Source organism: Boleophthalmus pectinirostris, unplaced genomic scaffold, assembly GCF_026225935.1.
Source record: "Boleophthalmus pectinirostris isolate CB_2022bp ecotype Guang Dong unplaced genomic scaffold, ASM2622593v1 HiC_scaffold_13, whole genome shotgun sequence".
In the NCBI taxonomy this organism is placed as follows: domain Eukaryota; kingdom Metazoa; phylum Chordata; class Actinopteri; order Gobiiformes; family Gobiidae; genus Boleophthalmus; species Boleophthalmus pectinirostris.
The window spans coordinates 4,606,720-4,678,808 of record NW_026571036.1 but is presented as its reverse complement, the minus strand read 5'-3'; the positions used below and the strand labels follow the sequence as shown (position 1 = coordinate 4,678,808).

Genomic DNA, 72,089 nt, shown 5'->3' with positions numbered 1-72,089 from the left:
CTTTTGTTATTTTCTTCCTTCTTTATGTAATGAACCCAAGAATCATTTATTCCGTTATGGAGCCCGATAGCGCAGAGTCCTGCACGGGTCCATTTTTGGAGACCTGTAGTACAACACACCACCCGAGATTATATCAAACTTTGGCGCTGCCTACACCACGGACTAAACCAAGACTAACCCAGGACTAACCTAGGACTGATTCCAGGACTAAAGAGGAGGACTAAACCAGGACTGAACTAGGACTAAACCACGACTAAAACAGCAGTAACCCAGGACAAAACCAGGACTGAAACAGGACTAAACCAGGACTGAAACAGGACTCACTGTCGGGATGGGCTCGAAGGTGACCGCAGGAGAAAGGACCGACTCAGCTCCGCATCTCACGACGTGCGGCTGTAGCCCAATCGTGCTTTGCGGACACGGAACGTTTCGTCAACATTGTGGGTTTTGTCAGGGAGAAAACTTGTAAACACACAGCACTTCAGAATCACACTGATAGAGATAAAACATTTATGTAAATTTGTCAGCTGAACACATTCAGTACTGTACAGGAGACAGGAGTCCCTTAGCCAATCAGGACGCAGCGGGAGGAACGCAATACATGTTCATACACTGTTAAAAAAAAAAAAAAAAAAGGCATGCAAAATTGCTCTAAATCTGAATCTGCGAAACAGCGAGACCGCGAAAGGTGAACCGTGATATAGCGAGGGACGACTGCACTCTAAAAGACGTGCAACATCCAGTAAAGTCAGAGTTTCAGCTGCTTCCCTCTGGTCCCAAGATCTAGAACGAACCGTTTTAAAAGGAGCTTCATTCCAGCTGTTGTCATACTCACAAATAAATTGTAATCTATTTATCTGTCAATTTTAGTAAGTTCGTTTTGGAAAAATCGTGTGTTTTTTATATATTTAATAGTTATAGTGATTTTAGTCAAGCGTGATAAATGAATTTAACTAATTGTTTATGGAACAAACCATTCTGCACTGGAGCTGTGTAACTTTATTTTGTGATTTTGGTTTTATACGTGTTTATTGATGATGATGTGGATGTGTGAAATGTGAAATATGGGAACCTGCTTCTCAAATCTACAAAAGAAATTTACCTACGTGTATGAATAAAGCAACCAAACCTAACCTTACCTCTCTTTTGTTGTGTTTTCCCTGCAGCTGTTATAACTGTGGAGGTCTGGACCACCACGCCAAGGAGTGTGGCCTGCCCCCTCAGCCAAAGAAATGCCACTACTGCCAGAGCATCACGCACATGGTGGCCCAGTGTCCGCACAAGGCTCTGGCGCCCCCCTCAGGCTCTCAGGACCCACAACACGCGTCTACCTCGGCCTCCAGCTCGGGCACAGGGAGCGGGCCGTACCTGTGCGCCCCGGACGAGGAGGACGGCGGGCGGGCCGGCTCGGGCTCCTCCCCCCTGGAGGGCTCCTCTTCGTCCCCGGAGGAGGCGCACTCGCAGAGGGCCCCGCGGTCCCAGCGCTGGAGGAAATCCTGAAGAAGCAGCAGCACGTCGCCTGTCAATCAAGCAGCCCTCATCTACCTCGTCAACCAATAGGAGGTCTCTGATAGGCTGCGTTCACGTCGAAGAGTGTGATGATGTCGTAATGGGCGAGGGAAGGCAGGGGGCGAGACGCTAGTTTCAAATCACAAATCCACAAATGTTGAATCTGTACTTTTCTAGTGCGTTGTTCGCCACTTGCTTGTCCAGAGAAAATATTCCTTTGCCTGTAAAATTCCACAGTACAGACCTTTTTCACAACACGCTGTAGGTTAATGACGGCTTCTGGTTAATGCTTTTCTACGGCAAAATATCTGTGGAAATGTCTGGCGTATTTTCCACCAGCTTCATAAATCTGCCCCATCACCAAATCTTCAACCAGCAAAGTTGACAAATTAAAAAATTCTGTCCATGGAGAGTTTGTCCACAACTATCAAGGTAAGAAAGACGAAAACTTAGACAAATAACAACAACGCATTAGTGAACTACTGAGCAAAACATGGTCATTATGGTCTTGAATAAAACATAAGTAACTTGTAAACTCAGACTGATTCTAGAATTATAATTAATTTCATGATGTTGATATTTGCACAGACAGAGAGATTTCTGCAGTTTGAATACTACACATGTTCAGATTACATGTCCTGCATTTAAACTGTACAAATCTCTCTTTACGCCAGGAGTGTCAAACTCAAATTCACAGAGGCCAAAATTAAAAACTGGGACTAAGTCGTGGGCCAAACTAAATATTTATTGAAAAATTTCAACAACATCTGCATGTTTTCTCTTCTTTCGAGATATGTAATGTTAAACCTTTTCTTATTAAAATAAATGTTTAATAATAGTTTTGCTTAAACATTTAATCCAGAACAAGCAGAATATAAAATAATAACAACATTTTAAATAAATAATGTCTCTATAGTCGGGCGGGCAGCTCTGATACAGATTTGATACGTCCTCGTGGGCCAAATTTGGCTCCTGGGCCCGAGTTCGACATGTCTGGTCTACGCTAATATCTACATCATGAAATCAAGTATTAAATTTAATTCTAGAAGCGCTTTTCCACCTTCAAGGCACAACAAGGAACCACTCACCCATTCACACACACACCAGTGTACACAGACACTGTGGGCAAGTTGGGTTAAGTGTCTTGCCCAAGGACACAACGGCAGCATTCATCTGTGGGAGCTGGAATCACGCCAGCCAACTTGTGGGTCAGTGGATCTGACCGCTCAACCTGTGATGTTTTTTTTATGTCGAGAGCTGGATTCAAACCACCAACCATTAGCATTAGTTAATGCTAATGTTCGTTGTTTTTCGCCTTTATGTTTTCATTTTTCTTACCTTCATAGTTGTGGATAAATTCTTCATGGACAGAATGTTTGTGGATCTTGTTGGATGAAGATTTGGTGATGGGGCAGATTTATGAAACTGGTGGAAAATATGCGAGACATTTCCAGAGATTTTTTGCCTCAAAAAAAAAAAAAAGTATTAACCTGGAGTGACGTTTACCTACATCGCGGCACTTTCGGACGTTGTGAAAAAGGTCTATTGCAATAAATCTTTCATGGGGGTAAATTCTAGATGTTTCTTTGCTTTGAAGAGCATGCAGGATGCTTTGCCATCTAAATCTGAGCTGTACTTTGGCTCTGTGAAGTCCAAAGAGTCAAGCTATACTGTGGAAAAGACAATAACATCAACCTGGAGACAAGCCGGCGGTCGACTTGCATCAGAAATGTCCAGATGTCGCCTTTCAAATCAATTCCCACATTTTGAATCCAAGACTTTAGACCAGTTTTTGTTTCGTTTGGGTAAATTTTAACCAAATTCTCCGACAGAACGTTCTCCTGCCTTCCCTCGCAGCGAAAACCTTCTTTATGAACGTTGCGAAGTCACGTGAACGCAACCTATCCTCCAACCCTTTACTTCACTTTTGTTTTGCGTTTTTTTTTGTTTTGTTTGTTTTTTTGTTTTGTTTTTCTGAACCAGCGCAGCTATGGCAACGATCATTGGGGTACGTGCGTGTTGTGAATGTGGGAGAGTTCCGGGGTGCAGCTAACCTCCGCTGGAAAGGGGACTGCAGGGAAAGACTTTTTATCATGTTGAAAAAAAAAAAAAAATCAGTGCAGCTCAAGAAATAATGTATCAATGTATATCTCCTGTTGTTTTTGGACCTACAGTTTGGCCATCTGATTGTAGTTTTTTGTTTTTTTGTTTTTTGTTTGTATTTCATAACTCGCGAGGCTGCTCGTACCGTAGCCGCGAATGTATGTCTTCGGTGGCCTAATCGTTCCATAATGCATCCTCTCAAACGCACACTGTAGCTCGATTTAAGACGGATTAGCCTCTAAAAGCACCGAGATAATCCAGGCGAAGGGTTACGGGGCTGAGAACCACCTTAAGGGAGACGCGCTTTTCTTTTCCGTGAGCTGCTGTATACTTTATTCCTCCCCTCGCCAACGCCGCATACCGAACAGATTGTCTTATACGAGCGTGCACGTGAATGTGTAGTCTGTGCACGTGCCTTGGATAAAGCCTTTGTTTTTGTCGGAATGTCAAAGAGTAGAAGAAGAGTGGACCGGGGAATTGGGGATGTATTGAATGTATTGAATGTATTACCATAATGAAAAAAGAAAAACAAACGAAAAAGTGTTTTAAAAATCAGCCAAAAAGGAATGAGGCTGAAGACGCTGTACCTGATTTTTACCGTCTTAAAAAACGTCAAAAACAAAACTACGGCATTTCAGAAAGTTTGCAGTGGTCCAAAGTTAAACCTCACTTACCTTAACCTCCTAACTATTCACCATGATGAGTTTATAAGCGATTTTCTTAACTCTCAGAGCTCAGAGTGGAGTTTTGACAAAATTGTTTACCATGCGAATGCGCACTTCCTGATTATCGGACAATAAAAAGTACAAATACACGATCAGGCCGATATTTGCACTTTCTAGCGCTTAAATTTTCAGCACAGGCCGATATTTAGTTTTGCGACATAAAGAATATGCAGAAAGCTTTATCTGAACAACTTGAATACCGTATTTTTCGGACTATAAGGTGCACTTAAAGTCCTTAAATTTTCGCAAAAATCAATGGTGCGCCTTATGTATTAATTCTGGTTGGGTTTACTGACCTTGAACCAATTTTATGTGGTACACGGCGCTCGAAAATCTGTCAGAATGTTTCAGTACGACTTTGGTAAACTACGAAGCCGTACCTCTTGATGGATTGTCGGAGCATTATGGATACCGTAGTCAGGAGCCTCGCGGAGTAAAGCCCAATTTACGGTCCTTAGTCCGACAGAAGCTGAACCGCATCAGCGCACAAGCGTTCAGCGTTTCTGTAAAACGTAAACAAATGTGTGCAAAGCTGCATTAAACACATTATTACTCGATGTATATTTGAGTTGTCCTCATAGAAAAAAAACAAAAAAAAAAAACACCGGGTGAATTACGCTACGATCTGCCGACGCCTGGGCTAAGGATCAGTCTCAAGTGTCGTCCGTTTGTTTCTCTTAATGCACCTTAATTCAACATTATTGATATTGCGCCTCATAATCAGAAAAATACGGTAATTTTGCGCAAAAAGACAACTGCTGAAAATGTGACTACATAGCTCTCGTATAGATTTGTAGTGAAGAAAGTGCTGTGGGTGAGTTTGTAGTCAGTTTAAATCGTATAATATGTATAAAATGATCAAAATCGGCCCAAAAGTATCAGCAGAGCTTATCGCCCATCAGTTTCTCGTTGGCTGTGAAATAGAGGTCTGTGCAGGACAGAATTGTAATTTTTATTCCCGCTCCCACCCGCATCTGCGACATTTTGTCCCGCTCCCGCCCACAAATCCCGCAAGATGTAAGACGTTTGCTTTCTTAAGCTCTATCAAACACAAAGAAGCGGAAAGGAAATGTCTAAAATGTGCGTGACATTAGACCACGTCCGCAAGTTTAAGCTGCTTCAAATGTTTTTATTGATGCCAAATAAAAAAATCCAGCACAAATGATGTACGATAGGCAAACATGAATCATTTGTATATTGTACTTTACACTCATTCACCGTATTTTCTGGGCCATCATACGCGGCCTTAAGCCTCTAACCCCATCAAAAAACGACCGCACACCTCGCAATCCACTCGGGTGTCCCAGCACGACTTCAGTAAACTAGAAAGCCGCATCCAACTGTTGTTTCCTTTTAAGTCCGGTGCGGTTTATTTGTGAAAAAAGTCCAAAAATAGAGCATTTAATGACAGTGCGCCTTATAATCCAGAGCTCCTAATAGTGCGGAAAATACGGTAGTAAAGAAAGTGACGTGGGTGAGTTTGGAGTGAGTTTAAATCATACAATTTGTGTAAAATGAACAAAGTTGGACCAAAAGTATCGGCAGAGCTTATCGCCCATCGGATTCTCATTGCTTAAGAAAAAAAACAAAAACACGTCAGCCGAATAAAATGAATAAAAAGCTTTAGAATTCGATGCAGACAGTACAGATTTAGTTTGACTTTGACCTTGAGAACTTGGGGTTAAGACACGTTTCACTCAAATACACGGAAAAAATCAGGTACGGCACCTACTAGTAAAGCGATTGAACCGAATCGCCGCACTGACCCTCAAAGTCCGTGTTATCGTTCGGGAAATCAAACCCGAAAAGAAAAAAAGTCCACGATTCTTCTACTGCCCTACCACAAAACCTTACACTATGACTCCTCTGATTGCTAATAGCCTAGTTAGAGATGCCTTAGACTTATAAAAAATAAAAAAAGAAGCAACGTATTATCCACGTAGTTAGTGAACGAATCAGCGCCAGTTAGTGATCTAGACTTGTTTTTTTTGCCCTAGCTGAAAAATAACATTATAAATCATAGTATAAGTCATTAATATATATGATATAACTGAAAAAAGGTCTATTAACTATAAGTATATAAGGATGTAGTTTGGTCATGTAGGTGAAATAGCCCTGTATGTTACTGCATGGCTGGCTATGTTTCTCTCCGTTGTCGTTACGATTCAAAGCCTTATTTTTATCACACAAACTGGCCACACGTTAAAAAAAAACGTAACAGTATCACAAATGATCTCAGCTGCTCAGATGTACAATATTACCTCACCTTTTCTTCCTGTTTGGGGAAAAAAAAAAATAGAATACATAACAAATGTGGCAGAACATTGAAGCTGCTCGCACTCCTTTTCCACCTGTGCCTACCTACCTGATACGTACTGTTAGCACCAGCCAACCGGACACGTCAATGTTCTTACTGCGGGAAGTTGTGACGCTGCTGCTGCTACACGAAATGGAGAGACGTAAAGTTCTAGAGGGGAAAAGAGAGGAAGTTGTGCTGCTTATGGTAGAACTTGAACCGACTGACTGACGGACCCGGACGTGACGTGAAATTGGGCTCGGCAGTCCCCAAACTGACCCGACAGACCTGACCGACGATTATCCGACTGGAGTAGGCCGAGAGCTGGACGACGTGGTGCTAAATTTCCAGTTGTGATCTAATCCTGTGACAACGTGCTGGTTTAATGACGACGTTACAAGTGTCGTGAGTCCCCTGAGTCGGCCTATGCCAAAAGTGACCCGACAGTGACTTGAAAGTGCCCCAGATTTGAAACAATGAGCCAACTGTAATCCAACAGTATTTGACTCAATAGTGCCCAGTCGTGATCGTAAAGTGATCCAGTAGAGGCCAAAAAGTGACCCAAAAATAACTCAGTAGCACCGCAAAAGTGAGTGACAGGGATAGCGGCCCACATGCGACCCGTCAGTAACCTGTCTGACCCAATAATGACCCAAAAGTGACCCGAGAATGACCTAAAAGTGACCCAATAGTGACTTGAGAATGACCCAAAAGTGACCCAACAGCAGGTGAACCTCTCTCTGACCAGATTGAATGTGAAAAGAGCTGTCCAAGGGTGGACGTATGTATATCGTAATGTTCTGACAAATCAATCACTTTGTATGATGAGATCAAACTTAGCTTGTGTGCTAACTTCTTCTTTTATTTTTTTTATTTTTATTTTTTTTTAAAGAAAAGAGCTCTAAGTAGACAACCAACTATTTTGGTATAATGGTATTGTACCAAAGAGTTTGGCTTTATTCTTGAAGGCATCTTACGGTGTAACGCGGAAGTGCTATTCTCTCTGCGCGTGTTGTTTGTTTTGTTTTTTTTATGTACAGCTTTTTGAATGTGTGAGTGTGTTACATTAAATATCAAATGTGTGGAGGTGGGTTTTGCCAGTGACGGAGGGAAACTGAGGGGAGTCGAAAGTGTAAGTCTACTCCAAATACTGAGGCAAGTACCATGAAGGAGGCAGATACTGGAACATAATAATAATGCAGATTCAAACATCCTGATTTTCTCTTACCAAACATAATCTTGTTTTTAAACCAAAATATCACCTTAAATAGCACATATTATGCATAAATATCCTGCTTTAATTCCCTTTTAAACATGCTTCTGCTCACCTTGGGATCAGTAAGTTAAAATAATGTCTACATCTTCGCTTCTAATGAGGTGTTTAGGTGTTGGAGCTTCTGCTGTCAGCAACAGGCAAAGTGAACAAATGAAGTCTTTATCCTTTGTAATTGTTATGTTAATAGAGCCCTGCATTCCAGTGTAGGCGAAGTCTGGATCTTAACCTGTGACGCAACTAAAGCCCCATCCACACTAGTTCGTATTTGAGTCGTTTTCGTTGTGGATGCACTGTTTGTTCACACTAATCCGATGGAAAATGGCTCCAGAGCCGGAACGATCTTTTGCCGCCAGCTCCCACGAATTCATCTGAGTACAGATCTGATCCGGCACTGTGTGGACGCCTGAAAACGATGATACTCTGATGTAGGAGCTCTAGTTGCGTCCTTGGTGGACCATGTCACTGTGACTTGCTCTTTCCTGATTCACTTGGTTCGTAACATTGGTCATGTGACGCTATTGTGGAAAACAGTTTAAACAAACCAGAGACAAATGGGAAACAGCGCAACTACATTTAGTTGCTAGTACATGGTCCACGAAAAGACCGTTTTCATGCTTGCCATCTTTCGCAGCTTGAAATCGGCGGCTGCAATTTCAGACACAGTTTCATATTCCACTGAGTCATGTCCTTTTTAAGTCTGACAGAAGCTGAACTGCATCAGCAACACAAAGAGCAAGCTGTTTTTTGAGCGCTTAGTTTATGCAAATGAGCCATGAGTTTCGTTCCTGTAAAACGTAAACAAATATGCTCAAATCTGTGTGGATAGGGAAGGCTTTGATTGCGGACACAGAAACGACGTGTCTGGACGCAGATCGTTTCCGATACGAAGATTCGTTTTAGAGTAGACGTAACTTAAATTGATAAAATACAAAAGGAAGGTGCCCGGAAAAGCGTGAATGAAGCAAAAATACAACTCGGGGTATTTTTTCGATGCATAATATGTGCTCCTTAAGATTATTGTATTACTTTTTAGAAAGACTTTAAAGAAATCTGTGTACAGAGATGATCCAGCTGCAGCCTCTCCCTTAAAAAACCTCATTCTCCCTCGTTCAATACTCTCGGTTTCTCCTCCTCTCCTCACGTTCCCCGGCGCACTGGCAGAGTCGTCTTCCATACAAACCAATGCAGCGACAGTACCAAGATGAATGACCAAACAGCCAGAGCACAGGCGCGCTCCACAACTCTGTTTTGTATGGTGTATTTTTACATTTTTACACAATTCCTCTCAGGATGATGAACTATTCTCAGGGAATTAACCAAAAAAGTGTATTTTATTCTTTTGGGAATCATCCACTGACTGACTGACCAACCACCTCTGCAAAGCAATGGAGATATGCCGTTTGTAACCCATATCCATGTACTGACTTAGCAACTACCTCTTGAGTTTTACATAGTTGTGCATTTCTTTTTTTGTTTTTGTATATTTTTGATGATATGATTAACTGTAGGTCTATTGTACTAAAGGTGTGCTGTGAGCTGAAGTTCCCATGTGTTGCCACAGACTCCCTGGTCTTCCTTCCCACTGTTGAATAATAAGTTTTGATATATTTTTTCTTTCTTTTTTTTTTTTTTTTTTTTTTTTTTACTGCAGAACTTTCCTTTCGCTGTTACCGTTTTGTTTACAGCAAAAGCCTACCTCATAAACCTCGCTGTTCCTCCACAGACCAGACCTCCTACCGCTAGCCTGCTCTACCTCCACGCATTCTCACGTTATGACTTTGAAAAAAACACACCGAAACATCGCACAATGAGCCACGACATAATCAAACGCCGAGGCTCGAACCTTACAATCATGTAAAGCAGTGATCTTGGGCCACGCGCCTCCTCAAATAATGTGTAAAATGGTTAGTTTGCCCTATATAGAATTGTTATCGCTTAAAAAATATTCCTTATTAAGTTTCCTTTATAAATATCCGAATTATCAACTTTGTCCTTTTATTATTTTAAAATAGGAGTTTATAGCCTGCTCCCATTTTCAAATCTATTGTGTCCAACCCAAAATGTATTATTATAAGCCTCTTTCATACATGAATGTGCAACTGCGGTAATAATTTCTAAATTTTTTAACGTACAATTCATGGCAGAAGAGAAATGATGAGTCTTAAATATTGCAGTGACTCAAATTCTGTCAAAAAAGTGTCTTGGGATTCAACCGACTTCAACTTTGGTTTGATTCATGAAATGAGTTCTAGTTAAAGACTGTTGTGACGTTCTTTAGCCTGGACAACTCTTCCCTAAAACGGCAAAAGATGTGAACTCTCCAGAGTGTGAGAAACTGAGAAAAATTACTTAAAAGTTCCTATTTTTCTAGACAAAACTATAATAGGCAGAGATTCCAAAATTTGACAACTTGTTGCTAAAATGAAGACATGTTTTTTTGCGAAAATATTGAGCTCAAAATTGACTTCGAGCCTTATTTTTTGGGTTGCCAACTCCTTGAAAAATAAATAAGAGACACCTCGTTGGCAGGGCCGGTGTCCTGTCGATTTGAGCTACCCGCGTATTGGTTTTATTGTATGTTTTTGACCAGTTAAGCGTGGGCATGCGCGTGTGAATTTTGCGGCACAATACCTACGTTATAAGCGAGACCGCAGCGTCAAAAATCACTCTGGACGCCTCTGTTTGGACGTCTCGGAGGCGTTGGAAAGAAGAAGAAAGAGAAAGACCCGAGAACCAGAGCTCGGAGCCCGCGGTTGGGCCAAAGCTCAGAGCCTGCAGAGTTCGGAATTCGCGGATCCATCCATCTGTAGTTGTTGAACAGTAGCTAATGATTATTAAACAAATATATGAAGTAATTGAACATGTGTTTCACTTTATTTAGTTTCTTTTTTAAATAAATTATGTCATGATAGCCACAGCAATTGGTCCTAGTGAAGGCCCAGGGTCCAGGTCCACGGTTCGCCACTGCTTTGGTGTTGTTTTCTTATATCTTCTTCGCAACACAAACAACCTCGACCAATGAGATCAGGAGCGGGATTTAAGTGTTCTGTCAGCTCATTGTTCACAGAGCAGGAGAGGCTGAAAATACCATCCCATTGACAACACACTTATTTTTGATTCTCACGGTAATACGGGACAAAGAGCGTCCCTTTTCAGCTCAATACCGTTTTTCCGTTCTGTTTCTCAAGGGACAGTTGCCAACCCGACTTATTTGTTAGTTCCTGTTCTCTGCTTTTGCATCATGAGCCAAAAATAAGGAGTCGTGCAAAGAAAAATAATTTTCCCCAGAATTCCATCCATTCTAAGAACACGTTACCAAGGTTGAGTCATCATGGAGTTTGTTTGAAATGATATAGAAGAGCTTTGGATTTCCTGTTTAGGGCTGATCAGGATCGTGCGGTGAAGCTTACAGTTTATCACAGAAGTGACTTTGCAGTATAGTGTGTACAGGATGAATAAATACACAAAATACTTTCACATTAAATATAATTTAAGTATAATTGAATGCAAAGGTTTGTTTATTTATTTAATGTGTCTGTCAAGGCTGCAACAAAAAGAAGGCAAGAGGTTGGATTTTAAAATAAAATATATTTATTAACTCTGTGGTCCTCAACCTTTTTAGCTCCACGGATTGGTTTTATATCCAACAATATTTCGAGGACCGGGGGCTGAGGTGGTGTAGCATTGTTTAGTCCTAGTTTAGTCCTGGTTTTAGTTCTGATTTAGTCCTGGTTAAATACTGTTTTAGACCTGATTTAATCCTGGTTTATTCCTGGATTTAGACCTGGTTTAAACCTAGTTTTATTTCTGATTTAGTCCTGGTTAAATCCTGATTTAGTCCTGGTTAAGTCCTGATTAAATCCTGGTTTAGTCCGGGCTTATTGCTGGTTTTAAACCGGTTTTAGTCCTGGTTTTAAACCTGGTTTAGACCTGATGTAAACCTGGTTTAATTCTGATTTAGTAATGGTTAAATCCTGTTTTAGTCCTGGTTTTAATCCTGGTTAAGTCCTGATTAAATCCTGGTTTAGAGCTGGTTTTAGACCTGGTTTTAGTCCTGGTTTAGACCTGGTTTAGTTCTGGTTTAGAGATGCGCTTTCACAGCCCGGTGCCAAATGACCCATGTGTGGCCCGGTACCGGTCTGCGGCCCAGTGGTTGGGAACCCTGTATTAACAAAATCACAAACAAAACATGCACAGTTTTTACCTTTTGCTTTTGCACGACTCCTTATTTTTGGCTCATGATACAAAAGCAGAGAAAAGGAAGGAAGAGTGAAAGTCAATTTTGAGCTTAATATTTTTCACAATATTTATTTACACGATAAAGGAGGTCTCAAATAAAAACAAAATGACATGAACTCACTTTTGACGTTACGCCGTTTTGCCTTTGTACGGCCAAACAGTCAAGAATTCCGGGCTGGAGATGAGTTTAATGCGAATGTTTTAGAATAAAAAAGGGGAAAGAGGGCACCCTTGTCTAAACCCCGTGAAATTATGGAGTACATTAAAACTCCACGTAGAAAGTCTCGGCAGTGCATGTGTGAAAGAGGCACAATCCACGTTTGATTTTCTTGATACTGATTTTGAAAAAAAAGATATAATGTCTTTGTTTTAGTATAATATAACCAATAATCCCTTTTGAAACCCTTAAAATAAAAATACTGGGATGGACACAAGCAGTCCCTACATGTATCGGTATGATTTGTCTGTTTTAGCAAATACGTATTCCCTTCTTTTATTCGACTTCGTAGTTAACCCTTTCAGAGCCGCAGATAATCACGTCGAGTTTGGAGACTGAGGCCATGTTTTTTGGGCATCGTCAGCCTTGAATCAGTGGACTTTTGTACCAATGGTGACATGTGTGATTTTTTTTGTAAGAACCAACTTGTGAGATAAAGCTCAGTATTACAGGTGAACGAGATCTGAACAAAATACACGGCTATGTTCGAAAAAAATATAGTGATGTTATTATTCTAAGTAGCTTTATATACTATTTCTCCAATCAATGTAACTACTGATAGATCTTTTGTGTTGTGGTCAGTATTTGAAAAAGGTAGCCATTTTTTTCATATCGCACAAAGACTGTTATACAATCGCATATGTAATAATCAAAGGGTGTGTCTCTCATACAATTAAGCACAATGTTTTACACGATTTCTTAAAAATTTGATCAACATTTGACATAAAAGTCTTAAATCTAGAATACACGCGTCACAGATTTTGGACTTCAAGTCATCGCGCAATGCATACTGCGAAGGATCCTCCGAAAAAGTGAGTGTCAAACCGCCATGTCTGATGTTTGACAAAGCCAATCTTTGCAAGTCTTTTGAACCGTGTCGCTTTTGTTTCTGGTTCTGATATTGTCATATTTTAGTTGTTGGATTTGGACATTGTAATTGTGTGGTTGATTGATGTCCTAACAGCGGAAAACGGCTCGAGAAATGGGCTTCAGAAGTTTCTGCAAAAGTGAATCAGATGTGTGTGACTGCAAACCTCTGTTCAAACTGTTTCCCTTCCCAGCGGAATTGAAAAATAGTGAAAGGTGAAGGCGATGGGCAGGATTGATCCACAGGAAGAACCAAAAAGGAAACCTTTAGCTGCCGAAGAAATCATCTCGAGTTTGTAGTGAACATTTTGTACGTGGAGCGCCATCAAAGCAGGACCCCGTTTGTTAATCGAGAGGTTCAGAAGACAAACAGACTGAGCTGCACTTTCTTCTTCTTGTGGTTTTACAGCAACATCATGTCTTGGTCCCTTTGCAGTGGAAGGTGTTTCTTGGTGAACAGTTGGTGCCTTTCGCTTTGGTGTTGACTTTTTAAATTCGTAACCGAGGTTGAGCGACGGATCGGGATTTTGCTTTGTTGGCGCCAAAGGTTTCCTTTTTGGTCCATCCTGTGGATCAATCCTGCCCATCGCCTTCACCTTTTACTATTTTTCAGTTCCGTTGGGAAGAGAAACAGTTTGAACAGAGGTTTGAGTCACACACATCTGATTCCCTTTTGCAGTTATGGACTTTGCAAACTTCCGAAGCTCGTTTTCCACTGTTGGGACATCTTACAACCACACAATTATGATGTCTGAATCCCAAAACTAAAATATGACAATATCAGAACCAGAAACAAAACCGACATGGTTCAAAAGACTAGAAAAGAACGACTTTGTCAATAGACGCATCCCACTGGGAAAACAAACATGACCGTTTGATGCTCACTTTTTCGGAAACTCCTTCCCAGAATGCATTGCGCGATGACCGGAAGTCCGAAATTCGTGACGCATGTATTGCAGTATTTCTATACCAAAGATTTCTGCGTATTTACTTAAAAAAAAAAAAAAAAAAAAAGTACCTGCTTACTCAAAAAGTCAAGAGTTGTTCCATATTTTAACTTTGTAAACAAATAATTAATAGAATATTGTCTAAAAGCAGGATTTATACGCATTATTGAATGTATTTCGTGTGTTAAAATTTTACAAAATTTTAAGCGAATTGTTCAAACAAGAATGTAAAACCAATTTGAAGTGCTTGATTTGTGCATTAGAACGAGACAGTAACTCGACAATACCTCACTGCTGCTGCCTTTGCTCTGATCAAATACATGTGCTATTGTGACTTATGGGATTTTTCGTTTTTTTTTTGTTTTGTTTTTTTTTTGAATTTCAATTTTGACTCTTTGATCCGAACTGGAAGTCAGGAGCTGTTACCTCTCACATTCCTGGTGTTGTGTTGAAGTGGCGCGGCCAGAGGGACACCTGCTACGAGCTCAAGCACTGATGATTCTTTTTGAAATGGGGAAAGCTTCTTCTATATTTGTGCATATCACTCGTTTTATTTTAGCCCCGATATACAAAAGTGTACTGCCTTTTTATTTCTGTGAATCTTTGGATTGGATTTTGAAATAAATGTGTCTTAAATGTTTTACTTGATTGGAAAATAAACCTATTATAATGGCATTAAAGTATGTATAATTTCCTACTACATACTGGAGTGTGATTCTTTATTATTATTGACTGTGGTTATGACCACACTGGTCTTATTAATCCTGCTTCTACTACTTACCACTACTACTACTACTACTACTACTACCACTACTACTACTACTACTACTACTACACTACTACTACTACTACTACTACTACCACTACTACTACTACTACACTACTACTACTACTACTACCACTACTACTACTACTACTACTACTACCACTACTACTACTACTACCACTACTACTACTACTACTACTACTACTACTACTACTACTACTACTACTACTACACTACTACTACACTACTACTACCACTACCACTACCACTACTACTACCACCACTACTACTGCTACCACTACTGCAACTACTACTACTACCACTACTACCACTACCACTACTTATACAACCACTACTACTACTACTACTATTTATACCACTACTACTTATACTACAACTTCTACTACAACTATTACTGCTGCTACCACCATCACTACTTCTTATACACTACTACCACTACTACTACCACTACTACTACTACCACCACTACTAGTACTACTTATACAACTACTACTACTTATACTACCACCACTACCACTACTAGTACTACTTATACAACTACTACTACTACCACCACTAGTAGTACTACTTATACAACTACTATTACTTATACTACCACCACTACCACTACTAGTACTACTCATACAACTACTACTACCACTACTAGTACTACTTATACAACTACTACTACTACCACTACTACCACCACTACTAGTACTACTTATACAACTGCTACTACCACCACTACTAGTACTACTTATACAACAACTACTACTACTACTACTTATACTACTACCACCACTACTAGTACTACTTATACAACTACTACTACCACCACTACTACTCATACCACTACTTATACAACTACCACCACTACTAGTATTTATACAACTACTACTACTACCACTACTAGTACTACTCATACAACTACCTCTACTTATACAACTACTACTACCACCACTACTACTACTACCACTACTAGTACTACTCATACAACTACCTCTACTTATACAACTACTACTACCACCACTACTACTACTTATACAACTACTACTACTACCACTACTAGTACTACTCATACAACTACTACTACCTCTACTTATACAACTACTACTACCACCACTACTAGTACTACTTATACAACTACTACTACTTTACTACCACCACTACTACTACTACTACTAAACTAAACCAGGTCTAAAACCAGGACTAAACCAGGTCTAAACCAGGTCTAAACCAGGACTAAACTATGAGGTCTTCTAACATGGGTGAGTGTAAAGAAGTGGAGAGCGCAGCAGTGTTTAAAAAGTTTATTGTGATCGCGTCCTGTTCCCTTTAAAAACAGCACAAAAGTCAGAGGTAGAAATCATTTCTCACTCACACACATTTTCATTCAAACTTTTTTTTTTCTTTTTTTGTAAATGTAAATCCTTTAACAAGACTATTCTATTACCAGTATTTCATTGACACGTTATGACAAGTCAAGATTAAAAACGCACTGTGGAACTTTTCTGATGGAGGGTTTACAACATGCTTTAGTCTAAACCAGGACTAAACCAGGTCTAAACCAGGATTAAACCAAGTCTAAACCAGGACTAAAGACAGGACTAAAGCCAGGTCTAAAGCCAGGACTAAACCAAGTCTAAACCAGGACTTAAACCAGGTCTAAACCAAGTCTAAACCAGGATTTAAACAGGTCTCAAACCAGGACTACACCAACTCTAAACCAGGTCTAAAACCAGGACTAAACCAGGACTAAACCAGGTCTAAACCAAGTCTAAACCAGGATTAAAACCAGGTCTAAACCAGGACTAAAGACAGGACTAAAGCCAGGTCTAAAGCCAGGACTAAACCAGGACTAAAGCCAGGACTAAACCAAGTCTAAACCAGGACTCAAACCAGGTCTAAACCAAGTCTAAACCAGGATTAAAACAGGTCTCAATCCAGGACTACACCAAGTCTAAACCAGGACTAAAACCAGGTCTAAAACCAGGACTAAACCAGGACTAAACCAGGTCTAAACCAAGTCTAAAACCAGGTCTATTCCAAGTCTAAACCAGGACTAAAGCCAGGACTAAACCAGGATTGAACCAAGTCTAAACCAGGACTAAAGCCAGGTCTAAAGTCAGGTCTAAAGCCAGGACTAAACCAGGACTAAACCAAGTCTAAACCAGGACTTAAACCAGGTCTAAAACCAGGACTAAACCAAGACTAAACCAGGTCTAAACCAAGTCTAAACCAAGTTTAAACCAGGATTAAAACCAGGTCTAAAACCAGGACTAAAACCAGGTCTAAAACCGCCGGGACTAAAAACAACATGCTTTTCTCCACAAATTCTGGTTAACACTTTGCCTGAAATGTTCCACAGTGGGGCATTTTAAGTATTTCATGTATCTCCAAGACCACAACCAGGTCCCAGGCCCAGTTACAGGTCAGATCTGTGGAGAGGCGACCCCACTCAGAGTAAGAATCCATTTTTTGTCAAGGTATTTTTAAAGCAAATCACACCCATAATTGAATATAACACAAGAGAGATCAGTTTAATGCTTCACTGTGGAACATTCAAGCAAATATTTATCATCTCCATGGAAACAAGCAGGGGCCCCCCCATAGGAAAAGTGCTGTAGTGCCGTTTTAATGCCAGACTGATAAATAAATATTAGAGAAACATTGTTATGGCTGTATTAGTAACTTGGCCAACCTGAACCTGTGGTATCTTAGGATTTTGTTGTCCTATTCAGAAAACAGTTCAGTAAAAACAAAGATGACACTGACATTTCAAAGTAGCATGTTTGTTTTACAGAGGTGCATGTTGATGAATTAAATTGAAGGAAGAAATGTGTAGCTTGAATGAAAAAGTAAAATTCAGTCCTTAAAGTGTAAACTATGTTAAAGGCCCTTGTTATATGAGACAAAATGGAGCTTTAAGTCATGTTCAAATGTGGTTTCTTCATCAAAAACAAACCTGGAGTTGTGTTTGAGTAACTCGTAATTATTAGTTGCTCTTCATCTCCAAAGCTCAAAATGCTCTGTTCCACCTTGTGATGTCATGAAGTGGTACTTTTCAAATGAACAGCTCCTTTTAACTTCAGTTCAGTAGAGACTGGAAATACAGCACTGGCAGTTTTAGCTTGATGCACTTTTATTCACTTTTTTTTTTTTTTTTTTTTTTTTTTAAACCTGTAGCAGTTTGAGATTATTTTATGTAAAGTGCAATATAAATAAAAATATTATTAAATTATTTACTTCAAAATATTTATTTAAATATTTATTTATTTTTATTTATGTATTATTTATTATTATTATTACGTAATGAATTATCCATCCATCCATCCATTTTCGTCCGCTTATCCGGGGCCGGGTCGCGGGGGGAGCAGCCTAAGCAGGGACTCCCAGACTTCCTTCACCCCAGACACGTCCTCCAGCTCCTCCGGGGGGACCCCGAGGCGTTCCCAGACCAGCCGAGAGACATAGTCCCTCCAGCGTGTCCTGGGTCTTCCCCGGGGCCTCCTCCCGGTGGGACATGCCCGGAACACCTCCCGAGGGAGGCGCCCAGGAGGCATCCGGAACAGATGCCCGAGCCACCTCAACTGGCTCCTCTCGACGTGGAGGAGCAGCGGCTCTACTCCGAGCTCCTCCCGTGTGACTGAGCTCCTCACCCTGTCTCTAAGGGAGCGCCCAGCCACCCTGCGGAGGAAACTCATTTCGAGCGCTTGTATCCGCGATCTCGTCCTTTCGGTCACTACCCAGAGCTCATGACCATAGATTAATGAATTAATCCTGGTTAAATCCTGTTTTAGTCTTGTATAATAATAATAATAATAATAATAATAATGTTAATAATAATAATAAATTATTATTATTATTATTATTAATTTATAAATTAATTTGTTTTTTTTATTATCATCATTATTATACAAGGTCTGAAATGCATCCAAAATGATTCTCATGAAAGTGTGTGGAGTTTAAAAACACAGTGGAGCACTCTGTATTACCACATGACATCACAAGGTGGAACAGACTGTTTTCGGTTTGAGAGGAGAACTAAATATAGTCTAAATCTGCAGGGTTTGTGTGTTAAAACCAGGGTTCCCACGGTCATTGAAATCCTAAAAAAAAGTTATTGAAATTGAAAATGTCACTTTCCGGGCCCCGAAAAGTCATGGAATTTTAGTATCTCTTTCTACAACTACAGTGTTCTGTTAAATTCTCATCAGACTATTCTGCTTATTTCTGAACGTCTCCCCCTTTTGTTTTAAAGAGACGCCAATAAATGCACTGACAGGATTTTGGATGTTAAAAAACAATAATCCCAAACCATAAGGTGAGTGGAAAGGTTTACGTTTCATATTTAGCTCTGAAAGTTTGAAGACTGCGCCACCTACAGGCCAGGACCACCAGACTACTTAGATCAGTTCTGTCAGAAAGTCCGGACACTAATGCACCTTACAAAACCGCACTGACTTGGAACTCACTTTCAAAAATAGGGACGGGTGGGGGTTTTTAAAAACTCTATTTGACATACAATATTTTAAACAATTTATTTTTGTTTGTTTCATGTTTCATTTCCTTTTATTTATTTATTTTTATACTGAAATGACAAATAAACTCTGATTCTGAACCCATAAAGTGCCGTAAAGTCATGGAAAATTCACTTTAGGTCTTGAAAACGTCAGGGAAAAGTTTTGAAATCTCATCAAAGCCTGTAAAAAAAACCCTGTAAAATGTAAATATTAAACTCCAGGTCTGTTTTTGTGATGAGGAAACTGCATTATAACATAGATAACAATGTAATATAGGCCCTTGAGCTTGTAATTCATTTAAATAATTACTAATACTTATTCAGTCAATATTATAACATCCACCATTGGATAATTTATTGACTGCACCCAGAGAACTCTATTGTAAATTATTATTATTATTAAGTGCTGGTGGTGTAAACTTGGCTAAAAACAGGTGAGTGAAATGAACCAAACATCAGAACAAAAGCCCCGTTTGTTTTGTTATTTTTGAGTATTAAATGTAACTTCTTGAACAATGCGGTCAGTGAAATACACGTATTATCAGGTACGGGCAGGAGAAGAGGACACGCAAAAAGTATTTAACCGTCTTTAAACATTTTTCAAAGTCTTGTAAACGTCATAAAATATTGCTTGTACGTGTGAATACTGAAGGTGAATCACACACCTTAAAAATATGACGGAGTTAAGTTTGTCGGCTTGATTAAATAGGTTGTGTTCACAGATTTTTTTATATTTTTGTGTTATTTTTTAAGAGGGAGAGCTAATAAAAATTCTAAAGTCTAAAAATTTTATTTAAAAATGCACTGAAAATCCAGAAATTTGGCGAGAAAATCAAACGGTTTCACAAAATTGGCTTAAATTTTGTGTCAGTTTTTGTTTCATGTGGATAGGCCCAGCAGTTACACTTCAAAAATAACCCACAGTGTTACTTTACAACGTCTAGAACAGTGTCCCCAACCTTTTTAGAGCCACGGACCAGTTTTATGTCCGATAATACTTCACGGACCGGGGCACCGCGGGGGTGCAGGCAGCGTGGCATGGTTTAGTCCTGGTTTAGTCCTGGTTTAGTCCTGGTTTAGTCCTGGTTTAGTCCTGGTTTAGTCCTGGTTTAGTCCTGGCTTAGTCCTGGTTTGGTTTAGTCCTGGTTTTAGTCCTGGTTTAGTCCTGTTTAGTCCTGGTTTCCTGGTTTAGTCCTGGTTTAGTCCTGGTTTAGTCCTGGTTTAGTCCTGGTTTTAGTCCTGGTTTATTCCTTGTTCAGACCTGGTTTAGTCCTGGTTTTAGTCCTGGTTTTTAGAGCTGGTTTAGAGTTGGTTTAGACCTGGTTTAGACCTGGATTAGACCTAGTTTACTCCTAGTTTATTCCTTGTTCAGACCTGGTTTAGACCTAGTTTTAGTCCTGATTTTAGTTCTGGTTTTAGAGCTGGTTTAGAGCTGGTTTAGTCCTGGTTTAGTCCTGGTTTTAGTCCTGGTTTTTTTTTTAGAGCTGGTTTAGAGTTGGTTTAGAGTTGGTTTAGACCTGGTTTAGACCTGGTTTAGACCTGGATTAGACCTGGATTAGACCTAGTTTACTCCTAGTTTATTCCGTGTTCAGACCTGGTTTAGACCTAGTTTTAGTCCTGATTTTAGTTCTGGTTTTAGAGCTGGTTTAGAGCTGGTTTAGACCTGGTTTAGACCTGGATTAGACCTAGTTTACTCCTATCTTATTCCGTGTTCAGACCTGGTTTAGACCTAGTTTTATTCCTGATTTTAGTTCTGGTTTTAGAGCTGGTTTAGAGCTGGTTTAGACCTGGTTTAGACCTGGTTTTAGACCTGGTTTTAGTCCTGGTTTAGACCTAGTTTTAGTCCTGGTTTTAGTCCTGGTTTTAGACCTGGTTTAGAGCTGGTTTAGACCTGGTTTAGACCTGGTTTTAGTCCTGGTTTTACCTGGTTTTAGACCTGGTTTTAGACCTGGTTTTAGACCTGGTTTAGACCTGGTTTTAGACTTTTAGACCTGGTTTTAGACCTGGTTTAGTTTTACTGGTTTAGAGCTGGTTTAGACCTGGTTTAGACCTGGTTTTAGTCCTGGTTTTAGTCCTGGTTTTAGACCTGGTTTTAGACCTGTTTTAGACCTGGTTTTAGACCTGGTTTTACCTGGTTTTAGACCTGGTTTTAGACCTGGTTTTAGACATGGTTTTAGACATGGTTTAGAGATGCGTATGGGAGGTCCGCGGCTCGTGGGGTTGGGGACCCCTGGTCTAGAAACGTCTCATAATGTTTGAACTTTTAGTCACACAAAGCTGTTGAGTCGTGATGTGAAGGATAAAGAACCGTTACTTAACTCAACTGGATCTTGTTTAATACTTAAACCGTGTTTTAAGGAAATAAGCGACATTTCTTATTCCTACACAGTTATCGGTTTATATCGAGTATCGGTTAAGTCAAAATATCGGTATCAGAGCTGAAAAAGCTGGAGTGATTCATCCCTAATCACATTCTGACGTGGCATGAACCAGAGGTGGGACCAAGTCGTCGTTTTGCAAGTCTCAAGTCCGAGTCAAGTCCCAAGTCAAATACAGACAAGTCCAAGTCAACTCTCGAGTCACTGGCCCGTAAGTCCAAGTCAAGTCCAAGTCGTCTGCTTTGAGCTTCAAGTCATTTCAAGTCTTTAAACCAAAAACAAATATAGCTTTGATTTTTGCAATTTATATGAATTTTAAGATAAATTGTACATATAAAAATCACAGTATTTGATTATATTTGAGTTGTAGAAATGCATTTTTTTTCCTTTTTAAATGTCTTGACACGATCTTAGAGTGAATCATTTTGGTCAGAATAGAAAAAGTTCAGATTTAAAAGTGCTTCTCAAGTCTCACGTCACAGGCCTCAAAGTCCGAGTCGAGTCCCAAAGTCTTAGTCCATTTTATCAAGTCAAGTCTCAAGTCCTAAAAGTCTCCACCTCTGCCATGAACACAACCCATCCATATTTTTCAGAATTATTAAAAAGTAGGACCGTTGTCGTAACGATTAACAACAAAATATCTTTTCTTTTGAAGGATTAAAATGTTACCTGTACATGGGAACACATTCCTTGGCTCATCTCCTTGGCTTCGTTTCGCTTTTCGCCTGCAGTACCCGATAATACAAGTCCCTCCTTCTGTGTGTGTGTGTGTGTGTGTGTGTGGCGGTTGTGCGTGTTATTTGACCCAGGACAGGTTGAGGCAGCGGGCGATGAAGGCGTACGTGTCGGCGACCTCCTGGATGACCTTGCTGGTGGGCTTTCCCGCCCCGTGGCCAGACTTGGTGTCCACCAGGATGAAGAGGGGCTTGCTCTGCTGCGGGCTGCGACCCACCACGTGCTGCAGCGTGGCCATGTACTTGAGCGAGTGGAGCGGCACCACGCGGTCGTCGTGGTCGCCCGTGAGGAGCAGCACGGCCGGGTACTGCGCGCCGCTGCCCTCTGGCACGTGGATGTTGTGGAGGGGGGAGTATCTGCGGAGGGAGGAGGCACAGAGGGGGAACAGTGTAATGATGCAGAGTCAGAGCCAGTCAAGTGTTTTAGGCATTATTTATAAACCTTCAAACGCTGAAATTTTATGATTTAGTCGACCTTTACACTCTTAAAATCATGTTCAAAGTAAACAACAATCTCCTGTCGAAATCGTTACAGAACATGTTCAAAATCCGAAAGAGCCGATACGAGCTCAGAGGCACGACCGTGTTTATTAAAAAGAAAAACAGAACAAACATTATGAAATTTTGTAAATCTGTTAAAGGGGTGAAGCTCTGGAACAACTGTACAGAAAACCGAAAATTGTGCACCACTTTCTTTCACTTCATAAAGAAGTTTAAATGTTTAACTCTGGACAGATACATGAAATATGAGACTTAGTTTGTGCTGTAGAACTTTGTTGTTCTGCTTGTTTCTTCCTGCTGTATTTATGAAGATGAACTGGTGTCAAGATGAAGCTCTGACAAAGGAATAAAGGGTAAAGGCAGAATAAGCTTAAGCTTCAGCCTGCACCTCTTTGGTCTGTATATGTTAAATATGACTGTTTATGAATTAATGTCAAAATATACCTGTGACCGAAATAAATAAATAAATAAAAAATAAATAAATAAATAAAGGTAAATATTAGTGGTTTTGTCATATTTCTAGATGAGGGGTAAGAGCCACTTTTTCCTATTGGGTGCTTTTACTTAGCCTGATTCATCAGCTGGTTTTACTTTATTTCACTTTGTAGAAACTGTCTGCCCTCACAGCCTTAGATTTCGTTCACATGACAGTAGGTGGTAGAGGCGCGCGGATGGGCTACTTTTTCAACTCATCATCCGCCCGTTATCCATTTGCAACCACAGTTTTTGACCAGTTTTCAAAACCGCACCCGCCCGCCATCCGCTCGGTCTCCTCCCAGCTGCTCCGAGTTCAGAGTTTTTTATTTGAGTAGTGAAACCGCGACCCACCCAAATTTAATTAAAACATTATTTTTCATCACGTCATCCGCCCGACCGGAGATTTTGTCTCAGAGTCCGCGGCTGTAACCGCCATCCGCGCATCTCTAGTAGGTGGGTACTTTTTTTATTTAACCAATTGCTGCTATTTGGTAGTCACGTATGTAATGCGGGGCTAACTGGTATATGAAGCTTTTCCCAAATCCCGTAGGAAAAAGGACAATAGCGTCTTTCCCCTTGGTAAAATTCATAAAATACCTTCTCTTTGTTCCAGCTTTAAATCCTCGATCTTGAGAATCTTTGACAACACAGAATGTATAGTTCTTCACTGATTGGTTGGTGCCTGAACTCGCACTTACGGGGTTTTTGCGAACTGTCTAGAGCACAGTTGTCAAACATAAGGCCCGGGGGCCAGATGCGGCCCTCCAAGACCTTTAATGTGGCCCTTGAGTGATTTTCTACTAAAATATTTTAATTATATTTTCTATTAAAACATTGGTAATTTTCTGCAGTGTTTAGCATCGCAGTGTCTCCAGCGTCTCTGTACGTGGCCCCTCCTACCAGAGCAGCACAAATGAAGACTTGTCTCTTTCCAAACGCTCTTAAAGGACGATCGTTTTGACTGTTGACCGTGACACCCTCATCAGAAAAATGTCCAACATGAGAAAAGTGGAGCCGAGTGCAGGATTTTACAAGAAAAATTGACTTATTCCTGTTTGAATACAAGTTCATGTTAAAACTTTGTGTTGAAATTGAATTTTTCTTCAAGTTTCAGGTTGTTCGTAATATTATATTATAATAAACAGTTCATCAATTAAAAAAGATTTCTGTAATAGATTTGTGTTTCTCTGCACAAATATTTGAACTTATTGTTATTTTTGGGGTTTATATGACATGAGTTTTCTGATCCGGCCCCTTTGGGATCAAAGTAGGTTGGATACGGCCCCCGGACCAAAATGAGTTTGACACCCCTGGTCTAGTATATTTTGATTCCTGACCTAGGTGCTGGAGAGAAATGAAACTGAACGGAAGCACTAGGTGGCAGCAGACAGCGACCATGCAGCGAAACACACCCACAGACACACTCATCGCTCCACGCCGATGAAGAACGTAACGGAGGAACGAACCGAAAAAGCGAGCGCAACATGCCACTTCTAGACACGACTGAACAACCTGAGTCACTGCGAACACGCCGACAATCCAGCGTCCCAGACACACCCTCCCTACACGCCACAACTGAACGAAGCCCAGAGTCACCGTGAACTAGGGACGGGCATTCGATGAAATTTTCTTAATCGATCGTCGGAAGAATTAACGATCGATTATCGATTACTCATTAACGTTTTTTTATATTAAAATGATCATCATTATTATTACTATCTGCACTACTAATCTGCATAAATAAATTCAACTTTACGTCATTTAAACCGTAACGACTCTAGAGCCACATCAGCTGTTTGACATTATAATGTGTTTAATTCAGTTTTGCGCAAATCTCACAAAAACGAAACTTAAAACCGCATGGCTAATTTGCATAAACTAAGCGAAGATAAAACTACAGCTGTTGTGTCGCTGATGCGGTCAATTTCTGTCGGATTAAAAGACATGACTCAGTGAAATATAGGTTAGTGTGACACCGTACGGGGGGAGGGAGGTGGGGACTCGTCATCGACACAGAAACATATGTGCTGCTTTATACACTGTGCACATGGACTCACACTTGTCCCGAACGCAACGGAAAGCGTGGAATTTCTTGTACAAATCATCGTTGCACATCGCTCGCATTTGCACTTCAGCACGTTGCAGGCTGACCGACATGTACGGACCTGTTTGGTCACGCTACGCACAGCAACCTACATTCGGTTTGTCGATTAAAATGAACGTAATCGATGAAATTCTTAATGATCAATTATCGATTAATCGACTAATCATGCCCATCCCTATCGTGAACGCGACAAACAAACAAAACCATTGACCCATCCAACTGTTGTGTTTCCTTTAAAGTCCGGTGCGGTTTATTTGTGAAGAAAGTTCGAAAATAGACCATTTAATGACAGTGCTTGTCTTATGTCTTATAATCCAGAGCGACTAATAGTGTGGAAAATACGGTAGTTATTCCATTTCCTGCTCATTTCTAACCAACATCGTTATATTCCTCCCTGCTTCCCCACGTCCTATAACACAAACTCTGACCCGTTCTCCAGCCGACAGAGTTAGTATGAGAGCACGTACTTGATGAGCCACTCAAACTGCTCCTTGTCCTCGGAGCAGCCGTAGTCCGTGGTCCAGGCGTGTCCGATGGTGAACTTGTGGAACTTCAACATGTCCATGACCCCGACCTGAGCCACGGCACAGCCAAACAGCTCGGGCCGCTGGTTCACGCACGCAGCTGCACGGGGCACAGAATCGGAATTAGAACGGCAATGAACTCGATGAATTCACTTACATTCTTAGTTTTTATAACAGAAAATGTAAAATAAATAACAGAATATTATGACTGACATACTTCACATTCAGTTCAACACTGGTTTAGCAGGTCATCTTTGAGTCATGGCGAATTTTTAAGCAAGATTTGATATTTAAAAACTTTGTGGTCTTGCTCTGCCCGGAATGTTCCACAGTGTGACTTTAAACATCTCTACCTTAAATTTATTCAATCACAGGTGGTTTTATAGCACAAAAGAGTACCTACAAAAACAAACATTCTGACTGTGAGAGGGGGCATTTCTCCACAGATCTGACCCGTAACTTGGTCCGGTTTGGTCTCCATGAAGATAGAAAGGTTTAATGCCATACTGTGAAACATTCCAGACGAAGCGGTAGCATCTCCATGGAGAAAAGCGCTTGACAATGTCCACCAGAAAAAGTTGGATCTGTGTACAGTGGCCACATTTACGCGCAAATCAAAATCAGATTATTAGTCCAGTGAGGTTCATTTCCGATAATTTATGTTATTAGGTTATTTTTCAGACCAGGAGTTTGTTTTCATACCTGACAGTTTCGAGAACCACATTATGGACTAATTGGGACAGAGGACAACAAAACATCGTCGCTGGATTAAAGAGGCAATCGAAATACGGAAACGTGCCCACGGGACGATAAACCGGGACGAGGGGGCTTTTTTACTCTCACACACTTGAGATACTGTCCTGAGGAAGTCGGACTGCAGGTGGCGCTGTCGTCCTGCCTCCACTGGTAGGAAGTAGAGGTCTGCGCAGGACAGAATTTTCAGTCCCGCTCCCGCAAAGAACTGTAATTTTCAGTCCCACTCCTGCCCGCATCTGCGATATTTTGTCCCGCAAGATGGAGACGTTCGCTTTCTTAAACTCTATAAACACGCAGAAGCGGAAAGGAAGTGTCTAAAACAGTGGTCCCCAAACTTTTTTGCGCCACAGACCGGTTTTATACCAGACAATATTTCGTGGACCGGAGGGAGTTTGCGGGGAGGAGAAAAAACTCAAAAAACTGAAAAAACGAATCATTATCTGTTTTTTCATTTTGGTTTTGGAGACAAATAACGAAGAAAATAGTTGTTTTTTTTTCGTTTTCTTAATTTTGGTTTTATTTTGAATGAACTAATGAACGAATGATACGCGGATTGTAATGAATAAACGCTGGATGGAAAGGTTTAATGTCATACCACGGAACATTCCAGGCAAAGCAATGACATCGTGTGAAGTCGAGTTCAAGTAAAGATCAAGTAAAGTTGCACAGTGCACATTTAATGGTTTTCATAACTCCAGAAATCTGACACTAATCTGATTTAAAGTGAGCAGTATAATCCCTCATATTTCTGTTTATAAATACTGAGCTTTCCCGTCACTGTAATTGTTCCCTTTGCGGCGGCGGTCACGTACCCACGAGCAGGCCGCCGTTGGAGCCTCCGTTGATGGTGAGTTTGGAGGGGGAGGTGTATCCTTCTTTGATGAGGTACTCGGCCGCACACTGGAAGTCTGTGAAGCAGTTCTGTTTGTTCGCCAACATCCCCGCTGCACAGGAACACACAGACGAAAGACAAATGTTTTTTCTTAGAATTATTTGCCACATGATCATTTCAGAATCTAAATAAAACTCGATTTAAACTATTGTGTTTTGAATACTTCAGGATTTCACTTGGGCTGCACTAGAACAGGAATTTTGGTGCAGAATATTTCTCGGTTGTGAGTATTTATACAGACATAATATGCTTATTAAAAAATGTCATTATCGAAAGTTCTTTTAGGTTTAAGTTTTTTAAAGTAGAAAGTATTAGTAACTGTAAATTTTACATTGGTCCATTTAAATCTGAGATTTGACAAAAACTGTTTAAATCCAAAGGTAAATTCATGTTGCTTTTGACATGAACAGACCACTGCAAACTTCTCTGATCTGGCCAAGATTTTAAAACTTATATCAGGTTATTTTGTTTTCAGATTCATTATCTACTTAGTAATCCTGAGACTGCTTAATTCTAGTCTAGAGATATATTAAAATAAACTAACTTGTCAAGTAAAATTATCTTGCTGCCTGGACAGATAATTTCACTACTTTTAAGTCATTTTCTGATAGATTTAAGTGTTTATATCTTCAATTTTGGCCAATTTGTTTCACATGTCTATCACGTCAACTGGAAATTACAGAGATAGGATATGGTTACAGACTAAATATGTTTTTAAAGTATTGTAAAAGCACTGACTGGTCTGAAAACCAGATATAGATAAAATAGATAAAATATTATAATGAAAAACAGACAGAGAAGAACTGGAATATTGTTCCTGTTCGTTTCATGTCAACAGATACTGTATTTGGACCCAGGCTGCGAAATATATTGCAGTCAAATCGGAATCGCAGTTCAAGTTGTCAACATTATTTCTTTTGCAAACAGCTAATTATCTAGCCAGGCTGGCGCCACCTAGTGCCTCCTCTCAATTTCATTTCTCTCCAATGACTAGATCAGGAATCAGAAAACAGTAGACGGTTTGCAACCCTGGAAGTTGTAGACCGCGCACCAGCCAATCAGTGCAGAGACAGACATTCTGTGTTGGCAACGATTCCAGAGATCGAGGATTTAAAGCCGGAACAAAGAGAATTTATCAAGGAGAAAGATGTTATTGTCCTTCTTCCTACGGGATTTGGGAAAAGCTTAATATACAAGTTAGCCCCGTTAGCGGTGTCAGAATAATTTTATTATCCCATATTTGCTAAATACTTGTGTGATATTCTAGGCCTATGAGTTAACCATTTATGTACTACAATTCTTTGATTTATAATGTACCAATCACTTGTATGAATATGAATAACCTCTCTGTGTTTGACAACTGTGTGCAGTGTCTTATCGCTCTTGTGAACCTCGAGATGATTCCTCACATGAAGCCAACTCCCACTGTCACACATGCAAGAGTTATGATGGTGTCTGACCTAAGGCACCTCCTGATTGTTAATCATGTTTTATGTGTTTATACTATGCTTAGCTGCACCAGTTTCTTATTATGTCTTTGCTGTTTCCCCTTCCCCTTGAGAATTATCATTCTGTAACTAGGGCCTCCTAATGAAATAAAAAGGAGGAGAGCGGCCTTGAGTCATCAGAACGTGTGGAGACTGTTGGTTTTGATGCCCACTCTCTGCCCGTTCTCCTCATGAGTAAAACTGAATTAATCTCTTGTCTTTCTTCTTGTTTTTAAATGTCTAGATAAACCTAACAAGCGGCACATTACATATGTCACGACCAAATAGCAGCGACTGGTTAACTAAAAAAAGTACCCGCCTACTGTCGAGTGAATGAATCCTAATGCTGCGAGGTCAGACGGTTTCTACGAAGTGAAACTGTCTGATGAATCAGGCTACTAACTATCCTGACTTATTATGCAACTCGCTTAACGCTGTAGTTTAGGCCAAATGTTCTGAAATGCGTGGGATTAGTTTGGCAGTTTATTTTTCAGTCTTCTCTAAAATATTAATGCTCCAGGACATGGTCAAAATGTGAAAAGAATTCAACAAGTGGACCACATTTTGCAAATTGAAACATAAAAAAACAACAACTCCAGATCAGATGAGTACCGCCCTCACCTTTGTGCCAGGTCTCCCCGTACTCCCCTCCTCCCCTGATGTTGGCCACGGCGAGCACTCCCCCCAGGTGTCGCACGAAGATGAGTCGGGACACGCTGTAGCTGGGCGTGATGGAGATGTTGAAGCCCCCGTATCCGTAGAGGAAACCCGGGTGAGAGCCGTCCAGAGCGATGCCCTTTTTATGCACGATGAACATGGGGATCTGTGTGCCATCTTTAGACGGGTAGAACACCTGGGAGACAACGATAAGCCTTTTTATAATACTGTATTTTTCGGACAATAAATTGCACTTTTTCTCATGGTTTGGGTGTTTCCTGCGACTTATATATTAAAGTTTTCAGACTGACAGCCGCGAGAGGCTCTAGTCTTGTGTGTCAGTATCTGCTACTACTAGTCGGTGAGAGAGTGTCTACTTCTGCTCCTGTCACGTGCGGCCTGCCCCAAGGGTCCATCTTAGCGCCTCTTTTATTTTCTTTATACATGCTCCCCCTGGGTTCAATCCTAGAAAAACATCAGACTAAGTACCACCTTTATGCTGACGACACCCAGCTCTATCTTCCTGTTTCCCCAAAAAACGTCTCATCCTTTGTTACCCTCCATACCTGCCTTGCGGAAATAAAAAACTGGATGTCCTCTAACTTTCTTCAGCTAAACGAAAATAAGACTGAAGTTATCCTATTTGGACCTAACACTGACACCCTCACATCTGACCTTGGACCTCTTGCCACAAATTTGCACGGTTCAGCAAAGAACCTTGGTGTTTTTACGGACTCTCTTTTAAACTTTGACAAACAGATCGCAAATGTTGTTAAAACTAGCTTTTTTCAACTCAGACAAATTGCCAAATTAAAACCAATCCTATCATTCAATAACTTTGAAACAATCATTCACGCCTTTGTAACAAATAGACTGGACTATTGTAATGCACTATATTCAGGCCTCCCACAATCCTCCATCAACAGGTCACAGTTAATTCAAAATGCTGCTGCCAGACGCTCACCGGTTCCAAAAAGAGAGACCATACATACACCATACCATATACCATACACCCATCCTAGCCCAACTCCACTGTTACCTGTTAAATACAGAATTGATTTTAAAATTTTATTATTTGTTTTTAAATCACTTAACTCACTTGCGCCACAATACATCACTGATCTTTTAACCCCCACACAGCCTCTCGGTCTCTCAGGTCAAACTCGCTCAACCTCCTGTCCATCCCACCGTCCCGCCTCAAAACCAGGGGAGGCCGAGCCTTCTCTGTTGTTGCCCCCAAGCTTTGGAATTCCCTCCCTCTTCCCCTGAGATCTTGCTCCTCCCTATCTCACTTTAAAACCCTCCTAAAAACACATTTTTTCAAGATGGCATTTAACAGCCCATGAGCTCTATTTTAAACTATTATTTTTATGCATCAAGTAACTCGTCTATGTAATATTTTATATTTGTGTTAGTGTTTTCATTATGTTGTGTTTCATGCTGTAAAGCACTTTGGTGCAACTTGTTATGGTTGTTTTTAAATGTGCTATATAAATAAAATGACTTGACTTGACTACTATTACCCCCGTACCACTGTCACTTCACTCTCTACTGCGCATGTCTCCTGTAGAAAGAGCCTCTGTCTCGCTGCAAGTAGTGAAATATGCAGCCGAAAACGGTAATCGAGCAGCAGAAAGAAAGTTCGGAGTGAGCGAGAAACTTGTGAGGGACTGGCGGAAAGCGGGGACGGAGAACACAGCTTCACGGCAACCAGGCGAGTGCGGCATGAAACTTTCTTGGAAGTCGCTGGATGGATGGACAAAGCCTGGACTTCAGTGACACCGAAACCATCCTGTCGGGATTCAGAAAGGCCGGAATAATTCTAATAATTCTTGGAACTGATGCTGAGTCTGACAACAGCGACACAGAAGAGGAAGCGCCGCTCTGTTTACCTCATGGATCTATGGTTTATCTCTGGGGGGTTGCGCACAAGTGACACCGAGGATGAAGAATTGAATGGATTTAGTGATTTGGAGTGAGATCGATGTTCTGTTGTTTATGCTATAATTATCTGAATAACTGTTAATATGTTACGTTCAGTTCCTGGTCTCTGATTTTATAAAATACATTTTGCCATTTTTTTCTTCTTCTACATTACACATTTTTTGGCTGGTGCAACTTATACTCCGGAGAAACTTATAGTCCGAAAAATACGGTGCTCATAATAAAGTGATGAAAAATCGTGTGGGAGGTGGTCTCGCCTGTGTGGTCTGGTAGTCTGCGGGGTTGAAGCCTTTGACGGTGACTTCTCTGAACACGTGCGGCTGCAGAGGCTCCTGCGTCAGGTCACAGTGGTAAATGATGGCTGCGAAAAAAACAGAAATGCAAATATTTGGTTTAAAATCTCAACAACAAATCGACTACAACTCATTTCAGACGGAGGGCGCGGGCTTATGTACATTTTGATGAGCCACTTTTGCCGTTTTTATTATATTCATATTAATCTTATGGTTTAAAGTCATTTTAACGACTCTGGGGTTGAATAATGGAGCTTTATGAAACTATTGTTGTGAATAAATATTTTTACTTTTGTTTATTTATACGGACACAGATGATGTTGAACTTTTTCAATGGTTAATGGTCACATTTATATTCAGCTTTTTTCCCTCAGAGCTCAAGGAACAAGGAACAACAAATTCACAGACGCACACTCATACACCAGTATATGCAGACAGTGGGGGTGAAATAAGTTGAGTGTCTTGCCCAAGGACACAACAACAGCATTCATCTGTCAATGATGTTTATGTCGAGAGTCGGATTCAAACCTCCAAACATTCTGCCAGTGGACAAACGCGCCAACTGAGCTACTGTCGGTCCCCAGTTTTTGTTTTACGTGGATTAGGGATGGGGATTCGATAAAATTTGCTTAATCGATTGTTGAGAGAATTAATGATAGATTTTCAATTAATCATTAATGTTTTTATATTAAAAGTATCGTTATTATTACCATTACTAATCTGTATAAATAAACTCAACTTTACAGTTTACTTTTTCAGCCTGTTTGACATTATAATGTGTTTAATGCAGCTTTGACACATTTGTTTACATTTTATAGCAATGAAGCTCAAAACCGCAGCACTTATTTGCAAAAACTATAAGCAAAAAAAAACAGCTCTTTCCTTGTGCGCTGATGCGGTTCAGCTTCTGTCGCACTAAAGGACACGACTCAGTGGAATATGAGTGTTTTTTCTGTGACAGAGGGATGTTGATGTTGATGATGATGATGATGATGATGAGGAGGAGTCTGTTCTGTGTCTGTGTCGTGTTGGAGATGGTCCATGTTTTCAGAGATCATATTGCGTCTACATGCGCCATGACAAAACCGGGACACTTTAAAAAAAAAACACTCATACCCGGGACACTGATGTGCTGTAAACACACTCACTGAGTGGAATTGTGTTTCCAAGGAGCCAGAGCCCAAACGTGGAACTGTGAGGCACAACTCCAGTGTTTGTGTCAGACGCTGCCTTGTCTCCTCGCACAGCAACATACACTCAGTTTGTTGATTAAAAATGAACGTAACTGATGAAATTCTTGATCAATTATCAATTAGTGGACTAATCATGCCCATCCCTGGATACATAAAATTACAAAGATACAATCTGACAGTTCCACAGCAAACTCCCCCTGAGAGTTCAAACCTGTCTCAGCTCAGTTTAAACTATGGACATTCAAGAATGTAGTAATGTCACGGTTTTGTGCGTCACTCCACACTTCTGTAGTCACATCTGCCCTCATCTGACTTTCATGAAAAGTAAGGCATGAGAGTCCATGACTTGCATAATGGCACTTCAGTTTGTAGTGCAGTGTAGTGAACTGCCAACCTTCAGGACACGAGTCTTGGAAGACTGAACCAACTGTTTGTTTTTTTTGTAACTGTTATAGCTAAGGATGGGCATGATTAGTCAATTAATCGATAATTGATCATTAAGAATTTCATCGATTACGTTCATTTTAATCGACAAACCGAATGTATGTTGCTGTGTGTAGTGTGACCAAACAGGTGTGTACATGTAGCTCTGCATCAGAAGGAGCGAGCAAACACACACACAGACTCAGTCAGTCTGCAACGTATCGAAGCACAAATGTGTATTTAACGATGACTTGTACAAGAAATTCCACACTTTCCGTTGCGTTCGGGACAAGTGTGAGTCCATGTGCACAGTGTATAAAGCAGCACATATGTTTCTGTGTCCAGTGGGAAAATGTTTTTCCAGGTGAGAGTCGCTCAATGTGGATGACGAGTCCCCGCCCCCCTCCCCCCGTACGATGTCCTGGTTTTGACAAACGCAAATCTGGTCACACTGACCTGTATTCACCTGAGTCATGTCTTTTAATCCAACAGAAATTGACCGTATCAGCGACACAAGAGCTGTAGTTTTATCTTCGCTTAGTTTATGCAAATTAGATGCGGTTTTAAGATTCGTTTCTGTGAGAGTTGGACAAAACTGAATTAAACACATTATAATCTAAAAAGGGCTGATGTGGCTCTAGAGTCGTTACGGTTTATATGTTGTAAAGTTTAAGTTATTTATGCAAATTAGTAGTGCAGATAGTAATAATAATGATGATCATTTTAATATAAAAACGTGAATGATTAATTGATAATCGATCGTTAATTCTTCCGACAATCGATTAAGAAAATGTAATCGAATGCCCATCCCTAGTTATAGCAAAAGAAAATTCCACTCTGTCAACTGGACAAAAGTTTTGTAGTTTTAATTGTTAAAATGTTTTAGTGCCATCTAGACGTCAACAAATTAACTATTATTCTGAAAACAAATGGTGTTGTACTTCGACTGTTTCCATTACCGTCACTTGGCGTCACACTGTACCTGGGGAGAGGAAGGAGGTGAAGTAGTAGAAGATCTCCGTGTCCCTCTTGCGCCCGGTGAAGCCCACGATGGAGCCCACGTCCAGGGGGAAGGTGCGGAGCTCGTCCCCTGTGCTCAGCTGGTACATCTTCAGCACGTTCTTCACGTCGTGGAGGAAGCAGACGAACAGCAGGCTGGAGTGTGTGCACGTCGCAAACACTGAGCACAACACACAACACACAACAGTCAACTTCACTTTCCAGGTGCCAACTTTTGTTTGAAGTGAATTTTACATTTTTCCTACTAAAGAAAAACAGGAGGAAGTGTGTGAAATGATGTTACACATATTTTGATCACCATGTTGCCTTTGATTGTTTTGAAAACGCTGAAATCACCAAAAACAACGTATTAACATGCTTTATAAGTTTTACTTTTGCTTCTGATACTCTGAGTCCCCTCCCTTTGCTCCCTGTGTTAGCTCCCCCTTCAGAGCGCTATCACAACACAATCAATGTGCGTCCCACTAATGAAACTCCTGTATCACCTCAGGTTTGTGAAGTTGTTGTGTACAGTTTTGTGTCATGTTTTTAACCCTTCCAGACCAACATGTTTTACATAACTGAGCATAAAACTTTCCAACCATAAAAGATAGAAGGTTTTTAGATTTTTTTTTTCAGTTACATTTTCAGTTTTTCAAGCATATTTCTGGCATTATCCTACGTCACATAAACGCTGCATGATGACGTAGGAAAACTGAGTGTCCAATACGTATTTTGCTTTCCGCTAAACTCATGTGCTTCATCCATTTTGATTGGCCCAAACTTTGCCAAAGAGTGTAGTGAGTCAAAATGGTCGACTGCTCTGAGCGTCTGTGTTCATAACAAAGGAAACTCATGGGACCATTGCACTTTTTTTGTTTTGTTTTTGATGGTAAATATAATATATCTTTTGTATTTCTGGTCCCGTCGCTTTTATTACAGCCATATGACACAACTACAGCGTGCAGATTGTGAAATAACAGGCTGTACTGACAAAAACGGAGGTACAACACTTCATTAGGTGGTAAAAGTGGGAGTTTGAATCCAGGCGAGGACAAATGGACTATAAAATTGCCTTTCCGTCTGGAAGGGTTAATGAAGGAACAACACTAACATGGAAGACAGCAAAAAAATAACTAAATAATTTAAACATATCAGATTTTGCATAATGTCGTCTTTTTAATCCAACTCATTCCTGCACATCACCGGTGTTGACATCACATGCATGAATCATGAGGCTCGTAAACAGCTCCAGAACAGCTTCTTCAAACGGCAAAGTGGAGTTGAATGGACCACAGCGCCAAAGCACCATCAATTCCAGCCACGTTTATGGCTCTCTCCGGGTTTGTGATCAATAAAGTACTTTATAATAAGATGTAGACACTGTGCTGTAATCTGATTTTCTTACAAAGTCTATTTTTTTTTAACAATATACTCTACTGGGGAAAATAAATAAAGTTGACTTGTGCTGAAATGTAAAATTACACAAAAGTAGGACACCACATTAAAGGTTGTATGGAGAATTTTTTTTTGTTTCAAGTTGTCAGTGATAGATTATAGAGGTGCAGTAGCCTTGTAATTATGATGACCAAAAAAAAGAGAATAAAAACTCATCAACTCTGGACGTGGTGGGGCTAAACATTTGCCAATAGATAACGACACTGCCTCGTTATCTGTGAGCTGACAGGCTGTCAATCAATCTCCCTACGTTTCTAGCGTAACTGACTTGCCTGCGCTGCCGTTACGTGGTTTACGTACGACTGTCACGCAGTCCACAGACGCAAGACACACAGACGCTGTTTACTCCACCAACGCAACAGTTCTTTTTTTTACCTATATCTTCCTCGCAGTTCGCACAAAGTTTGTTGCAATGGCGACAAGAATCCAGGAGCAGTTCGCCGCAAAAGAAAGTCCGTTTTTGAGGTCGCTGAAAGAAGAAGACAAGGGGAAAAGCAGCGAAGCCAAACTAAGGTGATTCTTGGAGATTCATTCCAGCGATGGCGCGACTGAAGCAGACGAAGGGTCTAAAGACTGACGCATTGGTCCACAAATTACTCCTGGACAGGAAACTTCTGCTTATTATGAAAACGTACTTTATTTCCAAGAGCTAAACAAACGTTTTTCAGGACACGAAAGTGATATCCTATGTCTGAAAACGTAATTTTCAAGGCAAAGAAAGAGTCCGCTTGCTGCTGCGTGTTGTAGCTAGTTCATTCGCACTGAATCTCCGCGCAACCTTCTCTGCACCCCTTTCCTGCTCCTCTCCCCGCTGCCCGTTCCGCTCTTCTCCCTGCTCCTCACTTCTCTGGGCACGGAATCTCCGCGCACCGCTCCCCTGTCCTCTCCCCTCTCCTCTCTCCTCTCCTCTCTCCCTGCTCCTCACTTCTCGTCCGCGAACGAAATCTCCGCGCACCCGCTCCCCCCGCTCCTCACTTCTCCATCTTGCCTAACCAACACTGTAGTTAGTTGTTTACAAGTCATGTGCAGCACCGGCTGTAAACAAACCTGTTTCTGGCATAAAGAGGAGGAGGGAGGAGGTGTTTCTACGTAGGAGCTGTAGGGGAGGGGGGGTGGTTTCACGCATGCGCAACATTTGAAAAAGGACAAACAGTCGCTGGATTTCTCGTTCCTTGGAAAATCCTCTATACAACCTTTAACCCTCTCAAGGTGGATCAAGTCTTAAAGAAACTGTATGTATCCTGCACTCTTCCTGTTTGGAATTGTTCTCTTTCACTGCTGTGTTTTGTTTTCTCGATCACAGTTTTTTGTTTTTTTGTCATGTTTTACGATCACAACTGAACCTGTGTCCCCAGAGCTTTAACTTGCAGATAGAGACACGTCCAAGTTTGTCTCATTCTCAGTTTATGTTCAGGCCTCATGTGAAGCTCAGAAACTCCAGAATTTCCTCCCTGAGCTGCAGAGGCTGCACTAGCGCTGACTCATGACTGGTGCAGGTGCCGGGGTTTAGGGAGTGACTTCCGTGACTGCGATGCCGGATTTTTGCACCGCATACGGACTGAACCAGGACTGATTCAGGACTAAAACAGGACTAAACCAGGGCTAAACCATTTTCAGTCCTGGTGTAAGTCCTGGTCTCAGTCCTGGTCTCAGTCCCAGTCTCAATCACGGTCTCGGTCCTGTTCTCAGTGTCACAGTCTCAATGACAGTCTAGTCCTGGTCTGGTCCCGGTCTAAGTCATGGTCTAAGTCCTGGTCTCAGTCTCGGTCTGCTCCCAGTCTAAGTCCTGGTCTCAGTCCCGGTCTGGTCTCGGTTTAAGTCCCGGTCTGGTCTCGGTTTAAGTCCCGGTCTCAATCACGGTCTGGTCTTGGTCTGATCATGGTCTAAGTTCTGGTCTGGTCCCGGTCTGGTCACAGTCTCTGTCCTGGTCTGGTCCTGGTCTGGTCCCGGTCTAAGTCCAAGTCCCGGTCTAAATCCCGGTCTCAATCACGGTCTGGTCCTGGTCTGGTCATGGTCTAAGTTCTGGTCTGGTCCCAGTCTAAGTCCTGGTCTCAGTACTTGTCTAAGTCTCGGTCTAAGTCCCGGTCTAATTCCTGGTCTAGGTCGCGGTCTAGGTCCCGGTCTAGGTCCCGGTCTAAGTCCCGGTCTAAGTCCCGGTCTCAATCACGGTCTGGTCCTGATCTGGTCATGGTCTAAGTTCTGGTCTGGTCCCAGTCTAAGTCCTGGTCTCAGTACTTGTCTAAGTCTCGGTCTAAGTCCCGGTCTCAATCACGCTCTTAGTCCCGGTCTCAACCATGGTCTGGTCCTGGACTGGTCCTGGACCTGGTTCAGTCCTGGTTCAGTCCGTTGTTTCCATTATTCATTTAAACACAAAATCGAAAACTTAAAAAACGAATCGTTATCCGTTTTTCAGTTTTGGTTTTGGAGACAAATAATGAAGAAAATAGTTGTTTTTTTCATTTTCTTATTTTTGCTTTTATATTGTAAAACGAATGAACGTCCGACACATGTTGGGTTTATCGTCTCTCACCGATCACGTCCTTGTCGTGTTGTGGGAGGAGCTCTCTCCAGCTGCTGGGCTCTGGGCTGGAGAAGTCGATGTTGATGAGCCGGTACCTCGGGGCCTCCAGGTTGGTTTTAAACGTGAACACTGTGCCCTCGTTTGTCACATACTCGTACTCTGCGTCAAAGTTATCGATCAGCTTCACCCACGGCAACAGGCCTGCACACGGGACCACAGAGACACGGGAGTCAGTAAGAATCAAAAACAGAAGAAAAGTACAATGTATATGTCAAAAAATACATATGCTGTAACTGAATGCACATGGAAAAACTAATCTAAAATCAACTAACACCATCTTTGTTGTGATGACTCATTTCGTTTATGAGAACAGACTTTGTTTCAGATCAATATTGTGATTTAAAACGTCTGAAATATAATAATGATCCACGGGTGTCATAGATTATAACTGTATAACTAGACAAAAGCATAATGCAGGCTTGTCAAGTCACGTCAATTTCAGAATATCTGAAGCCAAGTAAAGCTGGGCCTGACTAAAATATGACAATATCAAAACTAGAAACAAAAGCGACATGGTTCTAAAGACTTGAAAAGATCGGCTTTGTCAGTAGACACATCGCACTGGGGAAACAAACATGGCGATTTGAAGCTCATTTTGTTGGAAAATCCTTCCCAGTATGAATTGTGCAATGACCGGTACTTTGAAATTCGTGATACATGTATAGTCCAGATTGGCAGCCTCACTTTTATCAATCGACTGAATGAATAATGCAAACGTCGTGGAAGCAGCAGCAGCAGCAGCTCTGACCTGTGATTCCCTGAGGCTGGCTCTGTAGGTCACAGTACCACAATCTGTTGACCGGATCACAACCTTCCCTGATGGACAGCAGCACGTAACGCCCGTCATCTGACACCTGCGGCGGACGAGGGGAGAGACAACACCATTTCACTGCACTATTTACACATTTACACAAGGTTTGACTTCGAATTATTTTGCGTAAATCAACTTTTATAGGCCAACCGTGTTCAAACAGACTGAAAACCGTCATGTTCACAGACGCAGTAGAGTAAAGAGGAGCAGTACCTCGGCTCCGCTCATCCACTTGGGCTGCTCGGGGAACTGTGCACACAGAACATCATCGGCCTGAGCGCTCCCCAGCACGTGGTAGTAGAGCTTCTGGTGCAGGTTTGTCGACGTCTCTGTGCCTAAAGAGAGAAAATTAAACCACCATTACAACTGTCACAAGAAAATACTCTGTCAACTTATGTTTCAGTACACTATAGGGTCGATAAATATCTTTCTTATATCCTTTTATTGCATAAGGAGGGACTATTTTTACACTACGGATCTTCTTACTTTGGCGCAGGCTTTCTTTTGTCTTTTGTTTGGGGAGTAAATTATTTAGACATTTATCAACTAAATAACCTTTTTAATCATTTAAAATGCATTTTCTGTAATTTTTTTGTTCAAAATAGGCTTCAGGCTTAAGTCACAAACTACGAAGGCTAGAGGTGTGCAAAAACATCAGAATATCAATATGTCTTATCTTTTAACCTATTGACGCCAGATGCTGCGCAGTGCAGCGCTGAGTCTCCTGTCAGTGTCCGGATTGTCTGCCGATCAGCGTAACTGGTAAAGGCGGAGCCACACCTGGAAGCATGGGGGGCGTGTCCTCCTCTCGCTTCCATTCACTCCCACAGAGAGACGCAAAACGGCCGGAGCTGTACTGTCACGTTAAACCTTCTTTATCGTGGCGTATTATTTCCCCATTGAAAAATAATCCAAATGTTTCCCGCACATGTTCCCATCAAGACCTGGTTTGAAGTAACAAATGTTGCGCTTTACTGCAGCGCATGAACGCGCTCAAACACTTGATCTGTTCGCTGTTCCAGACGCTCCTATAACAGGTGCCATATCGCTATGTCGTGTAACAAATAAACATGGTCAAACACAAAAATGTTGTCCGTGACAATGACAGTAAAGACACGGACAACAGTTGAAAAGAGCAGAGTTTTCCTCATCTCCCGTAATAAAAACTATCCTCATGAGTGCACTGACCGTCGCTCTTGCCCTCCTGGTCGGGGTACGAGTTGTAGAAGAGGCCCTTCCCGTCGTGGGTCCAGGACATGCAGCTGAACTTGACCCTCTCCAGACGGTCCTCCAGAGGCACGGCCCCCTCCACCCGCAGGAAGCGGATCTCCACCCAGTCCGAGCCGCTGGCACTGGTGCCGTAGGCCAGGTACTCCCCGTCCTCTGAGAACGCGTAACCTGCAGCAGCACAGAGACAACGTGAGGATTAAACAGTCTGCTTATTCTTTTAGTTTTTATATAAAAGCTAAGGCAAGGATACATTTGGAATCATCTCTTCACTATAGTTTAACATGTCTGTACTTGATTTATATTTCTTTTGGTTAAGATGAACAGCCTTTGCATCAAGCATTTCATTACTGACAGGGACATCCTCCAATCAGATGCAATGTTCATTAAGAATCATAGTGCCTGATTCAATCCCAGACAGTCAGATCTCACCGTGAATTTTTAACAGAAAGAAAAAAAGCAAAGTGGAAATAGATGAGAACCATAGAGAAAAAGCACAACAACTTTCCCAGACTCATATCTCTATTTTTTTTTTTTTATACAAAGGGATATAAGTGTGGTCTCCATGCTCTAAGTCACATCCATTGACTGTATAAAAACGTGGATTAAAGGTTGTATGGAGGATTTTTTTGTTTGTTTCAAATTGTCAATGAAAGTTTAAAATACCATTACAGAGACGCAGCAGCTTTGTAATTATCAGGACCAAAAAAAAAAGAAAGAAAATCTATCAACTGTGGACGTGTTGAGGCCAGATAAACATCAGCCAATAGAAAACGAGGCTGCCTCATTTTCTATTGGCTGTCAGGTTGTCAGTCAATCTCCCTATGTTTCTAAGGTAACTATGCAGCAGTTCTTAGAGGCTTTTTCTAATTGTGGCTCTCGCAGTTCGCATAAAGTTTGTTGCAATGTCGGATGAGAATCCACGACCAGTTCGCCGCAGGAGAAAGTCGGTTTTTGAGGTCGCTGAAAGAAGAAGAGAAGGAGAAAAGGAGCGAAGACAAACTGAGGTGATTCTTGGAGATTCCTTTCAGTGATTGCGCGACTGAAGCAGACAAAGGGTCTAAAAACTGAGGTGTCGGTCTCTAAATTATTTCTAGAGGGAGCTGTGGAGGAGGAAGGTGGTGTCAAGGACTGTCGCTGGATTTCTCTTTCCTTAAAAAAATCCTCTATACAACCTTTAAGCGAGTGTGACGTCACCCACAGCGTTCGGTGCCACTCAAATGAAGCTCGCAATGCTGACGGTTACAGGAACGAATCTGAAGCCAGTCTCGAAAAGAATAGGAAGAATAGTGAGGAAAATTCATGTAAAGCGGGTAAATATGAACATTTTAAGACCAAAATGATGAGGCTCAATGCAACCGTTACTGAGACAAGGACGACAATATTCCAAAGCATTGTATTTTTTGGACTATAAGTCGCACTTTTTTTCGTGGTTTGGGTGTTTCCTGCAACTTATATATTAAAATTTTCATACTGACAACTGCGAGAAACTCTAGGCTTGTATACTCTTGTACCACTGCCACTTCGCTCTCTACTGCGCATGTCGGCTGTAGAAAAAAAGAGAAAGAGCCACTGTCCTGTCTGGTATCATGTCAGTCGATCGCACCAATACTTCTGCACCACTGAAACTTTAAAATTTAAACAAAGACAACTGAAACCATCCTGTCGGGATTCAGAAAGCCCGGAATAAATCTAACTGGAACTGATGCTGAGTCTGACGACAGCGACACAGAAGAGGAAGATCGAGGCCGAGTTGTTCAGAAGTGACACCGAGGATGAAGAATTGAATGGATTTAGTGATTTGGAGTGAGATGGAGAGTTTGTTAAACTTTTTCTGTTCTGTTGTTTATGTTATAGTTTATCTGAAGAACTGTTCATATGTGACATTAAGGCTACGTTCAGACTGCAGGGCTTAACGCTCAATTCCGATGTTTTTGTGAAATCCGATGTTTTTGCGAGGTCGTTCACATTTCCAATTAAATGTGACTTGTATGTGACTCCAGTGTGAACATTAAACGGTCCAAAAGTGTCCCGCATGTGACACTGGAGACACGACGACGTCAACCGCAGCGAGCGTCTCTGTGTTTACGGAAGTTGTCCAAACATGGACGCAGCATCGAGCACCTGGAGATTTTAAAGTTCCTCTCGTACCGGAGCCTGAACATGAACAACTTACTTGTTTTAAGGAGGAGATTGAGAAGGAGAAGGACGAGGTTTTTGGTCGTGGTGTTTTGTGGGACAGCGGCAGCGACGTCCGTTGAAAGGAACGTGTGGATGTGGAGACGGAGCCAAGAGTGGTGAGTGGTGATGTGCTTCACTTCAGTGACACGGAGTTCGTTAACAATGTTCTCCGACTTCAGTGCAGAATAGTGACGTTTGTGTCTTGTTGATAACGTGTAGGTGGATGAATGCACTTTGACCGTTCACACTGAAGTCACATGTCAAAAGATCAGATATGTATCGGTTTCAGGAGCACATATCCAAGTGTCCTGGGTCACATTTGAAAAAATCGGATCTGTGTCGTTCAGACTGTCATTAAAAGATCAGATACAAGTCACATAGAGGCCAAAAAATCGTATTTGGGTCACTTCAGGCTGCAGTCTGAACGCAGCCTAACAGTCTGTTGTTCTCTCTTCTATCCCCCAAAAAGTGTGACTTATATATATATATTTTTTCTTCTTCATTACACATTTTAGGGCTGGTGCGACTTATACTCCGGAGTAACTTATAGTCCGAAAAATACGGTAAATGGAAGCCAGGGTCAGTAGGAGCTGGAAGAGTCTCCATGCGAACTTTCTATTTGGAACGCGGTGGCTTCTGCATCAGCCATTTTCATTTATATATATACAGTCTACGGTCACGGCTCAAGTCAGAACCAAACATATCCGTGTCAAATTATTGTAGTATTGAAGAAGTGTACATTCTGGATGCCAGTTAAGTAATATCAAAGTGAAAAAAAGGACTACGTGGCCAAGGATACCAGCTGATAATAAAGTATGTTCCTGAGTCATGGTTCATACAGACTTATATAGTTTGTGTATAATTTCAGAATGAGTGCTGTGTACCTCGTAGCGCTACCGTGCCGTCGTCAGAGAAAGTGTTGGGGTCCAGGAACACGGTGGGCTCCGCCTCCAGACTCTCCTGGACGTACATGACGCTCTGGTTCTGCAGCCCCGTGTTGTAGAAGTGAAAGTATCTGCCATGAAAAATACATGTCACAATCTCCAAAGTTCTATGCAAATAAATCTACTGATAATATTGATAGGAGCAGAGAATGCGGAGGAGAGGGGTCAGAGAGATTAGAGGAGAATAAAATAACAAAACGAGTATCAGAGTCAGTGAGTGTCTGCACGGAGGAGAACATGAAAAGATAACTTGTGGGAGGATCGTGAGAGGAATCTTGAACGATTTATTTTAGTGTTTAATTATTCCATCTTAGGCCGGGCGTACACTGTGCGATGTTTGACCCTTTTTGAGCCGATTTTCGCTCGTGCGACTGTTTTGGGGATCGGGCCGAGCTTCTTGTAGTTTTACATAAAGAAAACCGAAATGATCAGAGCTCAGTATCGCAAGAAAATCAAACTTGTGAGTCGCCTCTGATATTGATGAGCCAGAGAGAATGCGCGAACACAGAGTCAGATTGTGTCTCGCACATCTGTGTTTTCTAATTCCGTGTGTCTTCTTGACTTCCGGAACAACAACTTTGACAACTCCGGTCGTTATGTGATACGTGAGCAGCAAGTCACATCCGAGCATCGGTTCGTTCAGTTGAGAACGATTCGTTTATTTTAGTCGTACAGTTTAAGCTGGGCTTATTCGCACAGTGTACACCCGGCTTAGGGTCCAGTACCATTTTTACTTTTTGCTTTTACACGTTTACATTTACAACTTTCAGACTGCAAAGAACTGTTTACTGTTATTTTTGGGGTGTGAGAAAATATTGAAATATCGATATATCGTATCGTTTGATGTGATGATACAGTATCCATATCGTGGGCTGCTGTACCGATATATCGCCAAGAGTATTTTTTGCTTAATTATTTTGTTACAGCGCTACAGTTTTGTAGCCAGGCTGGCGCCACCTCGTGCCTCTGCTTAATTTAATTTCTCTCCAGCGAGTCCAGATCAGGAATCGGAACACACTAGACCAGTGATTCTTCACCATAGGACCAGGGGCCAAAGTAGGGCCGGGACCACCTCCTCGGGGGCCACACAATCAGTACAATATAATGCATTTAATATGAGATCGGGCCCCAAGTAACTTTGTTGTGGAAAACTCGGGCCCCAAGATTGAAAAGGTTAAGGGCCCCTGCACTAAATGGTTCGCAAAAACCCCGGAAGTGTGAGTTTGGGCACCAGCCAATCAGCGAAGAGCCAAACATTCTGTGTTGGCAACGATTCCCAAGATCGAGGATTTAAAGCCGGAACAAAGAGAATGTTTGGTGAATTTCTTCAAGGGGAAAGTTGTTATTGTCCTTCTTCCTACGGGATTTTGGAAAAGCTTAATATACCAGTTAGACCTATTAGTGGCACATTACATACGACACGACCAAATAGCAGCGATTGGTTAAATGAGAAAAAGTACCCGCCTACTGTTTTTTTGTTGTTTGTTTAGAGGAAGGAAATCCGTTTAAGTGACAAATTTTTCACTATTTTCAGGATTAAAATGTTTGTGTTTCATATGAACTAGGGATGGGCATGATTAGTCCATTAATCGATAATTGATCATTAAGAATTTCATCGATTACGTTCATTTTAATCGACAAACCGAATGTAGGTTGCTGTGTGTGTCGTGACCAAACAGGTGTGTACATGTGTCTCTGCATCAGAAGGAGCGAGACACAAACAGTGGGTCAGTCTGTAACGAACCGAAGCACAAATGTGGATTTAACGATGATTTGTACAAGAAATTCCACACTTTCCGTTGCGTTGGGACAAGTGTGAGTCCATGTGCACAGTGTATAAAGCAGCACATATGTTTCTGTGTCCAGTGGGAAAAAGTTTTACCAGGTGAGAGTCGCTCAATGTGGATGACGAGGCCCCGCCCCCCTCCCCCCGTACGCTGTCCTGGTTTTGACAAACACAAATCTGGTCACACTAACCTGTATTCACCTGAGTCATGTCTTTTAATCCTACAGAAGTTGAACCACATCAGCGACACAAGAGCTGGAGTTTTATCTTCGCTTTGTTTATGCAAATTAGCGATGCGGTTTTAAATTTTGTTTCTGTGAGATTTGAACAAAACTGAATTAAACACATTATAATGTCAAACGGGCTGATGTGGCTCTAGAGTCGTTACGGTTTATATGTCGTAAAGTTGAATTTATTTATGCAGATTAGTGCAGATAGTAATAATAATGATGATCATTTTAATATACAAACGTCAATGATTAATCGATAATCGATCATTAATTAAGAAAATTTCATCAAATGCCCGTCCCCAATATGAACTCTACACAAGAAGTGGTTTAGCAAAGATTTTTCGTGTCAAAGACATGATTTAGCCTTTATTTTTTACTAAACCCTAACAAATCGATTTGAAATATATCGTATCGAATCAAAAACGCACTGTATCGAGATATGCATTGTATCTAAAACTTCTTAATGATACCCAGCCCTAACTGTTATAGCACCGACACCAATGCACATCCCAGTACGTCATCTTTCTTTGTCAGAAATCGATGAAAACCTCTCACCTGCTCCCCCTCTTGAACGGGCAGCTGTACTTGGGGTAATCGTAGAGCTCCGTCATTCGCTCTTTGAACAGCTCTCTGACCTCACACTGCTCCAGGAAGGGCAACGTCAGCTGGTTCTGCGCCGTGACAAAGGCCTGGGACGGGGAAAAGCAGACAGGATTATGAAAAAAAAAAACTCCTCACAAATTAAATCGGCAGGTTTTAATTTCGACCGGCTCTGGTACCGGCTCGCCCTCGAGGTCTTCGGCACGGGTGTTCTGATGGTAAAATGGGAATCACCGAAAGATAACTAATGTTTTCTAAATAAGTAAGATCGAAACTGTACCTGAATTATACTTTTTAATCATAAAATGTCAAATGAATCGGCACAGTTCACTAAATAGAAGTACTGAACTTATAGAAAGACTACAATGTCCTGTCCAATTAGGGTTTGGGACGAGAGTTTCGATATACAGATACTGACTCAGCAACAAAACAAGTATTGATACTGTTATATTAATATCAATACTATTTATTTGTTTATTTATTTCACTCATATTAGTATAAAAAGACATCGCAGTGTCACAACATCAAACGTACAAGAAATGAAAACAATCAGAAAGCGTCGTCTTATGTTCTCTGCCCCGTTTTCCCTTTTCCAAACAAACATCAACACCGATAGTTACTTTAAAACATTTCAAATCAGAACATTTCAGTTCAGGCGCAATTATTAATCAATTGCAAACAGAAATCTTCACTATTATCTACGGTGTTGGGGAGTAACAGATTGATTACATAACTCCAGTACATGTAGAGTACAAATTATGAGTAACTGTATTCAGTTACAGTTACTGTTTCAGTGAGTGGTAATTGGATTACAGTTACTTTGTTGAAATAAATGGATTACATGGAGGTATTTTCCTGTTTTCACATTTTGGGCTGTATCCAATTATTTTTTCTTTTTTTTTTAACCAAGTCTAAACCAGGAATAATTCAGGATTGAACCAGGACTGAACCCGGGACTAAAACCAGGTCTAAACTAGATCTAAACCAGGTCTAAACTAGCTCTAAACCAGATCTAAACTAGATCTAAACCAGGTCTAAACTAGATCTAAACCAGGACTAAAACTAGGTCTAAATTAGATCTAAACCAGGTCTAAACTAGATCTAAACCAGGACTAAAACTAGGTCTAAACTAGATCTAAACCAGGTCTAAACTAGATCTAAACCAGGACTAAAACTAGGTCTAAATTAGATCTAAACCAGGTCTAAACTAGATCTAAACCAGGTCTAAACTAGATTTAAAACCAGGTCTAAACTAGATCTAAACCAGGTCTAAACTAGATCTAAACCAGGACTAAAACTAGGTCTAAACTAGATCTAAACCAGGTCTAAACTAGATCTAAACCAGGTCTAAACTAGATTTAAAACCAGGTCTAAAACTAGGTCTAAACTAGATCTAAACCAGGTCTAAACTAGATCTAAACCAGGACTAAAACTAGGTCTAAACTAGATCTAAACCAGGTCTAAATTACATCTAAACCAGAACTAAAACAGGATTTAACAGGACTAAATCCTGCTGTGTGGACGTGTTTCCTCATCTTCTATCAATAATATTTTTAATTTGGTTCAGTAAATTCTGGGCTTTTTATTTTCTTTTAGCAAACAAAACACCTTATGTAAAGATTTCCTCGTCTTTGTTTCTCTACAGCAAATCAAATAATCCAAAGTATTCAGATTACATTACTCACTTTAATTTAATGGATTACGTTACAAACTACATTTTGGGGTGTGTAATCTGTAATCTGTAGGGGATTACATTTTAAAAGTCACCTTCCCAACACTGCTTATCTACAACAGGGGTGTCAAACATACGGCCCCCAAGACCATTAATCTGGTCCACGGATGATTTTCTACAAAAATATTTTAATTATATTTTCTATTAAAATCTTGTTAATTTTCTGTGGTGTTTATCACAGCAGCGTCTCCAGTGTCTCTGTACGTGGCCCCTCCCACCAGAGCAGCACAAATGAAGACTTGTCTCTTTCCAAACGCTCTTAAAGGACGATCGTTTTGACTGTTGACCGTGACACCACCAAAATCAATCAATCAATCAAACTTTATTTGTATAGCACTTTTCATACATTTGAAATGTAGCACAAAGTGATTCACATGCAGCAGAAAAAATTTAATACATTAATGAACCCCCCCATATATACAACAATTTAAACATAAAAACTAAAAACTAAGAAACATAAAGCTCTTAAAAGTTATAGTAAAAATGAAAATGTATAGCTAAAATCAGATGGAGACTAAGTAAAATAGTAATGATAATTTCAATTTAAAACAACTATAATAATACCAATAATAATGATAATTTAAGTTAAAACAGGTAAAAGTTTCAGTTAAAAGCTAAATTAAAAAGAGAAGTTTTAAGTTTACTTTTAAAAATATAAACACTCGCAGCAAACCACAGATCCTCAGGTCGACTGTTCCACAAACGGGGGCCGTAAAAGCTAAAAGACGAGTTTTAGTTTGGACTCTTGGGACAGTTAAAAGACGACGACCTGAGGACCTGAGAGTCCGAGAGGCTCATATGATAAAAGCAGATCAGATAAATAAATAGGACTAAGACCATTACGAGCTTTATAAACCAATAAAAGAACTTTAAAATCTGTCCTGAAGCTCACTATACCAAAAATAGTTTCGCCAATCCCTATCGCCAGTTCATGTGCTTCATGTTGCACGTCCAGTTCGGCTGCAATGATTAACTGACTAATCATGATTAGTCGATAAATAAATAATAATTGTGGTAAATCTACGGCAATCTTCATCTAGACCACAGGTGTCAAACATAAGGCCCGGGGGCCAGATCCGGCCCTCCAAGACCTTTAATCTGGCCCTTGACTGATTTTCTACTAAAATATTTTAATTTATATTTTCTATTAAAATATTGGTAATTTTCTGTGTTGTTTATCACAGCAGCGTCTCCAGCGTCTCTATACGTGGCCCCTCCCACCAGAGCAGCACAAATGAAGACTTGTCTCTTTCCAAACGCTCTTAAAGGACGATCGTTTTGACTGTTGACCGTGACACCCTCATCAGAAAAATGTCCAACATGAGAAAAGTGGAGCCGAGTGCAGGATTTTACAAGAAAAATTGACTTATTCCTGTTTACATACAAGTTAATGTTAAAACTTTGTGTTGAAATTGAATTTTTCTTAAAGTTTCAGGTTGTTCATAATATTATAATATTATAATATTATAATAAGAAAGAGTTAATCAATTAAAAAAGATTTCTGTAATAGATTTGTGTTTCTCTGCACAAATATTTGAACTTATTGTTATTTTTGGGGTTTATATGACATGAGTTTTCTGATCCGGCCCCTTTGGGATCAAAGTAGGTTGGATACGGCCCCCGAACCAAAATGAGTTTGACACCCCTGATCTAGACCATATAGACTTTAAAACATCTTAAAACAAAATGTCAAAACAGAATAATCAACTCATCAACATCAATAACACTCTTAATTTGTAAATATTTTTTCTGTAAATAAACCTACAGCCATATTTCAACTTTTATTTGTTTGATAATGCATTTAAAAAGTCTCAATGCACAATAGAAATAATCTTTTGACTTTTGACTCATCTCTGACTACGGAAATAACAGTTCCAACACTAAAGTTAAGCAGGTTCGCAGTCAAATAAATAATAAACAACGACACAACATGCAGGTTTGAGATGGAGGATAGATGCATTTGGAAATTACCACAAAATATTAACTACAGCTTTCAATTCCTATAAACCAACATTTTAATTTCTTCTCTGTACATTCTTAGTTACTGGTAATAAAACTCACTTGTGTTTTTTCACTGTCAGGATCCTCCAGCCAGCTGTAGGGATCTGGTACTTTGTGTCCATGGTAGTTGTCAACCTAAAACACAAAGAGTAATCAAAATATATGCGGGAAAACACCAGCTATACTTGACATCTTGACCCACTGATTTCACACTAATCACATATTTTGACAATCTTGAATACGTCCCTATTTACCCAGGACAGTCCCAGGTTTGACTCATGTGTCCCCTGTCCCAGTGGACTTATCCAAAACCAGTGATTTGTCCCAGTTTTATACAAGAAATGTCCCAGGTGACCCTATTTTTGACCAATCTGATCCCTACCAACAGTAAAGAGAGGCATAAATTGTCACTTGTTGAGATAAAATACAGAAAAGCTGCGTAAAAATGACCAAAACACAAAGAAAATGTGACTACAGTGACTCATACCAACCCCGGTGTGTTTTTGTTTTTGAAAATCTGGTCACCCCAGGCAAAATGTAGAGTGACCAGATTATCAAAATTCAAAACTGGGACACACCGGGGCTGAAATAACTGTTAAATTTCTGTAAATTCTCTGTATTTGGCTAAAGAAATGACCATTTATGCTGCTCTTTACTGTTGGCTGGGATCAGATTAGTCAAAAATTGAGATAATCCTATTTTAGTCCTGGTTTGGATCTGATGTAGTCCTGGTTTACTCTCAGTTTAGTCCTGGTTTAGACCTAGTTTGGACACCTGGGAAATGTCTTGTTTAAAACTTGGACAAATCACTGGTTTTGTATAAATCTGTTGGGACAGGGGACACCGCTCAAAACTGGGACTGTCCCGGGTAAATCAGGACGTCTGGTCACCGTAGCACTTGACCCATTCATGACTTAATCATGACTAACATGTGAGTCAGTATAGCCACAGTTTCTTTGTGTATTGGTAATGCCTCTCTTTACTGGAGGTGTGCAAAAATATTGAGATATCGATGTATCGTTTTGTTTACTTTAAGGAGCTAATCACAACACTAAATGAAATATGTCGTGATAATATTGTACACAGAGATTTGGATAATGGTACATCCCTAATCGTGAGCCTCCCCAACATATCATGAGCTTTTCTACGATATCTGTGATCCTAAAAGTCTTTGTTAAACCACTTCTTGTGCAAAGTTCATATGAAACTCAAACATTTTAATCATCAAAACGGTGAAAATGTCAAATGTGTCGCATAAATGAGTTTCCTTCCTCTGAACAAGCAACTTAACTGTAGCTCTGTAACAAAATGATTTAGTAAAATATACCAAAAAATACTCTTGACGATATATCGATACTGTATCATCACATTAAAGGATGCGATATTTCGATATTTCTGCACACCTCTTAATCAGATATATCGAAATATCAATATACTGTATCGGTTAATGTGACGACGCAGTATCAATATCGTGGGCTGCTGTATCGATATATCGACGGTTCAATAAGAAATAAAGGTTAAATGATGTCTGTGACACTAAAAGTCTTTGTTAAACCACTTCTTGTGCAAAGTTCATATAAAACACAAACATTTTAATCCTCAAAACAGTGAAAATGTCAAATGTGTCGCATAAATGAGTTTCCTTCCTCTGAACAAACAACTAAACTGTAGCGCTGTAACAAAATAATTTAGTAAAATACACCAAAAAATACTCTTGACGATATATCGACACTGTATCATCACATTAAAGGATGCGATATAGCGATATTTCTGCACACCTCTTAATCAGATATATCGAAATATCAATATATAAATAAAGGCTAAATCATGTCTGTGACACTAAAAGTCTTTGTTAAACCACTTCTTGTGCAAAGTTCATATAAAACACAAACATTTTAATCCTCAAAACAGTGAAAATGTCAAATGTGTCGCATAAATGAGTTTCCTTCCTCTGAACAAGGAAAAAAACTGTAGCTCTGTAACAAAATAATTCAGTAAAATACACCAAAAAATACTCTTGACGATATATCGACACTGTATCATCACATTAAGCGATACGATATGGCGATATAACGATATTTCGATATTTTTGCACACCTCCTTAATGGGATTGGTCAAAAATAGTGGCATTTCATGGACAAATTAGAGGTTTTGGATAAATCTGCAGGGACAGGGGACACGGGACTGAAAACTGGGACTGTCCCGGGGTAAATCAAGACGTGTGGTCACTTTAGGCAAATGTCAACAAAAGCGTCTGACAGCGCTAACGTGCAGCTAACTAGCCGGGTAACAAAGCAGCCCGCGGGAATGAATGAAGCGCCGTGACGAAGCAGCGGCCGACGCGCCAGCCCCGCGCCACTCACCACGGCCTCGTCGCGGAAAGCCAGCGGGTACTGGAAGGACATGTTGGCGGAGAGCGTTCGGGACAGACGGGCGCGCAGGAAGCGGGACGGAGGTGCGGAGACGAGCCTGTGGAGCCTGTGGAACCCGAGAAACATCGACGCCGGGCGCAGGACGATCGGGAGCGGATGCGAGGAGACGACGAGCGCGCGCAAGACAACAACAAGAGCGGTGTCCTGTCGATGTGTGTTTACCGCCCTCTAGTGTCGGGGCGAGACGAGTCCCCGTGTACCCGGGACAGGCCCAGTTAAGAGTCCTGTGTCCCCAGTGTTGGGAAGGTGACTTTTAAAACATATTCCCCTACAGATTACAGATTACATACACCAAAATGTAGTTTGTAACGTAATCCATTAAATTACTTAAAGTGAGTAACGTAATCTGAATACTTTGGATTACTTGGTTTGTTGTAGAGAAAACAAAGACGAGGATATTTGTAACATAAGATGTTTTATCTGCTAAAAGAAAATAAAAAGCCCAGACTTTACTGAACCAAATAAAAAATATTATTGATAGAAGAAGAGGAGACACGGTTCACGCTGCATGATTTAGTCCTGTTAAATCCTGGTTTAGTCCTGGTTTAGATCTAGTTTAAGCCTGGTTTTAGTCCTGTTTTAGTCCTGGTTTAGTCCTAGTTTAGACCTGGTTTTAGTCCGGGTTTCATCCTGGTTTAGACCTGGTTTAGTCCTGGTTTAGATCTGGTTTAGTCCTGGTTTAGATCTAGTTTAGACCTGGTTTAGATCTAGTTTAGACCTGGTTTAGATCTAGTTTAGTCCTGGTTTAGATCTAGTTTAGTCCTGGTTTAGATCTAGTTTAGACCTGGTTTTAGTCCTGGTTTAGATCTAGTTTAGACGTGGTTTTAGTCCTGGTTTAGATCTAGTTTAGACCTGGTTTAGATCTAGTTTAGACCTGGTTTAATCCTGGTTTAGATCTAGTTTAGACCTGGTTTTAGTCCTGGTTTAGATCTAGTTTAGACGTGGTTTTAGTCCTGGTTTAGATCTAGTTTAGACCTGGTTTAGATCTAGTTTAGACCAGGTTTAGATCTGGTTTTAGACCTGGTTTGGGCCTGGTTTAGACCTGGATTTAGTCCTGGTTTAGTCCCGGTTTATTCCCGGTTTAATCCTGATTTATTCCTGGTTTAGACCTGGTTTAGTCCTGGTTTAGTCCTAGTTTAGACCTGGTTTAGTCCTGGATTTAGTCCTGGTTTAGTCCTGGTTTAGACCAGGTTTAGACCTAGTTTAGACCTGGTTCTAGACCTGGTTTAGACCAGGGTTAGACCTGGTTTGGACCTGGTTTTAGACCTGGTTTAGTGTCCGGCAATGAGTGGAATTACCAAACAAAACAAAACAGCCCAAAATGTGAAAACAGGAAAATACCTCCATGTAATCCATTTATTTCAACAAAGTAACTGTAATCCGATTACCAATCATTGAAACAGTAACTGTAACTGAATACAGTTACTCATAATTTGTACTCTGATTACATAACTCCAGTACATGTAATCTGTTACTCCCCAACACTGCGTGTCCCCTGTCCCAACAGATTTATACAAAAACAGCAATTTGTCCCAGTTTTATAGAAGAAATGTCCCAGGTGTCCCTGTTTTTCACCAATCTGATAAACACCAACAGTAAAGAGAGAATATATTGTCACTTGTTTAGTTAAAATGCAGAACTGTGCTTGAAAATGATCATTAGGGCAAAAAAAATGCACCAAAAGAAGTCCCTCGACTCATAATGAGTTTCCTTCGCAGGGTATCTGGGCGCTCCCTTAGAGACAGGGTGAGGAGCTCAGTCACACGGGAGGAACCCAGAGTAGAGAGGAGCCAGTTGAGACTCGGGCGTCTGTTCCGGATGCCTCCTGGGCGCCTCCCTCTGGAGGTGTTCCGGGCATGTCCCACCGAGAGGAGGTCCCGGGGAAGACCCAGGACACACTGGAGGGACTATGTCTCTGGGCTGAGCTGGGACACCTCGAGGTTCCCCCGGAGGAGCTGGAGGAAGTGTCTGGGGTGGAGGAAGTCTGAGAGTCCCTGCTCAGACTGCTGCCCCCGTGACCCGGCCCCGGATAAGTGGAAGAAAATGGATGGATGGATGGAAGTCCCTCTGATTATATACCAGCCCACAAGTGAGTCGAGAAGGGACAGTTTTATTTATATGAACCGTCTCAACCATAGACTGTGTGAACAAATGGACATATGCTGCCTTCATGTGGTGTGGGAAAGATGATCCTTTCCACTTGTGAGGTAGAAATTACAGTGTGTTTTTTTCAAGTGCTTTTGTTGTCGTAGTGAAGTGAAACATGGGGGATCCTGACCTGTTGACCTGTTAAATCATTTTTTTAAATACCTTGTTACTTATTTTATTTATTTTAATAATAAGTGTAAATGGCAATGTTATTAAAATTATGTATGTCACACATGGATCTAACTAACAGCAGCAGAGAACGTTTAACAGAATGCAGTGGTTAGGGTTTAGGGTTTAGGATGAGGTAGTGTTTAACATTCACAACACTTTCGTTGCTCTCAGCCATGTTGAAAGGTCAAAGTTTATCTCATCTCCTCATGGAAGAGATTCCTGCTGCCTGGAGCCTCACAGAGAAAAAGGAAAAGTAGAGTGCAATTTTTTATGCAGGATCTTGAATATAATGATTGTAACTGTGTCCACGCTGTCATAGGCAGGTGATGTGCACTGATGTCGCAGTAATGCAGAGTGTCCACTAGAGGGCCCCCCAGTACCACCGCTCTCTGCCTTATGCACGTGTACGACAGAGCTCAGACCACTGTGGTACTCTGCTGTGATACTCTACTGTGATACTCTACTGTAGTACTCTGCTGTAGTACTGTGCTGTAAGACTCTGCTGTAGTACTGTGCTGTGGTACTTTGCTGTGGCACTCTGTTGTAGTACTCTGCTATAAGACTCTGCTGTAGTACTGTGCTGTGGTACTCTACTGTAGTACTCTGCTGTAAGACTCTGCTGTAGTACTCTGCTGTAGTACTCTGCTGTGGTACTCTCTGCTGTAAGACTCTGCTGTAGTACTGTGCTGTGGTACTGTGCTGTGGTACTCTGCTGTAGTACTCTGCTTCACTACTCTGCTGTGGTACTCTGCTGAGGTACTCTGCTGTAGTACTCTGCTTCACTACTCTGCTGTAGTACTGTGCTGTGGTACTCTGCTGTAGTACTGTGCTGTGGTACTCTGCTGTAGTACTCTGCTTCACTACTCTACTGTAGTACTCTGCTGTGGTACTCTGCTGTAGTACTCTGCTTCACTACTCTGCTGTAGTACTGTGCTGTGGTACTCTGCTGTGGTACTCTGCTGTAGTACTCTGCTTCACTACTCTGCTGTGGTACTCTGCTGTAGTACTCTGTTGTAGTACTCTGCTGTAGTACTCTACTGTAGTATTCTGCGGTAGGACTCTACTGTAGTACTCTGTTGTAGTACTCTGCTGTGGTACTCTGCTGTAGTACTGTAGTACTCTGTTCTGTTGTAGTACTCTGCTGTGGTACTCTGCTGTAGTACTGTAGTACTCTGTTCTGTTGTAGTACTCTGTTGTAGTACTCTGTTCTGTTGTGGTACTCTGCTGTAGTACTGTAGTACTCTGTTCTGTTGTAGTACTCTGCTGTGGTACTCTGCTGTAGTACTGTAGTACTCTGTTCTGTTGTAGTACTCTGTTCTGTTGTAGTACTCTGCTGTAGTACTCTGTTCTGTTGTAGTACTCTGTTGTAGTACTCTGTTCTGTTGTAGTACTCTGCTGTAGTACTGTAGTACTCTGTTCTGTTGTAGTACTCAGACAAACTGCTGTCGCCTGTGAAGTAATAAAACACATTAAAGACTCTGTACCTCATGTACCTTGTGCTTTCTGATTTCATGAGTGTTTTTCACATTTTCACAGCTCAGGGCCCAGACCAGAGTTCTGATAGAGAAATATACATATGTATATATATATATATATATATATATATATATATATATATATATATATATATATATATATATATATATATATATATATACATTTACAGATATTCAAACGCAGATGTGACCTTTTTATATGCAGATGATAAATGTAAAGATGCTTGTATGTGGGTGTAGGTTTTGAAAATGTACTTACAGGCTTTTTTCAACTCCACATTCAACTCCACAGTCGTTTAGTTTTTTGTGTTTGAGATGCTTTCGGACACTGGTAACAGAACCTGACACACAAGTGTAGTGAGCACAAGGACGCGGCGTCTGCTGCACTGGAGCTCGACAGCGAAGAGACGATCTGCAGAGACCTGAGCTTTAACCTGCAGATGGACACACAAGGACTAAAAACTAAACTTTCATGGACCGGCGGCGTAGGAGGCGTGGGGCTCGCGGCGCACGGGAGGAAACGTGGTCACACAGCATGGTTTAGTCCTGGTTAAATCCTGGTTTAGATCTGGTTTAGTCCTGGTTAAATCCTGGTTTAGATCTGGTTTAGTCCTGGTTAAATCCTGGTTTAGATCTGGTTTAGTCCTGGTTAAATCCTGGTTTAGATCTGGTTTAGTCCTGGTTAAATCCTGGTTTAGTCCTGGTTTTAATCCTGTTTTAGACCTGTTTTAGTCTTGGTTTAGACCTGGTTTTAGTCCTAATTTTAATCCTGATTTTAGCCCTGGTTTAGTCCTGTTTTAGACTTGGTTTAGTCCTCGTTTTAGTCCTGATTTTAGCCCTAGATTAGTCTTGTTTTAGACTTGGTTTAGACCTGGTTTAGACCTGGTTTAATCCTGGTTTAGACCTGATTTCAATGTGGTTTCAAAGTGGTTTAGACTTGGTCTTAGTCCTGATTTTAATCCTGTTTTAGACCTGTTTTAGTCCTGGTTTAGACCTGGTTTAGTCCTGGTTTTAGTCCTGATTTTAGCCCTGTTTTAGTCCTGTTTTAGACCTGTTTTAGACCTGGTTTAGTCCTGGTTTTAGTCCTGATTTTAGCCCTGTTTTAGTCCTGTTTTAGACCTGTTTTAGACCTGGTTTAGTCCTGGTTTAGACAGGGTTTCGATGTGGTTTCGACCTGATTTTAGTCCTGGTTTAGACCTAGTTTATTCCTGGTTTATTCCTGGTTTAGTCCTGTTTAGACCTGGTTTAGTCCTGTTTAGACCTGGTTTTAGTCATGATTTTAGACCTGGTTTAGTCCTGGTTTAAACCTGGTTTAGACCTAGTTTATTCCTGGTTTAGTCCTGTTTAGACCTGGTTTTAGTCATGATTTTAGCCCTGGATTAGTCCTGGTTTAGACCCTGTTTAGAGAAATTTACGGACCTCCAGATTTCCCTCCCTGAGCTGCAGATGATCAATATTTCTGTAATTAATTAACAATAAATGATCATAACATTTTAAAAGTATTTGATTTGAGCGTGTGCACCTCGTGTAGCTGCAGCCTTGGCCTCGCTCCTCCTGAAGCCGTGTTATGGGTGACCTTTATACGAGGCCGGGGGCTGTGTGCTGACCTTTGCAGTCAGAGAGGAGCCTGGGAATACAACTTCCACCATCACACGCACATACAGTAGTGTACACAAAACCAAACAAACAATACTGCTCGTGTTTCTATAATTAGGGAGGGAAACAGGGTCAGATTTTTGACATTCAAATGTCTCTTATTCAGAAACTAGAGGAACTATTGAAATAAGTAAAGTATCAGAATGTAGGAAAGAGTTACACTCCAACAGGGTCAAGTTAAACCTGTGATATTCTTTCAAGTTGTTGACAAAAAATTTAAAAACTCATGTCGGTAACGGAGGGAATGAAATATGCAGCACTTTTTGGGCAATAAATCCAAACAGTGATAACTCTTGGTTCTCACTTACATATCCTTAACAAACTGGTTTGAATATTTGCTTCATATAGTTTTCTACCATATGGTACAAGATTAGGTTGAAAATCCTCTTACTTTTTGAGTCATGAGATTTTTTATTAAGAAAGTTCATGGTAACGGAGGGAAAATTGTACAAACAAGTAGAAGGTGCAGGATTTTACATCATTTGTCGCTTTTTTCTTCCGAATACTTTAATATTACTTCAAAATGAAAGGAAACTATTTCTATAAAATATGTCAGTCCTTCCAAGCAAATTTTTATGATTTTAAATACATTTTTTTTTAAAATCATGTCCCTTCATCAACAGTTCAAAGATGGAATAACACAAGATATGATGAAATACATCCATTTATTTACATGATTTGCAGGTCTTTGAAATTTGGGAAATAATTTTTGTTCCATGTTTCATACATGGTCTGTTTAAAACGTATGGAACTTTAGAACCAAAAATGGTACAGAAAAAAGGTCAACAGTTTCATAAACTAGAGTACATATGTATCTGTTCAATACATTTTTATATCAGATGAATTAACTTGAATTTTTGGCCTTGTTGTTTACTTCTGCTTGACCGAGCCCTGTGTCCTGAATACTGACATAACCAGGATACTGTTGTGCATGTGTACACACTCAATAAAGACAACAGCGACTCTTTATCTTGTAGATGAATCTTTATTGGCACATGATAATATAATATAAAAAATAAACGTAATAAGGCAGCACTACAAATATGACATCATGAGATTATTTGTGAAACCTGCAACAATGTTCAAACCCACGAGCTCCTAAAAGACGTCTGCACCAGGTGACCGAGCCGAGACCGACATCTGAACTTCTACTTCTACTTCTACCGCTCTCCTCTCCCGGTACCACCACACCGAACGTGACGGACCGAGCTTTCTCTGGTTCTGAACGTCTCCTCTGCGAAACGACAGGGGAGTTTGGTTTTCACTCACTCAGCTGGTGTGTGCGGTACAGTTATGTAAGAGACGAGAAGAGTAAAGGTGGTTCAGCGCACTACATCTGGGGACATACTGTACATAAACACAGCCAAAGCCACTTATTCTACACTTATAGAGGCTTTGCACCGTCACGTGTCGCCCATGGCAACGGTAACTACGCCGCCGTGACACCGGGCAACACTATGTCATTGACTTCAGCAGCATCGGAGAAACATGGGCAGGTTTTGTTGTGTATTTGGTTGTTCTAGACGCTCTGAAAGGGATAAAACGAATAGTTTCTTCACTGTTCCTCTGGAAATGACTCATCAGGATCAAACAAGGGAATTATCGAAAAAAAGACGGGAATTACGTCTAGAGAACATAAACCGCAAAGAGATTTCCTATGGTACCATCAAGACACCTGAAGTTTTATCAAGGTATTTGCTATTTAAATTGTTTCATAGTTTATTTAATGAGAGAAGCACATTTACTGAACTAAAAAAAAAAAAAAACATTTGCAGTGTGAGTGGCAGTAGAAACTGTATCTTCCAACGCACATATAAACATGTCACTCGTCGTAGGACCATGTTTTCTTTATTGTCTTGTTTATCCACAACTATGTCTTCTAGAATTAATCTCTTTTTGCGAGCGGATCTTTCTAACATTCGCGAGGATCTTTTCATGGCCGATTCTTTCGAGGTTCGGGTCACAGACTCTTCGACTCGTGCGTCGTGTTGATCACAGGAGCCCAGTGTGGGTTCGTTGAATCGTAAACTAGTGCGGGTTTTCCTGGATAAATTAATGACATTTTAGTTCAGTAAATTTCAACGATTCAACGAACCCACACTGGGCTCCTGTGATCAACGTGACGCACGAGTCGAAGAGTCTGTGAGCCGAACCTCGAAAGAATCGGTCATGAAAAGATCCTCGCGAATGTTAGAAAGATCCGCTCGCAAAAAGTGATTAATTCTAGAAGACATAGTTGTGGATAAACAAGACAATAAAGAAAACATGGTTCCTACGACGAGTGACATGTTTATATTTGCGCTGGAAGATACAGTTTCTACTGCCACTCACACTGCAGATGTTTTCTTTTTACATTTTAGTTCAGTAAATGTGCTTCTCTCATTAAATAAACTATGAAACAATTTAAATAGCAAATACCTTGATGAAACTTCGGGTGTCTTAGTGGTACCACTGGACGTCTCTTTGCGGTTTATGTTCTCTAGCCATAATCTGCGTCTTTATTTCGATAATTCCCTTGTTTGATCCTGATGAGTCATTTCCAGAGCAACAGTGAAGAAACTAATCGTTTTATCCCTTTCAAAGCATCTAGAACAACCAAATACACAACAAAACCTGCCCATGTTTCTCCGATGCTGCTGAAGTCAATGACATAGTGTTGCCCGGTGTCACGGCGGCGTAGTTACCGTTACCATGGGCGACACGTGACGGTGCAAAGCCTCTATTTTCTCCTGTAGTCTTGTTTTCAGCTCAAACTGTCCAGCGTCGAGTCAGATTTCAAGGCCCTGTACCTGATTTCATTTGAGTCTTGTCTCATTACAGATATATATTGTTTTGTTTAAGCAGCTTTTGAGGTCAAAATAATGTTAGCATGCTAGTTGTTGTTCGCTTTACAGTCACAGAAAAACTCCACTCTGGTCTCTGAAGAGTTGTGAAAAGCACTTAGTTTAGTAGAAATCAGGTACAGCACATTTCTATTCGCTTGCTGTTCGGGGACTGTATTTCAAAACCGGAATTTCTCCGTTGTGGGACAAAAAAAGGTTCTCATTCTTTGGATTTGAAATGATATAACCTTGGTATTTAACAGGGCTGAACGATCTGTTGTCGTGGACCGAAAATATGCGGCAGTGGCTCAGTCGGTAGAGCGTTCGTTGACTGATCGGTTGGCGGTTCGAATCCCGCTCTCGACATAAAAAACGTCACGGGTTGAGCGATCAGATCCACCGACTTCCAGCTCTCACTTCAGATGAATGCTGTCGTTGTGTCCTTGGGCAAGACACTTAACCCACCTCGCCCCCAGTGTTTGCATACGCTGGTGTGTGAATATGCGTGTGAATGGTTGAGTGGTTCCTTGTTGTAAAGCGCTTTGAGAGTCTTGAAGGTGGAAAACTGCTATGGAAAAATGTGACCAAAATCACAAAGTTTGCGAACTCCATAACTGCAAAAATGAATCAGATCTGTGTGAATCTATATGAAACCTCTGTTCAAACTGTTTCTCTTCCCAACGGAATTGGAAAATAGTGAGAGGTGAAGGTGATGGGCAGGATTGATCCACAGGAAGAACCAAAAAGGAAAACTTTGACTGCCAAAGAAATCCAAAGAAAGTATGTGACGCGACGACAAAGCAAAACCCCGTTTGTGAGTCGAGAGGTGCAGAAGACAAACAGACTGAGCTGCACTTTCTTTTTCTTGTGGTTTTACAGCAACATCACGTCTTGGTCTCTTTGCAGTGGAAGGTGTTTCTTGGTGAACAGTTGGTGCTTTTCACTTTGACGTTGACTTTTTAAGTTGAATGAGGGATCGGGATTTTGCTTTGTTGTCGCTCCACATACAAAATGTTCTCTGCAAACTCGGGATGATTTCTTAGGCCAGGAGTGTCAAACTCATTTTGGTCCGGGGCCATATCCAACCTACTTTGATCCCAAAGGGGCCGGATCAGAAAACTCATGTCATATAAACCCCCAAAATAACATTAAGTTCAAATATTTGTGCAGAGAAACACAAAATACAGAAATATTTTTTAATTGATGAACTCTTTCTTTTACAAAATATAATATTATGAACAACCTGAAACTTTAAGAAAAATCCAATTTCAACACAATGTTTTAACATTAACTTGTATGTAAATAGGAATAAATCCATTTTTGTTGTAAAATCCTGCACTCGGCTCCACTTTTCTCATGTTGGACATTTTTCTGATGAGGGTGTCACGGTCAACAGTCAAAACGATCGTCCTTTAAGAGCGTTTGGAAAGAGACAAGTCTTCATTTGTGCTGCTCTGGTGGGAGGGGCCACGTACAGAGACGCTGGAGACGCTGCTGTGATAAACACCACAGAAAATTAACAAGATTTTAATAAAAAATATAATTTAAAATATTTTAGTAGAAAATCAGCCAAGGGCCAGATTAAAGGTCTTGGAGGGCCGGATCTGGCCCCCGGGCCGTATGTTTGACACCTGTGTCTTAGGCAGACAAATGTTTCCTTTTTGGTTCTTCCTGTGGATCAATCCTGCTCATCGCCTTCACCTTTCACTACTTTTCAGTTCCGTTGGGAAGAGAAACAGTTTGAACGGAGGTTTGCAGTCACACACATCTGATTCACTTTTGGATTTATGGAGTTCGCAAACTTTCCAAAGCCCGTTTCTCGGTTGTTAGAACATCCAACAACCACACAATTAACGATGTCCGAATCCCAAAACTAAAACATGACAATATCAGAACCAGAAACAAAAACGACATGGTTCAAAAGACTTGAAAAGATCGACTTTGACAATAGACGCATCCACTGGGAAAACAAACATGACGGTTTGATGCTCACTTTATCGGAAAATGACCGAAACTCCGAAATTCGTGATGCACGTATTGAAACTAGAGCTACAAGATTAATTGCGATACTTTCATGAATAAAATAACGCGTCGTATTCTGCGTAAAAACTGCAAACCCTGTAGTTCTGTGATTCTCGAGTTTGAGTTCATTAGATTTTCAGTCACGTTTGAACTTGTAACCGAATCCTATTATTAAAACATAAACCAAAATGCAAATCTAACCCTCGCGGTTGTTAATCATCTCCTCAACACGAGCGTTCCTCCTTTGGTCCCCAGATGTAGATCCGAAAGCACCTGCCTGGCACACCGCGACGAAGACCACTGAGGAGATGAAGCACCCATTGAGAATGACTTGAGTTCTGCTACATCTTCTGTTCACAGGAAAGAGAAAGAGAGGGGGGGGGGGCTACCAGGATACAAAGTTCTACAAAACCAGCTTGTTCTTTATAAAAAAAAAAAAAAGAAAAAAGAAAAAACAACTGTTAGAAAGTCTGCATTTTAAACAACCCAGTATCTGTGTGACGTGGTTAGGCTCGGAGAAGCGTCGGCACGAGACGGCGTTACTGAAAACCGTGAGCGATTATGAATTTAAAAGTGCACCGTGTAACATTTTATCGCCATGGAGACGCTGCTGCTTGGCCTGGAATGTTCCACAGTATGGCCCCGAAGAAAGGACATGATGCAGAATTAAAGGTTGTATAGAGGATTTTTTTAAGGGAAGAGAAATACCGCGACAGTCCTTGTGCGCATTCAGAATTACTGTTGAAGTTTCCTGTCTAGAAGTAATTAAGCGACGTGTCAGTTTTTAGACGCTTCGTCTGCTTCGGTCGCGCCATCGCTGGACGAGATCTCCAAGAATCACCTCAGTTTGGTTTTGCTCTTTGCTCCTTTTCCTCTTCTCTTCTTCTTTCAGCGACCGCAAAAACGGACTTTCTTTTGCGGCGAACCGGTCGTAGATTCTCGTCCGCCGTCGCGACAAACTTTGTGCGAAATGCGAGTCAGTTACACTAGGGAGTTTGATTGACGACCTAACAGCCAATAGAAAATGAGGGAGCCTCGTTTTCTATTGGCTGATGTTTATCTGGCCTCAACACGTCCACAGTTGATAGATTTTCGTTCTTTTTTTTTTGGTCATCATAATTACAAAGCTGCTGCGTCTCTGTAACGGTGTTTTAATCTTTCACTGACAATTTGAAACTAAAAAAAAAATCCTCCATACAACCTTTAAAAGATTTTTTGTCGTCCACGCATGTTTATGTAGTTTTGCGATCTCTCCTGAGCCTTGGTCGAACCATCTACTGTAAGTTTTTGTGTTTTTTTTGTCCAAAAATATAAAAAAAAACGTGATATAAAACTGTACGCAGCAACTTGATAAACCTGACTGTGTTGTGATGGGCAAAGAGTAAAGGGGGAGGAGACTAAGGCTACGTTCAGACTGCAGGGCTTAACGCTCAATTCTGATGTTTTTGGTGAAATCCGATGTTTTTGCGACGTCGTTCACATTTCCAATTAAATGTGACTTGTATGTGACTCCAGTGTGAACATTAAACGGCCCAAAAGTGTCCCGCATGTGACACTGGAGACACGACGACGTCAACCGCAGCGAGCGTCTCTGTGTTTACAGAAGTTGTCCAAACATGGACGCAGCATCGAGCACCTGGAGATTTTAAAGTTCCTCTCGTACCGGAGCCAGAACATGAACAACTTACTTGTTTTAAGGAGGAGATTGAGAAGGAGAAGGACGAGGTTTTTGGTCGTGGTGTTTTGTGGTTCAGTCCGTTGAAAGGAACATGTGGATGTGGAGACGGAGCCAAGAGTGGTGAGTGGTGATGTGCTTCGCTTCAGTGACACGGAGTTTGTTAACAATTTTCACCTACTTCAGCGCAGAATAGTGACGTTTGTGTCTTGTTGATAACGTGTAGGTGGATGAATGCACTTTGACCGTTCAGACTGAAGTCACATGTCAAAAGATCAGATATGTATCAGTTTCAGGAGCACATATCCAAGTGTCCTGGGTCACATTTGAAAAAATCTGATCTGTGTCGTTCAGACTGTCATTAAAAGATCAGATACAGGAACATAGAAGCCAAAAAAATCAGATTTGGGTCACTTCAGGCTGCAGTCTGAACACAGTCTAAGTCGCACTTTTTTTCATGGTTTGGGTGTTTCCGGTGCGACTTCTATATTAAAATGTTTTTGGTGAAGTGTGGAGAGGTTCTAGTCTTGTGTGTGAGGATCTGCTGCTCCTGTTCCTCCTGTACCACTGTCACTTGGCTCTACTGCGCATGTCTCCTGCAGAAAGAGCCTCTGTCCTGTCTGTATCATGTCAGTCGATCGCACCGTTACTTCTGCACCACTGAACAATTTAACATTTAAACAAACTTATAAAGACACTGAGAAGACTGAACACAAATGCCTCCAAAAAACTAAATCAGATTTTGCAGATTACAAACTGCAAGTCGTGAAAATCTGCAGCTGAAAACGGAAATCGAGCAGCGGAAAGAAAGTTTGGAGTGAGAGAGAAACTCGTGACACCGGGAGGATGAACCATGAAACTTTCCTGAAGTCGCTGGATGGACGGACAAAGCCTGGACTTCAGTGACACCGAAACCATCCTGTCGGGATTCAGAAAGACCCGAATAATGACCTGGTCCCTGAAGGGTTGAACAGGTTTTGTATTCACCCTGTGTGTCTGTCCACCTGCGATAATTCCACCATTTATAGCCCGATTGTCACCAAATTTGGTACGTGGGTCAAGCCCTCGTTTCCGATGCCGCAAAAAAAAAGGTTGGTGATGAACTGATTTCATTTGAGGTCACACGGGTCAGTTGAAAGGTCACGCTGTTATAAAGGATCGGCAACTTCGGCAATTTCTGAACCATCTGCAGGCGAAAATATTCACCCAATCGTCACACAAGCCCCACCGACGGCTCATGGAGAATCCGTGCATCATTCATTCGTTCATTTTTCAATATAAAACTGAAAATGAAAAATCAACAGTTTTTTTTTTCTTCATTATTTGTCTCCAAAACCAAAATGAAAAAACAGATAATGATTCGGGACAGCGGGACCAGACCAGGACTGAGACCGGGAATGAGACCAGCCCAGGACCAGACCGAGACCAAGACCAGACCCGGACCAGACCGAGACCAGACCGGGACCAGACTGGGACCAGACCGAGACTGACCGAGACTGAGACCAGCCCAGGACCAGACCGAGACCAGACTGAGACTGAGACCAGACCAGGACCAGAGTGGGACCAGGACCAGACTGGGACCAGACCGAGACTGACCGAGACTGAGACCGGGACTGAGACCGAGACCGAGAACAGGCCGGGACCAGACTGAGACCAGACTGAGACTGAGACCAGACCAGGACCAGAGCGGGACCAAGACCAGACCCGGACCAGACCGAGACCAGACCGGGACCAGACTGGGACCAGACCGAGACTGAGACCGGGACTGAGACTGAGAACAGGCCGGGACCAGACTGAGACCAGACTGAGACCAGACCAGGACCAGAACGGGACCAAGACCAGACCCGGACCAGACCGAGACCAGACTGGGACCAGACTGGGACCAGACCGAGACTGATTGAGACTGAGACCGGGACTGAGACCGAGAACAGGCCGGGACCAGACTGAGACCAGACTGAGACTGAGACCAGACCAGGACCAGAGCGGGACCAAGACCAGACCCGGACCAGACCGAGACCAGACCGGGACCAGTCCGAGACTGACCGAGACTGAGACCGGGACCAGACCGGAGGCTCAGAGCCCACGTCAGGGCTGGAGCTCGAAGCTGAGGCTTGGACCCCGCAGAGGCTCTCAGTCCGCTCTGGTCCCTCTCTGGTCCCGGTCTGGTCTTGGTGGCAGTCCCACTCTGGTCCTGGACCTGGATCAGACCTGGTTCGGTCCATATTCGGCGCAAAAGTCCGACATCGCAGTCACAGACGTCACGTAAATGGGAAACGGGCGTTATCCCTTTTTTCCATTTTTCATTTAAACACAAAATCGAAAACTGAAAAAACGAATCATTATCTGTTTTATCATTTTGGTTTTGGAGACAAATAATGAAGAAAACAGTTGATTTTTAATTTTCTTTCTTTTTATATTGAAAAACGAATGAACGAATGACACACAGATTATGGGGGACCAGGTCACTATCTCTGATCGTGCTTGTTCTAACTGGAACTGACGCTGAGTCTGACGACAGCGACACAGAAGAGTTTGCGTCGCTCTGTTTACCTCCGGAGGTCGAGGCCGAGTTGCTCAGAAGTGACACCGAGGATGAAGAATTGAGTGGATTTAGTGATTTGGAGTGAGATGGAGAGTTTGTTAAACTTGTTCTGTTGTTTATGTTATAGTTTATCTGAAGAACTGTTCATATGTGACGTTAACAGTCTGTTGTTCTCTCTTCTACTGTTTTTACTACAACTTGACTTTTAAGATGAAATGTCGGTTCCTGGTCTCTGATTTTATAAAATAAATTTCCCCCAAAAGTGCGACTTATATATGTTTTTTTTCTTCTTCATTACACATTTTTTGGCTGGTGCGATACCCTTTCTTCGGTACCATATTGTGGAAAATAACAGGCCAAGAAACAGCATCTCCACGGCGGCAGAACCCCAACCTGAAAAGTTACACAGTGCCCCTTTAATAAAACAAATTTATTTTTTTCTCACAACCTCCTGGCACTGTCCCAGTAGTTTAGACAAAATGATGAATCCGTAAAATTGCTTGTTTGGCACATTTATATATCAGACGGAAAGCTCTTGACATCAACGTAACATCTGACTGCATGTATGACCGCGTGTCCCTAAATCTTATCTAGACTTCCCGCCGCCCGGACACTAAAGTGGTTCAAGAAGTCCCCCCAAAAAAACAGCCGCCGATTCAGCTTCTAACCGCCCGGCGTGGTGGAGCGGCGGCTCTAGTCTGAGCTCTAGGATGATCAAGCTAAAGACCGCACCCTACGGACGTAAGATGAGCGGCGTCTGAGCGTTAGTTCGAAGCCGACGTCGACGGAGGGAACGACCGAACGCAACTCCCGCTCGCTCGTTTCGTCTGGCCCTCGCCTCGTCGCGGCAAATCAAAACTTAAACGACGTCCTTCGCGAAGAAGAACCCGAAGCGCGAGATGACGTCGCTCTTTTTGGTCCCGACAAACGCAGTTCTTACGTCGAGCTGCCGGTTCTGTTCCCGTCCCAGGTTTGTAGAGTCTAACACGTATCGCGCTTAAATCCATTTGCGTTTACGCTTCCGAGCTCGTTCTTGGTCCTTTTCCGAGAGTCACATTGAGGTGACGCTGTCGAGAAGATTTCATATTTCCACAGGAAACATCTGGCGGCGGGGGGGGGGTTCACTCGGGGGGAGTCCGGCTGACCCCAGAGCTCGAGGGTGTCTCCGGCCCCGCGTGGACCGTGGGCGTGACGGTGTTCGCCGACGGAAGGGGGGGGGACGGGGTGGGGGGGCGTCCGCTAGGCCATGGTCTCCTTGCCGGGCAGTCTGCGGTCATTGAAGGTGTGCATGTTGATGACCTCTTCGGTTTTGACGATGACCGGGGGCTGGGGCTTCTGTTTGAGACGCCGCTGACACTTGAGGGACACGCGCAGCTCGTCCATCATGGCGCTGCAGAAGGAACGCTGTGGACGACAAAAACACGAGGACGTTAGACGGCGGGTAAAACGTGGACATAAATGTAAGATCTGTGGGTCTGTGCAGGGGTGTAGTGTAGTTTAGTCCTGGTTTAGTCCTGGTTTAGACCTGGTTTAGTCCTCGTTTATTCCTGGTTTAGTCCTAGTTTAGTCCTGGTTTAGTCCTGGTTCAGTTCTGGTTCAGTTCTGGTCTAGTCCTGGTTTAGACCTAGTTTAATCCTAGTTTAGTCCTTGGTTAGACCTGGTTTAGTCCTGGTTCAGCCCTGGTTCAATTCTGGTGTAGTCCTCCTGGTTTAATCCTGGTTTAGTCCTGCTTTAGACCTGGTTTAGTCCTCGTTTATTCCTGGTTTAGTCCTGGTTTAGTCCTGGTTTATTCCTGGTTTAGTCCTAGTTTAGTCCTGGTTTAGTCCTGGTTACCTGGTTTTAGTCCTCTGGTTTATTCCTGGTTTAGTCCTGGTTTACCTGGTTTAGACCTGGTTTAGTCCTCGTTTATAGTCCCTGGTTTAGTCCTGGTTTAGTCCTGGTTTAGTTTAGTCCTGGTTTAGTTTAGTCCTGGTTTAGTCCTGGTTTAGACCTGGTTTAGTCCCTGGTTTATTCCTGGTTTAGTCCTAGTTTACCTAGTTTAGTCCTGGTTTAGTCCTGGTTTAGACCTGGTTTAGACCTGGTTTAGTCCTGGTTTATTCCTGGTTTAGTCCTGGTTTAGTTTAGTCCTGGTTTAGTCCTGGTTTAGTCCTGGTTTAGTCCTGGTTTAGACCTAGTTTAATCCTAGTTTAGTCCTTGGTTAGACCTGGTTTAGTCCTGGTTCAGCCCTGGTTCAATTCTGGTGTAGTCCTCCTGGTTTATTCCTGGTTTAGTCCTAGTTTAGACCTGGTTTAGACCTGGTTTAGTCCTCGTTTATTCCTGGTTTAGTCCTGGTTTAGTCCTCGTTTATTCCTGGTTTAGTCCTAGTTTAGTCCTGGTTTAGACCTGGTTTAGTCCTCGTTTATTCCTGGTTTAGTCCTAGTTTAGACCTGGTTTAGTCCTCGTTTATTCCTGGTTTAGTCCTGGTTTAGACCTGGTTTAGTCCTGGTTTAGTCCTGGTTTATCCTGGTTTCCTGGTTCCTGGTTTAGTCCTCGTTTATTCCTGGTTTTAGTCCTAGTTTAGTCCTGGTTTAGACCTGGTTTAGTCCTGGTTAGTCCTGGTTATTCCTGGTTTAGTCCTAGTTTAGTCCTGGTTTAGACCTGGTTTATCCTGTTTAGTCCTGGTTTAGTCCTGGTTAGTCCTGGTTAGTCCTGGTTTATTCCTGGTTTAGTTTGGTTTAGTCCTGGTTTAGTCCTGGTTTAGTCCTGGTTTAGTCCTGGTTTAGTTTAGTCCTGGTTTAGTCCCTTTATTCCTGGTTTAGTCCTGGTTTAGTCCTGGTTTAGTCCTGGTTTTTAGACCTGGTTTAGTCCTGGTTTAGACCTAGTTTAGGGGTTGTGGTGAAGTCTCATGTCACGGCGGGTAAAACGTGGACATAAATGTAAGATCTGTGGGTCTGTGCAGGGGTGTAGTGTAGTTTAGTCCTGGTTTAGTCCTTCTTTATTCCTGGTTTAGTCCTGGTTTAGTCCTGTTTAGTTTAGTCCTGGTTTATTCCTGGTTTAGTCCTAGTTTAGTCCTGGTTTAACCTGGTTTAGTCCTGGTTTAGACCTGGTTTACGGTTTAGTCCTGGTTAGTAGTCCTGGTTTGTAGTTTAGTCCTGGTTTAGTCCTGGTTTAGTCCTGGTTTAGTCCTAGTTTAGGGGTTGTGGTGAAGTCTCATGTCACGGCGGGTAAAACGTGGACATAAATGTAAGATCTGTGGGTCTGTGCAGGGTGTAGTGGACGTGGTACGTGGGAGTTCACCGTCCAGACTCTTCCTCCCGACGTGAGATATGAAAAAAATAACAAATATAAAAAATCTACAACTCAAATGTCAAACCGGAGCGATTGGGAATGAAAACAAACTGCACAGGCTCATGAAATCTGCAGAACTGAACCAGGACTAAACCAGGTTTAAACCAGGTCTAAGCCAGGACTAAACCAGAATGTTGGGTGACTGTCATGTCTAAAATTATTCCTGGTTTAGTCCTGTTTTAGATCTGGTTTAGTCCTGGTTCAGTTCTGGTCTAGTCCTGGTTTAGACCTGTTTTAGTCCTAGTTTAGTCTTGTTTAGACATGATTCAGTCCTGGTTTAGTCCTAGTTTAGTCCTGGTTTACTCCTGGTTTAGACCTGGTTTAGTCCTCGTTTATTCCTGGTTTATTCCTAGTTTAGTCCTGGTTTAGTCCTGGTTCAGTTCTGGTTCAGTTCTGGTCTAGTCCTGGTTTAGACCTGTTTTAGTCCTAGTTTAGTCTTGGTTTAGACCTGGTTTAGTCCTGGTTCAACTCTGGTTTAGTCCTTGTTTAGCCATGATTCAGTCCTGGTTTAGTCCTAGTTTAGTTCTGGTTTAGTCCTGGTTTAGTCCTGGTTTAGACCTGGTTTAGTCCTCGTTTTTCCTGGTTTAGTCCTAGTTTAGTCCTGGTTTAGTCTGGTTCAGTTCTGTTTTCAGTCTGGTCTAGTCCTGGTTTAGACCTAGTTTAATCCTAGTTTAGTCCTTGGTTAGTCCTGGTTTAGTCTCCTGGTTTAGTCCTGGTTAGTTTTTAGTCCTGCTTTAGACCTGGTTTAGACCTGGTTCAACTTTGGTTTAGTCCTTGTTTAGACATGATTCAGTCCTGGTTTAGTCCTAGTTTAGTCCTGTCTTAGTCCTGGTTCAATCCTGGTTTTAGTCCTGTTTTAGTCCTAGTTTAGTCCTGTTTTAGTCCTAGTTTTAGTCCTGTTTAGTCCTAGTTTTAGTCCTGTTTAGTCTCTGGTTTAGTCCTGTTTTTTTAGACCGGTTTAGTCCTGTTCCTAGTTTAGTTTAGCTGGTTTATCCTGGTTTAGTCCTGTTTAGTCCTGGATCCTGGTTTAGTCCTGTTTTAGTCCTTATGTTTAGTCCTGTTTAGTCCTGTTTCAGTCCTGGTTCAGTCCTGGTTTCAGTCCTGTTCAGTCCTGTTTTAGAGTCCTGGTTCCTGTTTTAGTCCTGTTTAGTCCTGTTTAGTCCTGGTTTAGTCCTGGTTTAGTCCTGGTTTAGTCCTGTTTTAGTCCTGTTTTAGTCCTGGTTTTAGTCCTGTTTTTAGTCCTGTTTAGTCCTGTTTAGTCCTGTTTTAGTCCTGGTGAGTCCTGTCCTTTTAGTCCTGGTTTAGTCTGGTTTAGTCTTGGTTTTAGTCCTGTTTAGTCCTGGTTTAGACCTGTTTTAGTCCTGTTTTAGTCCTGGTTTAGTCCTGGTTTGTCCTGGTTTAGTCCTGGTTTAGTCCTG

The 72,089-nt window shown here is 41.5% G+C and overlaps 3 protein-coding genes across 9 annotated transcripts in view; 1 reads left to right on the top strand and 2 right to left on the bottom strand.

Annotated features, from left to right (window-relative positions):
* lin28b (lin-28 homolog B (C. elegans)) overlaps positions 1–1,500 on the top strand; it is a 132,515-nt gene extending 131,015 nt beyond the window's left edge. Inside the window, exon 4 of the mRNA XM_055149108.1 lies at positions 1,167–1,500. Within this exon, the coding sequence (XP_055005083.1) occupies positions 1,167–1,500 (334 nt within the window). The remainder of the gene's footprint in view (positions 1–1,166) is intronic.
* A 19,154-nt stretch (positions 1,501–20,654) lies between these two features.
* Positions 20,655–52,900, bottom strand: prep (prolyl endopeptidase). Of its 7 annotated transcripts, none has more exons than XM_055149106.1 (17): positions 52,744–52,900; positions 50,441–50,515; positions 46,603–46,736; positions 43,972–44,102; positions 40,868–41,077; positions 39,893–40,014; positions 39,617–39,722; positions 38,818–39,009; positions 34,813–35,010; positions 32,179–32,282; positions 29,942–30,173; positions 27,754–27,885; positions 26,129–26,285; positions 21,623–22,936; positions 21,518–21,565; positions 21,007–21,265; positions 20,655–20,808 (listed from the first exon to the last, which is right to left on the bottom strand). In XM_055149106.1, the coding sequence occupies exons 1-14, from the start codon at positions 52,876–52,878 to the stop codon at positions 22,642–22,644; spliced, it is 2,223 nt and encodes a 740-aa protein (XP_055005081.1). In that variant the 5' UTR covers positions 52,879–52,900; the 3' UTR covers positions 20,655–20,808; positions 21,007–21,265; positions 21,518–21,565; positions 21,623–22,641. The 7 variants fall into 7 exon arrangements, with proteins under 7 accessions (XP_055005081.1, XP_055005082.1, XP_055005079.1 ...); XM_055149107.1 differs by having other exon boundaries at positions 21,018–21,265; XM_055149104.1 differs by having other exon boundaries at positions 20,655–21,265; positions 21,611–22,936.
* A 15,683-nt stretch (positions 52,901–68,583) lies between these two features.
* The window catches only part of LOC110153437 (glutamate receptor ionotropic, kainate 2-like), a 238,669-nt gene continuing 235,163 nt past the window's right edge, over positions 68,584–72,089 (bottom strand). Inside the window, exon 20 of the mRNA XM_055149757.1 lies at positions 68,584–68,748. Coding sequence (XP_055005732.1) covers positions 68,584–68,748 — 165 coding nt within the window. The remainder of the gene's footprint in view (positions 68,749–72,089) is intronic.

Coding starts and splice junctions, on each gene's coding strand:
- prep (XM_055149103.1), bottom strand. CDS start 52,878: ATGTTTCTCGGGTTCCACAGGCTCCACAGGCTCGTCTCCGCACCTCCG. Junction 50,516..52,743: donor CTTTCCGCGACGAGGCCGTG/GTGAGTGGCGCG, acceptor TTTGTGTTTTAG/GTTGACAACTACCATGGACA. Junction 44,103..46,602: donor CCGTTCAAGAGGGGGAGCAG/GTGAGAGGTTTT, acceptor TTTTCATGGCAG/ATACTTTCACTTCTACAACA.